Below are 72089 nucleotides of genomic sequence, written 5' to 3'. Positions count from 1 at the left end.
TTCTGCGAGACTAGTCGCACCTGCGGTCATGCAGGTGCTCCCAATCTTCCGCGTCTGTGGTTCCTGGGCTGCCCTTAATCTCTCGCTTATGCGGCTTGTGGCTCGCACCTGCAGCTGGCCAAGCGCAGGTGCGATTATGACAGATCTGGGAGCTTTATCTGTGGTTCCATGCTCCCAACTTGGTCTGAGCCTCGTCCGATCGACACTCGGGGCACCCGGGGCCCCGCCCGAACATACCAACAAGTTTAGAATCATAAAACGGACTCGCTTGCACTCTCGGAACGCCCAAAACAACATTAAAACTAAGAATCACACCCCAAAACCAATTGAATCAAACATAAGAACTTCAAGTTCTTCAATTTACTTCCAATGCGCCGAAACGTACTTAAACTACTCGGAATGGCACCAAATTTTGCATGCAAGTCTTAAATGTCATTACGGAACTATTCTCGGTCTCGAAATTTTGTTTGGACCTCGATATCATCAAAACTCGCTCCAACCAAATTTAAAGAACTTCTAAAACCTTCAAGAACCAACTTTCACTATTAGGCGCCAAAACGCTTCCGGGTCATCCAAACCCCGATCTGAACGCCCAAGTCCGAAATCATCATACGAACCTATTAGAACCGTCAAATCTCGATTCCGAGGTTGTTTACTAAAATGTTGACCGAAGTCAAACTTAGTCTTTTTAGGCCAACATAAAGAACCAAGTATTCCGATTTCAACCCGAACCTTTCCAAATCCCGAACTAACCATCCCCGCAAGTCATAAAACAGTAAAAGTACGTACAGGAAGTCTTATTTAGGGGAACAGGGTTCTAGAAAGCAAAAAACCTGTCGGGTCATTACAACGACCCTCTTGGCCACTTCTGCGGCTCTGCACCTGCAGCCAAAACCTCACAGGTGTGGTTACACCAGATACCAGGTTCCTTAGCATTTTTCTTAGTCCAAAAATCGATCCGTTAAGCATCCAAAACTCACCCGAGGCCCCCAGGACCCCAAACAAACATTCCAACAAGTCCTAAAACATCATATGAACTTAGTCGAGTCTTTAAATCACATCAAACAATGCTAAAAACATGAATCACCCTCCAATTCAAACTTAATGAACTTTGAAGCTTTAACTTCTACAATCGATGCCGAAACCTATTAAATCACGTTCGATTGACCTCAAATTTTGCATACAAGTCATAATTGACATTACGGACCTACTCCCACTCCCGGCCAAACTTCTCAAAAACCTTCAAATTTCCAATTTTTGCCAAATGACCCCGAAATGACCTACGGACCTCCATATCCACATCCGGACGCGCTCCCAATACCAGAATCACCCTATTCCAAGACCCGAAATCCCAAATGGACATTAATAACATTGAAATACACTTCAACCCAAATTTATGAAATTCTTCCAAAACGCCAACCTTCCATAATAGCCGCCGAAACGTTCCCGGGTCATCTAAAACCCGATCCGAACATATGCCCAGGTCCAAAATCATCATATGAACTTGTTGGAACCTTCTAATCCCGATTCTGAGGTCGTTTACTCAAAAATCAAACCTTAGTCAATTCTTCCAACTTAAAGCTTCCAAAACGAGAGTTTTTTTTTCCTAATCAACTCCGAACTTCCCGAAATTCAATTTCGACCATGAACACAAGTCATAATACCTAAAGTGAAACTGCTCAAGGCCTCAAACCACCAAACGCTACGCTAGAGCTCAAAACGACTGGTCGGATCGTTACAACATATCAAAGAGTATCTTGTATTACTTGATCGTTTAACATAGAACTCAAAGTGCTCATTTATTGCTACTAATAGAAAACATCTAATCATAGCATTTTTGTCTTGAAAAACAGACCCCAGTTTTACATCATCCAATGATGCATTTTCCTTTAGTATTATTGATGGGGATTCTTTTGCCTTTCCTTTTGCTTTCCTTTTTCTCCCTTAAATTGTGTGTAGTGTTTCAAAGTGTTGATCTTTCATAGGAATTACACTCTCATTTTCCATTGTAATTTCAGAAACCGGCATGTCTTGCTCTTCTGGTATTTTAGAAATCAACATGACTTGCACTTCTGGAACATATATGGTTTCCTTCAATAATTGTTGATTGTCAATCACCATTATTGCATTACCTTCTTGTTGTTGATCTCTAGTAAAAATTTCAGAAAGTATTTCTGATATATCAACAATAAATTTGCAGCCTTTGTAGTATGGATCGTTTCTTAAAAACATCATACAGGAAGTAAGCTCTTCATCTTTTGTTACATGTATTCCCTTGCCAGTACCTAGGTTGATATTAAACAATATTGTTGCTTCAAACTTGTTCTTGCCGAACTCTATAACTTCAAAAATCTTATTAATAAATTCGTCAAATGAAGTCCCATCATTTATAAGCAGAAGCTTCGTTTTATGATCTAGATACTTGTAATATGATGTCCATTTTCCATCGAAAGCAATAATCAAGAAATTTGTATGCATCCTGCATTTAATGTACACAAATAATTAGATATTAGTATCCTGCATTTTATTCAGGAAATAGGGGAAAGATTAGCCATTCACTTTTTTATTTTTTGTATAACGAATCGGAGAAATTTACAGTATTATATGCTGGAGAACATTAGAGGAACATTAGACATTTTAGATGTTTTCTTCTAGTTTGAATCACAGATATTTCCAGTATAAAATGACGGATGTTTGTGAAATTTACATATCAATTAAAAAAGGTTCAGCATATTATACTGGTGTTTTGTTTTGCACTATTTTATGTAGCATTTTTTATGGATTTGATCAAAGATACCTCCAGTACTATATGCTCAAGAGTTTGTAATTTTGATAAATATAATCACAAAAGTCCAGCATTTTATTCAGGTTATTACAAACTTAGATGTGTTCTCATGCTTTAAAGTTTTACATATCAATTCAGAAAGATCCGACCTATTATACTGGTGTTTTGTTCTGGTTTTGAATCAAACATTGTAACACCATTTTATGCAGTATTGTTTCTGGTTTTGAATCAAAGATACCTCCAGTACTATATGCTGCAGAGTTTGTAGTTTTCACATATGTAATCATAAATGTTTAGCATTTTATTCGGGACATTAGGGGAACCTTAAAAACTTAGGTGTGTTCTTCTTATTTGAATCACAGATACTTCCAGTATAATCTGCTGGAAGTTTCTAAGTTTTAGATATTAATTAAGAAAAGTCCAGCATATTATACTGGAATTTTATTCTGCACCATTTTATGCAGTATTTTTTCTAGTTTTGAATCAAAGATACCTCCAGTATTATATGCTATAGAGTTTGTAGTTTTCACATATGTAATCATAAAAGTTTAGCATTTTATTCAGGACATTAGGGGAACCTTAAAAACTTAGATGTGTTCCTCTGGTTTAAATCACAGATACTTCAAGTATAATCTGCTGGAAGTTTCTGAGTTTTAGATATTTATTAAGAAAAGTCCAGCATAGTGTACGAGTTTGTAGTTTTTACATATGTAATCATAAAAGTTTAGCATTTTATTCAAGACATTAGGGGAACCTTAAAAACTTAGATGTGTTCTTCTGGTTTGAATCACAAATACTTCCAGTATAATAATCTGCTGGAAGTTTTTGAGTTTTAGATATTAATTAAGAAAAGTCCAGCATATCATACTGGCGTTGTTCTGCACCATTTTATACATTATTTTTTCTGGTTTTGAATCAAAGATACCTTCAGTACTATATGCTGCAGAGTTTATAGTTTTCAAATACGTAATAATAAAGGTTTAGCATTTTATTCAGGACATTAGGGGAACCTTAAAAACTTATATGTGTTCTTCTGGTTTGAATCACAGATACTTCCAGTATAATCTATTGGAAGTTTCTGAGTTTTACATATTAATTAAGCAAAGTCAAGCTTTTTATATTGGTGTTGTGTTCTATACCATTTTATGCATAATGTTTTGTAGTAGTTTGAATCAAAACTACCTCCAATACTATATGTTGGAGAGTCTGTAGTTTTGACATATCTAACGACAAAATTTCATCTTTTTATTCAGGATAGTAGGTGAATCTTAAACATTTAGATATATTCTTGGTGTTTGAATCATACATACTCTCCATATAATATTCTGAAAGTTTGTAAGTTTAATATATCTATTCAGAAAGGTCCAGTATATAATACTGGATATTTTGTTCTGCAATTAATTCATCTGCCATCACTTTAACTGTGTGTTTTTTAATGAACTAGACATTTTCGGTATTTAGTGACAGCATAAAGTGCTTGAAATTAAATTATATTTATATATTATACAATTAAGCACAGAATAAATATTTTTCATATAAAATTTATAATAATATATAATAATGCAGCTATTATCAGTAACGATCTGAATTACAAACGAGAAGAATCGTAGATTAACGCATTGAGAAGAATAAGAAGATCAAACCAGAAAATTCGAAGAATAAGAAGAATAATTGTGAGAGCTTACTTCAATCTGTAGATTGACGCCGCACGATTCTGCTGAAACAGAGTATGAGGTCATGTCACATAAATGTTATAAATAGAGTAGGGGTATTTTAGTCAACAAATTATTTCCGTGCTAATTTAGTGGCTAAATATAGTTGACTTTTGATTAAGTGGCTAAATTTGATTGATCATCCGTAAAAATGGCTATTTATAAATTTTACACCTTATGCACGGGTCAGCTTGGGCCAGAATCATGGGCTAGTTTGGGCTACTGAAATAAATGGGTTTAGTTGGGTTATGCCCAAACTTAGCCCATCATAAATATATCTCCAGCCCAATCTATTAAAACCTGGACAAATTGAGAGGGTCAAATGGGTTTGGGTTGATTTTGCGACCCTTAAATTTCTAAAGACCTGGTTTCACACTGTCACGACCCCAAAACCAACCGTCGTGATGGTGCCTATCATGGAACTATGCAAGCCAACTACTCATCACCAAGTAAAAACATTGAAAATAAAATGAAAGCAGTTAATATTTAAGAAACCATTTAAAAACCGAAATAAAACCACAACACGATACAAATCTCTCCCAAAAATCGGGGTGTCACCGAGTATATGAGCATATATACAAAGATACAGTCTCCTACAATATCTGAGGAAATAAGAACTGAAATACAAATAAAGAAAATGAAGGAGAGTCAAGGCTTGCGAATGCCATGCAACTACCTCGATAGTCTCCGAGATCTCGACTCCTCACTCAGCAGCCGCCGTAACCAGAAGTACCTGGATCTGCACACGAGGTGCAGGGTGTAGCGTGAGTACAACCAACTCAGTAAGTAACAAACCCAAATTGTGAGCTAAAAGTAGTGATAAACTCAACCGGCACAGTCAATACAGAAAATAACAGTGTTGAAATTTAGACATGCTTTCAAGTTTGATAGATATCTTAAAATAGAAAAATAGATCAAATCTGAATGATATGAAAAATATACTCCTCTACTTCTACCATGCCAATGCACATGCTGTATGCGATGCACCATGCTGACAACCTCATGTTCTCACACTCTCAAATGCTCAATCACTCGGTACTGTATATGGCCCAAACGGCCCAGGGAAGATCCATCCCGGAATTTATACATCACTGACCATCAGTCACGCAGTACCGAGTAGGGCAAATCCAGCCCGTGGAGAAGATCCACATCTAGGTATAAAATGCTTCGGAGAAGATCCATGTCCAGGGAAGATCCATCCTCAATAATATCAACCGCGCTCACTGGGGGTGTGTGCAGACTCCGGAGGGGCTCCTTCAGCTCAAGCGCTATCATAAATCAGTATAGCCACTGCAGCATGCAGCCCGATCCCATAAATGTCACTCATAATCAGGTACTCAGCCTCACTCAGTCATCAATCTCTCGAGTCTCTCTCTTACGGGCTCACAGTGTCATGATTCTAGCCCGAAAATAATGATATGATGCATCAATAAATAACAACAGACACTGAGGTAAGATATGAAATAAATGAATATGACTCAGTACAAAATATCAATGAAATCAGTAAGAGGACAACAAGAAACGACCACTATGGGTCCCAACCGTACCGGTATAAAGCCTAAAACATGATATCTAGCATAATCAATAACTCAATTACTTTATCACATGATGAAGACACGGATATCAATAATATAAAACCACTACACAGTGCCATGGAGTCAACTAGGTCACATTTCTCACGGTGCACACCCGCACGCCCGTCACTTGGCAATTGTGTCACCTCAATACCAATCACATAACACAAAATTCAGGGTTTTGAACCCTCAAAACCAAGTTTGAAAGTGTTACTTACCTCAATCCGGGCTAAACACTACTCCAAAATGCCCTTGCTCCTCAAATCGGTCTCCAAACGTCCCGAATCTAGCTACAAGCAGTACAATACGATCAATATAGGCTAACAGAATCAATTCCACAAGAAAATTACTAAATTCTAGCCAAAATCCGAAATCGGCCCAAACCCGACACTCGGGCCCACATCTCAAAATCTAACAAAAGTCACAAAATCTAAAAGCCCATTCAATCACGAGTCTAACCATACCAAATTTACCAAACTCCGACACCAAATGCTCATTCAAATCCCCAAAGTTCACCCTGTAAATCCCAAGCCTCAAACCCCCAAATTTACACTTCAAAAACACACCATTTAGGTGGAAAATCAATGGGGAAACATAATTATTAAAGAAAAATGGACACAATGATCTTACCTCAAGAATTCCACTTGAAAAGCCCTCTCAAAATCTTCAAAATCCGAGCTCAAAATGATGAAATGAAGCCAAAATCGCGAAGTCTCGCATTTATAGACTCTGCCCAGGCCTTCCGCACCTGCGGCAACTTGGCTACTTCTGCGGTCTAACAGGTGCGCCCCCATAGCCCGCTTCTGTGCCAAACTCTGCACATGCTCCCCCTTTTCCGCACCAGCGCACTCGCTTCTGCGGAGTCAAGCTTTAAGGCCAAATCCGCTTCTGCGGCCCTTCTGCCGCATCTGCGATCGCGCAGATGCGGGAACACCATCTCACCTGCGACCTTCTGCTGCTTCACTCTCTTGGCCTCTTCTGTGGCTTACCTCCCATTTCTGCGGGCATGCACCTGCAATCAGACTTCTACAGGTGCGATTACACCAGCTGAGTCCAAACTTCAGTAGCCTTACAACTTCAAATCTTTACCCGTTAATCACCCGAGATCAACCCGAGGCCCTCGGGACCTCAACCAAACATACCAACACGTCTTAAAACATCATACAAACTTAGTCGAATCTTCAAATCACCTCCAACAACATCAAAACACAAATTACACACGGATTCAAGCCTAAGGAACTTTGAAATTTCCAAATTCTACAAACGATGCCAAAACCTATCAAATCACGTCCGATTGACCTCAAAATGTGCACACAAGTCATAAATGATATAATGGAGCTATTCAAATTTCCAGAATCAGATTCCGACCCCGATATCAAAAAGTCAATCCCCGATCAAACTTCCCAAAAATTCGACTTTCGCCATTTCAAGCTTAATTCCACTACGGACCTCCAAATAATTTTCTGGACATGCTCCTAAGTCCAAAATCGCCATACGGAGCTACCGGAATCATCAAAATTCAAATCCGAGGTCATTTTCACATAAGTTGACATCCAGTTGACTTTTACAATTTAAGCTTTCCATTATGAGACTAACTGTCTCAATTCATTCTGAAATCTCTCTGGGCCTGATAAGTCATACAACAGCTATAAAGCACAAATGGAGCAGTAAATGAGGAAACGGGGCTACAGCTCTCAAAACGACCAGGTGGGTAGTTACATCATCCCCCTCTTAAACAAACGTTCGTCCTCGAACGGGCCTAGAAACATACCTAGAGCCTCAAATATGCATGGATATCTGCTCTGCATCTCCTGCTCGGTCTCCCAAGTAGCCTTCTCCACGGGCTGACCTCTCCACTACTCCTTCACTGAAGCTATATCCTTTGACCTCAACTTCCAAACCTGCCGATCCAAAATGGCCACTAGCTCCACATCATAAGTCAAATCACAATCCAATTAAACCATGATGAAATCCAAAACATGAGACAGATCGACGATTTACTTCTGAGGCATAGAAACATGAAATATTAGATGCACACTCGACAAGCTAGGTGGCAAGGCAAGCTTGTAAGCCACCTCCCCAATCCTCTGAAGTACCTCAAAAGGCCCAATGAACCGAGGGCTCAACTTGCCCTTCTTACCGAACCTCATAACACCCTTCATGGGTGAAACCTTCAACAGAATCTTCTCCCCCACCATGTAAGACATATCACGGACCTTCCTATCGGCATAGCTCTTCTATCTAGACTGCGTCGTGCGAAGCCGCTCCTGAACCAATTTAGCCTTGTCCAAAGCATCCTGAACCAAGTCAGTACCCAGTAGTCTAGCCTCCACCGGCTCAAACCAACCCACCAGAGATCTACACCGTCTCTCATACAAAGCCTCATACGGAGTCATCTGAATGCTCGACTGGTAGCTGTTGTTGTAGGCAAACTTCGCGAGTGGCAAAAATTGATTCCAAGAACCCCCAAAATCAATGACACAAGCGCGTAGCATGTCCTCCAATATCTGAATAGTGCGATCGGACTGTCCATCCGTCTGAGGGTGAAATGTTGTGCTTAACTCAACCTGAGTTCCCAACTCTCACTGCACGGCTCTCCAAACTTGTGATGTAAACTGCGTGCCTCTTTCTGAAATGATGGAAACTGGTACACCGTGAAGGCGAACAATCTCTCGGATGTAAATCTCATCCAGTCGATCTAAAGAATAAGTAGTACCTACTGGAATGAAGTGCGCGGACTTGGTCAGCCGATCCACAATCACCCAAATAGCATCAAACTTACTCGAAGTCCGTGGGAGCCCAAATACTAAATCCATGGTGATCCACTCCCACTTCCGCTCTGGAATCTCTAACCTCTGAAGCAATTCACCCGGTCTCTGATGCTCATACTTCACCTGCTGTCAGTTAAGGCACCAAGCTACAAACCCCACTACATCCTTCTTCATTCTCCTCCACCAATAGTGCTGCCTCAAGTCCTGATACATCTTCGCGGCACCCGGATGAAAGAAATACCGCGAACTGTGGGCCTCCTCAAGAGTCAACTCACGTAGCCCATCCACATTGGGCACACAAATCCGACCTTGCATCCTCAATACCCCATCATCCCCAATAGTCACATCTCTAGCATCATCGTGATGTCCTTAAGGACAAACAAATGGGGATCATCATACTGGCTCTCTCTGATGCGATCAAATAAGGAAGACCGAGAAACCACACAAGCGAGAACCCGACTAGGCTCCGAAATATCCAATCTCACAAAGTGGTTGGCCAAAACTTGAACATCAACTGCAAGAGGTCTCTCCCCAACGGGAATGAATGCAAGACTACCCATACTCACCGCCTTTCTACTCAAGGCATCGGCCACCATATTGGCCTTCCCGAGATGATACAGAATGATGATGTCGTAGTCCTTTAGCAGCTCCAACCATCTCCGCTGCCTCATATTGAGATAATTTTATTTGAACAAGTGTTGTAGGCTACGATGATCAGTAAATACCTCACAAGACACACCAAGAGATAGTGTCTCCAAATCTTCAACGCATGAACAATGGCAGCCAACTCCAAATCATGAACAAGGTAGTTCTTCTCATGGGGCTTCAACTAGCACGAAGCATAAGCAATCACTCTACCCTCCTGCATCAAGACACACCCAATGTCGATCTGAGAATCATCATAATATACTGTATAAGAGCTTGAAGCTGAAGGCAAAACTAGAACTGGAGTTGTGGTCAAGGCAGTCTTGAGCTTCTAAAAGCTCTCCTCACACTCATCCGACCTCTTGAAAGGAGAACCCTTTTGGGTCAGTTTGCTCAAGGGCGACGCAATAGACGAGAAACCCTCCACGAAGCAACGATAATAACCTGTCAAGCCAAGAAAGCTTAGAATCTCCGTAGCTGAGGACGGCCTGGGCCAACTCTGAACTGCCTTTATCTTCTTCGGATCCACCTTAATACCCTCACTTGACACCACGTTCCCCAAGAATGCCACTGAACCGAGCCAAAAGTCACACTTGGAGAACTTGGCATAAAGCTTCTCCTCCCTCAACAGCTGCAACACAATCCGCAGATGCTGGGCATGCTTCTCCTTGCTACGAGAGTACACCAGGATGTCATCAATGAACACTATGACAAATGAGTCGAGATAAGGCCAAAACACGATGTTCATCAGATGCATGAATGTTTTTGGGGCGTTGGTCAGCCCAAAAGACATCACAAGGAACTCATAATGACCATAACGGGTCCTGAAGGCTGTCTTCAGAATATCCAAGTCTCGAATCTTCAACTGGTGATACCCAGACCTCAAATCAATCTTGGAGAACACCCTCGCTCCCTGAAGCTGGTCAAACAGATCATCAATACACGGCAAAGGATACTTGTTCTTGATTGTATCTTTGTTCAACTACCCGTAATCAATACACATTCTCATAGTACCATCCTTCTTCTTCACAAACAACACATGTGCACCCCAAGGTGAGACACTAGGCCTAATAAACCCCTTATCAAGGAGTTCCTGAAGCTGCTCCTTCAATTCCTTCAACTCAGCTGGTGCCAAGCGATATGGTGGAATAGAAATGGGCTGAGTGCCCGGCACCAAGTCAATACCGAAGTCAATATCCCTGTCGGGCGGCATGCCCGGCAAGTCTGCAGGAAACACATCCAGAAATTTCCGCACCACTAGAACAGAATCAATAGTAGGAGCATCAGCACTAATATCCCTCACAAAGGCCAAATAAGATAAACAACCCTTCCCAACCATCCGCTGGGCCTTCAAATATGAAATCACTCTACTGGAAACATAGTTTAGAGAACCTCTCCACTCAATCCTCGGCAGTCCCGGCATCGCCAACATCACATTCTTAGCGTGACAATCTAGAACAGCATGACATGGAGACAACCAATCCATACCCAAGATCACATCAAAATCAACCATGCTAAGCAACAATAGATCAACTCTAGTATCCACACTCCCAATGGTCACTACACACGACCGATATACACGGTCCACAATGATAGTATCACCCACCGGCGTAGAGACATGAACGGATAAAACTAAGGACTCACGGGGCATATCCAAATGATGAGCGAAATATGATGATACATATGAATAAGTGGAACCAGGGTCAAATAGTATAGAGGCCACCCTGTGGCAAACTGATACAATACATGTAATCACTGCATCTGAAGCAACAACATCCGATATGGCAGGAATAGCATAGAATCGGGCCTGACCGCCACCTGATCGGCCTCCCCCTCTAGGGCGACCCCTAACTGGCTGAGCTCCACCCCGAGCTGGCTGAGCGGGTGGTGAAGTAACGGGAGCTGAAGTTGTAGGCTGGCTCCTCTGCTGAGCTGGACCTCCCGTAAGGCGGGGACAATACCTTTTTATGTGACCCATATCTCCACACTCGAAACAACCTCTCCCTGCGAATGGAGATGGGGATTGGAGGGAACCCCGAGCACCAGAATTCCAGCTAAAAGAACCCGGTGTCGATGAGCCCTGAATTGAAGGTGCATGGGATGAACTCTGAGCTGGTAGGGCACTGAGAGATGACTGGCCCTAATGATAACTATATGAACCATGGCTGGATGATGCACCACGGTGAACTGGATGACCCATCTGAGCGTGCTTATAAGGGCGACCCCTGCCGCAGTAAAACTGCCCCCCTGAAGGAACACCGCTGAAGTCACCTGGTCTACGAGGCCTCTTGGCCTCCCTCTCTCCACGCTCCTGACTGCGGACCATCTGTATCTGCCGAGCAACGTCGACAACCTCATCAAAAGTAGCACCAGATACCCTCTCCCTAGTCACAAGTAACTACAGCTGATATGTGAGGCCATCAATGAACCTCCTAATCCTCTCCCTATCAGTGGGAATCAACCAAACTGCGTGACGAGCCAACTCAGAAAATCTCATCTCGTACTGTGTCACAGACATGCCATCCTGACATAACTACTAAAATTGTCTGCGCAGCTCCTCTCGATGAGACTGTGGAACGAACTTCTCCAAGATGAGAACGGAGAACTCCTTCCATGTGAGTGGTGCTGCACCGACCGGCCTGCGCCTCTCATATGCCTCCCATCATCTGAAGGCTGCCCCAGAAAACTGAAAAGTAGTGAACGAGACCCCACTGGTCTCCAGAATACCCGTTGTCCGAAGCATCCGCTCGCACCTATCCAGAAAGCCCTGAGCATCCTCTGACTCAGAACCACTAAATGATGGAGGTCGAAGCCTCCCAAACCTCTTAAGCCTCCTCCGCTGATCGTCTTCCTTAACGGAGACTACCAGGGCCTAAGAGTTGCAGCAGGCTGGGTTGGTAATGCCTCCGGTATCTGAAGTCCCTGCACTCCCTGATCTGGAGTACGGGCAACAGAGGTATAAGTACCTCCCCCGGCCTGAGAAATGGCAGGTACGGCCTGAGCCGAAACCACCTGAGCAAGGCCAGTGAAAACTATCAGAATCTGAGCTAAGGCCTCCTGAAGGCTTGGAATCACAATGGGCACAGGTAGTGCCTGAGCTGGTCCCATAGGCTCGTCCACAACTAGAACCTGCTCCTGAACAGGGGCAACTGGTATATCTGCAGGTGCTGCCCTAGATGATGTGCGAGCTGCACCTTTGCCCCTTCCGTGGCCTCTACCGCGACCTCGGCCTCTCGCGACCCTAGCTAGTGGTACTGGTGGCTGTCCATCTTGCCCAGTAGTACGTTCTCACCGTCTGTGAGAGAATAGAATAGCAAAAGTTTAGTTACCGGAATCAACAAATCCTCACGACAAGAATACAAGAATGTGTAATTTCCTAAGGGTTTGGCAGCCTCTCGAAGATAAGTACAGACGTCTCTGTACCGATCCGCAACACTCTACTAAACCTGCTCATGACTCATGAGACCTATGTAACCTAGGCTCTAATACCAACTTGTCACGACCCCAAAACCAACCGTCGTGATGGCGCATATCGTGGAACTAGGAAAGCCAACTACTCAACCAGATTACCAAGTAAAACTTTGAAAATAAAATGAAAGCAGTTAATATTTAAGAAACCATTTAAAAATCGAAATAAAACCACAACGCGATACAAATCTCCCAAAAATCGGGGTGTTACCGAGTACATGAGCATCTATACAAGGCTACAGTCTCCTACAATGTCTGAGGAAATAAGAACTGAAATACAGATAAAGAAAATGAAGGAGATTCAAGGCCTGCGAACGCCATGCATCTACCTCGATAGTCTCCGAGATCTCGACTCCTCACTCAGCAGCCGCCGTAACCAGAAGTACCTGGATCTGCACACGAGGTGCAGGGTGTAGCGTGAGTACAACCAACTCAGTAAGTAACAAACCCAAACTGTGGGCTGAAAGTAGTGACGAACTTAACCGGCACAGTTCAATACAGAAAATAACAGTGCAGAAATGTAGACCTGCTTTCAAGTTCGATAGATATCTTAAAACAGAAAAATGGATCAAACCTGAATGATATGAAAAATATACTCATCTACTTCTACCATGCCAATGCACATGTTGTATGCGATGCACCATGCTGACAGCCTCATGTGCTTACACTCTCAAATGCTTAATCACTCGGTACTGTATATGGCCCAAACGGCCCAGGGAAGATCCATCCCGGAATATATACATCACTGACCATCAGTCACCCAGTACCGAATAGGGCAAATCCAGCCCGTGGAGAAGATCCATCTTCATGTATAAAATGCTTCGGACAAGATTCATGTCCAGGGAAATCCATTCCTCAATAATATCAACCGCGCTCACTGGGCGTGTGTGCAGACTCCGGATGGGCTCTTTCAGCCCAAGCGTTATCGTAAATCAGTATAACCACTACGGCGTGCAGCCCGATCCCATAAATGTCACTCCTAATCAGGCACTCGGCTTCACTCAGTCATCAATCTCTCTAGTCTCTCTCTCACGGGCTCACAGTGTCATGATACTAGCCCGAAAATAATGATATGATGCATCAATAAATAACAACAGACACTGAGGTAAGATATGAAATAAATGAATATGACTGAGTAAGAAATATCAATGAAATCAGTAAGAGGACAACAAGAAACGGCCATTATGGGTCCCAACCGTACCGGCATAAAGCCTAAAACATAATATCTATCATGATCGACAGCTCAATTACTTTATCACATGATGAAGATGCGGATATCAATAATATAGAACCACTACACAGTATCATGGAGTCAACCAGGTCACAATTCTCAAGGTCCATGCCCGCACGCCCGTCACTTGGCATGTGTGTCACCTCAATACTAATCACATGACACAAAATTCGGGGTTTCGAACCCTCAGAACCAAGTTTGAAAGTGTTACTTACCTCAATCCAGGCTAAACTCTACTCCAAAATGCCCTTGCCCCTCAAATCGGTCTCCAAACGTCCCGAATCTAGCCACAAGGAGTACAATACGATCAATATAGACTAACAGAATCAATTCCACAAGAAAAAAATGAAATTCTAGCCAAAATCCGAAATCGGCCCAAACCCGGCCCCCCGGCCCACATCTCAAAATCTGATAAAAGTCACAAAATCCGAAAGCTCATTCACTCACGAGTCTAACCGTACCAAATTTACCAAAATCTGACACCAAATGGTCATTCAAATCCCCAAAGTTCACCCTCTAAATCCCTAGCCTCAAACTCCCAAATTTACACCTCAAAAACACACCATCTAGGTGGAAAATTAGTGAGAAAACATAATTATTGAAGAAAAATGGACACAAGGATCATACCTCAAGAATTCCACTTGAAAAGCCCTCTCAAAATCTCTAAACTCCGAGCACAAAATGATGAAATGAAGCCAAAATCGCGAAGTCTCGCATTTATAGACTCTGCCCAGGCTTTCCGCACCTGCGGCAACTTGTCCGCTTCTGCGGTCTCGCAGGTGCGCCCCCATAGCCTGCTTCTGCGCCAAACTCTGCACCTGTGTCCCTTTTTCCGCACAAGCACACTCGCTTCTGTGAGACAAATTTTTGCTTCTGCGGAGTCAAGCTTCAAGGCCAAATCCGCTTCTGCGGCCCTTCTGCCGCGTTTGCGATCGCGCAGATGCGGGAACACCATCGCACCTGTGACCTGCTACTGCTTCACTCCATTGGCTACTTCTGCGGCTTACCTCCCGTTTCTGCGGGCATGCACCTGTGATGAGATTTCCGTAGGTGCAATTACACCAGTTGAGTCTAAACTTCAGCAGCCTTACAACATCAAATCTTGACCCGTTAATCACCCGAGATCAACCCGAGGCCCTCGGGACCTCAATCAAACATACCAACACGTCTTAAAACATCATACGAACTTAGTCGAATCTTCAAATCCCCTCCAACAACATCGAAAAGATGAATTACATACGGATTCAAGCCTAAGGAACTTCGAAATTTCCAAATTCTACAAATGAGGCCGAAACCTATCAACTCACGTCCGATTGACCTCAAATTTTGCACACAAGTCATAAATAATATAACGGACCTATTCAAATTTTCAGAATCGGATTCCGACCCTAATATCAAAAAGTCAATCCCCAGTCAAACTTCCCAAAAATTTGACTTTCGCCATTTTAAGCCTAATTCCACTACGAACCTCCAAATAATTTTTCGGACACGCTCCTAAGTCCAAAATCACCATACGGAGCTACTGGAATTATCAGAATTCAAATCTGAGGTTATTTACACATAAATCGACATCCAGTCAACTTTTTCAACTTAAACTTTCCATTATGAGACTAAGTGTCTCAATTCATTCAGAAATCTCTCCGGACCCGAACTAACTAACCGGATAAGTCATACAACAGCTATAAAGTATAAATGGAGCAGTAAATGGAGAAACGAGGCTACAATTCTCAAAATGACCGGCCAGGTCACTACACACACTTGAAGATTTGGAAGTAGAAATCTATCTATTAATCTATCTATTAATAAAAGGAGAGGCAGAAGCCCCCTTTTTTTGACAAGTGGCATCATTAAAATAAGACATTTGGCACTTTAGGACATATCTCCACAAAAATAGGAACTAAAATATTATCTTCTTATCTTCTATTAATAAAAGGAGAGGCAGAAGCCCCCTTTTTTTGACAAGTGGCATCATTAAAATAAGACATTTGGCACTTAGGACATATCTCCACAAAAATAGGAACTAAAATATTATTTGGGGAAAAAATCTCATACAAACTAGATTTGTTTTATTTTTAAAGAATTAAAGCGTTAGAAGCATCCTATTGGACTTCTGTTTGGGGAAATCTCCTACAATATTCAATACTCTACTTTTGTCAACTAAATATTTTAGGTTTTTCTTTTTTTAAACAAGTAACCTACATGTGAACGTGAATACACACGTTTTTTAGATTTTATCTAAACCTACGCTATCTAAACCTACGCACAATCGGTAACCATCGTGAACTGCTCAAAACTGACTATACCAACTTATATATCTTCCATTGATACTCTATACATAAACCAAAGGCAGATGTATATCTGAAATTTAACAAAACAAAAGGATTCTGCAAACTATGGCTACTCACAGTGATTTTATCAAGGATATAACAATTTCGAAAATGTAATGGAAGTTGAAAGTTCGGGTTGTTCGTCTGTAGGAAATCCCGGATCGTTACAATTCAGACACTACTTTCTCCATTGAATTGGTTCTACAAGATGAAAAGGTATTAAAAATCAAATTACTTACTAATTCGGTTTGCTTCTCTATTTTTAAGTTGCAAAATCTGGATTTGTTCTTATGTTCTTCACACATTTTTAACGCTACTTTCTCGATTGGTTCTACAAGATTAGAAGATACTACAACAAATCACTTTTTTTGTCTTACAATATATTCATTGCAACAATATATATGAATATATGTTTGAGTTTCAGAAAAAGCTTATTTCCTAAATTAGTGAAGTGCTTTTGCACCTCTGCAAATGTTGTCTTTGTTCATTGCACTTTTTCCTTTTCGTTTTTTTAATTTGAATGCTCATAACCTTTTTCTATTTTGCTTATTTCTGCCTTCTTATAAATGCATTTATTGAATCTCTACCTGTTTTTATTGAAACAATATTGAAAATAGCAAGTTGTTTGATTCCCGGAGAAAAAATAGCAAAACTGTCGTTCTCCAAGATGAAAAGTTCTTAAAAATCAATTTTTTTTTACTTGCTAATTCGTTTTGCTTCTCTATTTTTTAAGTTGCAAAATCTGGATTTATTGTTATGTTCTTCATACATTTATTAACGCTACTTTCTCGATTGAATTGGTTCTACAAGATTAGAAGATACTACAAATCCATTTTTTTGTCTCACTAATTTGTTTTGCTTCTCTATTTATTATGTTACAAATCTGGATTAGCTATGTTCTTCTTCCATTTTTTAATAACTATATGTATGTATTTAATGTAATTTCTTTGAAGGGCGATCGGATACAAGCTTCTATTGGCAAGTCAGTGCTGCATCTTTTCAAAATACAAATTAGTGAGCTTGGATTATATGTTACGGCGAACTTTATCGTTTGTCAAAATAAAGAGAGGTTCAAAACCACAAAACATAACTTAAGGCTCACATTTACTCAACGGACAACAGTGGCTGAAACATCCGATCCACTTTTCCCAATGAATATCTTTGATCTGCGGCCATATGATCAATTGATAAATAAGGTTGGTGTGGACGAGACTGAATTATTCGGTAAAATAACTTTTACCTCAAAATTCTAATAATGATCTTTTTCTGCCTCTTATTTTAATATCTTCTTATTCTTTAGATGTGATCGAAGAAATCGTCTGTTTTAGTGAGGTAAAAACGCACATACAAGCTGGAGTTTCTAGGATGTTTATGAATGTCAAACTAGAAGATGATGAGTAAGAATAAACACTCAACCCACTGATTATTGATGGATTTGGAAATTGCATCAACTAAAATTTATATATCAATTTTATTTGTTAGGAGGAACAAGTTGTCTGTTACATTCTGGGGCGAATTTGTAGATCAAATTGTACCTCACCTGCTAAGTTCTAATAATCAACCTATTGTTGTTGTTATGCAGCTTATAAAAGCACATAAATTTCAAGGTAAAATTATATTATTAAGATGTCTTTATTTGGTGAAAAGTTATTCATTACATCTTATACATACGTTGTTTCACAGATTCATATTCTGTGCGCAATACTTGGATTACATCGAAGCTGTGGATTAATCCAAATTTTTCTCAATCTGACGAGTTTAAAACACGGTTTAATATACATTTTTTTCACACCAACTATACTCAAATCTATTATTTGGACTATACATCTGACTGCTTTACTCTTTCTTTAATATAGTTTACTTTCTGTTCGAGATAATACTCTGAAAGGTTGACTCAAATCTTCTCTCAACAAAGTTACTCAGTCTCGGATGAATTAGCAAAAGGCGTTGTTCAAGTTAAAACAATTGTTGGCGAATTAGTGGAGTCTATGGAAGTAAGTAAACTATCTTTTGCATAATTGTAACTATTTTGCTAATATGTTTTATCTATTTTGAGAAAATGTAAAAATCATGAAACCTTTTTTTATTGTTTGTATTGCTGTATAAGAAAAATTAATTATGGTATAAAGTTTTGCCTGTTTGTAAGTACTGTTTCCTGTGTAAACTTTTGCATTGCTAAAGCAAACCTTTTTATAACTCTGACCATCTATTTGTAAGTACTTATAAGTGATGCTTTCTAACATTAAAATGAGTAAATCATTTTACCTTCACTTCCCAACATACGCCTTACTTCTCTGAGACAAATCATCTGCATCAAGACAAACTATATGTTCAATGTGAGCACCATTTCTCTACCTCCGGGCTGCTAAGAGAAACTTCCCCTGGTCCATTAATGCTGCCAAAAATAAATACTGAGAAAAACAGAATTTTACCGAAGACCAACATATTATAACTGCTGAATCTATATGTCTATGAATATGTATTGGTAGTTGGTTATTCGCTTGCTTTAACTACATTCTTTAATCTTTGTAAAAAGTAAGTTGTATGTAACATATGTTTTACCACAAATCATGCTTCATATCTTCAACTATCAGTTGGCATTGTAGCAGCTGATGGATGAAAACCATAATATTTCTAATATAAAATATTCTTAATTTATATCAATCCCGATTCGCACATATATGCTATCTTACAACTTCACTATATAAAGTTTTGTCAATTTATTAAACAGGAAGGTCCCTGTTGGATTGTTGCAAGTATTGAAAATTTAGAACTTCAAAGAGGTGGTCGTATATCAGCTGCAAAAAGTGTCAAAAGAAGGTGGATAAACTGGGAAACATTTATTGTTGCCCAAACCCAAAATGTAAAAATGAAGATTACTCAGCTGTGAATAGGTAATCACAGAAGCTCTATTTCCTTAATCCATCAAAACATATATTTATATCTCAAATCAAACGTGCATTTAGGTACAGGCTTCAGGTTAGGGTCATGGATACTACTGCATCTGTTTCACTATTGCTCTGGGACCGCGAAGCCATATTTCTCATAGGCAAGTCTGCGAATGAATTGAGGGAAGGATTACTTGAGGTATATCAACTACTTATATTCATATTTTTTATTTAAAAAATTTCTAACGCAAAATTTGGTTCTAGAATACTGGGAGTGTTGATAAGCTATCCAATGGAGTTGAATAACATTCTTGATGATGACCACCTGATACAGAAATATAGTCTTGCTCCACCTTCAGATGCCTTCCCCGTATGTGATCTTCGCTCACAAACTCATAACATATTTAAGTTTAGCATTTCTGTTAAATTTCCAATTTTTTACTCTATTTTCAAACTCATTTATGTTTTATTGTTTGATAGGACCCTGACTTCAATTCTGATCAAGGCGTAGATGGAGAGAAGGAATGCGAGGTAAATACATCGCTAATTTTTATTTGTCCTTTACCATGACACCTACTTATATATGTTTATGGATATATTTCTCTACAACTTTCAGATCTGGTATTTATTTTTTTAAAACTATACAATTTCTGAATGTTCTCTTTGTTTATTCTATAGGAAGCTACGGAATCATTATTAATGTTTTTGACATTATTGATTCTTTTAGTTAAATGATTTTCAGGTTATAAATCTATCTATTAAGCACCGTAGTAACATTACAAAATTTTTAAGCTTAAGCAGATGGGAAGAAATCACCTAGCTTAAGTTTACCGTTTTTTCAATGGTGATTGGATTTCTTGAAACTAAACTGTTAGAGTTTTCTATGGCAGTTAACTTTTGCCACGAATCGTCAACTTATATTTATTTACTTAACAGCCAAGCTGCAAAAGGAGCTTGAAGAAGAGAAGATAAGAGACTAGAAACGGTGATAATGAGTCTGTAATGACTAAAGCTAAGTTGATATTAAGATAATAAAGATGCTGATCTCCATACTTCTATTGATTTCTAGAGATAACCATTATATTTTGGGCTTTTCTCAGCATTACGTACAATGAAGGGTAAGCATTTACAAAATCAAATTTTATGAGAATGGGAATGAACCTGTGGGTTTGTAACAGAGTAGTAAAGAGGGAGATGCTGTATGAAATACACTGTCACATCCATCAAGCACAACATCAAATGAACCTTCTTCTAATAGGTTTGCTTTGAACAAAGCAATAGGAACTAAAGGTTTACTACTGATTTTCATTGTTTTTATTTTTAAATATGTAGGACTCTACTGAAGATAACGAGTTGATCGATATTGCAAATACACCTGCCAAGATAGGTATAGCTAATGCCGTAACAGTGGTTGAAGAAGATCCGAATGCACAGTTGTCTGGAAATAAGATCAAGAGAGTGTTTAAGAAGAAGAAAACAGCATAAGGTGTTTGCATATGTAACCGTTGGAGAACCAAAAACGGTCTTATAAGTTAGTTTAGTAGTTTTATTAGTTATGAAAAAGATATTTGTATCATTTCATGTTTTTCCTGCTACTGAACTTTTCCGGTTTAGTTTGTTTAAATTTCAATAGTTATGGACAAGTAATTTGAAGCTTTTCATGGTATTTTATGGTATTGCCTTTTAGTTTTTATATACATAAGACAATCCAGTGATTTCTACTACTCCATACATTTTTTTGTTAGTGGAGAGGCTACTTGCCCGTGTTTGTTATTTTTGGACCCATTTGACTGTTACATTTGCTCTATATGTGGTCAAGAAACTTTTTTCCATTCTTGGTTGATATATTTCTCCATCAAGCTATACAGATTGATGCCTCGTGAAGCTTTGATGTTTGATGGGTAGCCTTGAATTGATGTCAGGATGAAGCTATCTCATTTTGTTGATAGATTGACAATGGCTGGAACTAGCATGGCAGGTTCGACCTACATCAATATAACGATGGAATTGAACTATTGTTTTATTAATTCTTTCAAGAGTCTGTCGAATTTTGTGTCCACAAGGAAGTCGAGAAATGATGCAAATTATTTTTGCATTTCACCATCGATTAGAGGTTGAACATTAAGCATGTGTTTCCTGATTATTGCTCGATGTTTTAGGAAAATGGTAATACCCTGTTGTGGACTTGAATCTACTGCCAGGGATGATTTTTCCAAGCCCTTTTTTGCCATAATTTTGGCTGCTGCATAGGTTTTATTTGAATTAAAATGCTTCTAAGCCGATTGAACTAAAACATAAATGGAACTTTTGGTTGCAGGTGACTGGAATGGATATGCCGAAGCGCAAAGCGGTTTGCTTGGATTCTGTTATCTGTAATCAGTCATGTCGTAATCGGCCATGTTTGTAGACATATGTAAACAAAAATCACTTTACAACAGAATTCATGGCATTTCAAATTATTGAAGGTCGCTACTGATAACAGTCTAAGTCGTGCAGAAAACTTATCACATTCAAACCAAATAGTTAGTGCACGAGAGCTTAAAATTTTTCAGTAACTGATGTACCATCAGGTCATCTAAACCATGTTTTTCATAGCTTGTAAGTGCACCCATCAGGAATCTTTCAACAACTAGAGACTAACTTGTCAGAACCAAAAAATCCCTACATCATGCATCTTCACCACCGATGCGCGGATCGTTTCAACAAAAGGAAAAACTGAGAGAGAATATTTAAACTGATGTATCTTGCAGGCTAAATTTATAAACCACATTCAAAATAGTTAAACCAAAAAACAAATATCATCTTTCATGAGTTTGTTGAGAGAATTAGTGTCTTTTCATGCGCGGATGATTTCGAAACAAGAACCTTCAAGTTGGTAGCCTCGCTCGATATATTTATGAGTACATCGAATGCCAATTTCGTTGACGATTCTGAAAGGTGAAGCGAAGAGTCAAGGGACTGCCTCATTAGCGAGGAAACACCAATCAGTTGGAATTTTTGCTATAATTCTTTTTTGTCAGGGCGCGCAAAGCTGTCAAAAGTAGAATGACCGAAGATCAAAACTGAGTTCAAAAGAATATCTTTATAAATCGACAAAGAATCTGGTGCTGATATATGTAGATATTGTAGTTCAAGTAGTCATCTTTCCAACGGCACAAGCGGATCGTGCTTTGGGCGTTTCTTCATAGAGATATGATTTTTTTAGCCAAGACACGCAAAGCTATAAAAAATAAAAAACCAAAAATTCATAACTGATTCAAAAGAATATCTGTATAAATCAGCAAAGAATCTAGACCTGTTTTCCTTAAATGTTGTAGCTCCATAAGTCCTCTTTCCAATGGCACAAGCAGATCGTGCTTTGGGCATTTCTGCATAGAGATATGATTTTTTTAGTCAGGACACGCAAAGCTGTAAAAAATAAAAAAACAGAAATTCATAACTGATTTCAAAGCATATCTGTACAAATCAACAAAGAACCTGGACATGATTTCCTTTAAATATTGTAGTTCCATAAGTCCTCTTTCCAACGGAACAAGCAGATCGTGCTTTGGGCGTTTTTCCATAGAGATATGATTTTTTGGGTCAGGAAACGCAAAGATGTAAAAAAATAAAAAATCAGAATTTCATAACTGATTTCAAAATCATTTCTGTATACCTGTTTTCCTTTAAATATTATAGTTCCATGAGTCCTCTTTCCAACGACACAAGCGGATCGTGCTTTGGGCTTTTCTGCATAAAGATATGATTTTTTTAGTCAGGACACGCAAAGCTGTAAAAAATAAAAAACCAGAAATTCATAACTGATTTCAAAAGCATATCTGTATTAATCAACAAAGAATCTGGACCTGTTGGAAAGAGGTATTGTAGTTCCATAAATCCTCTTTCCAACTGCACAAGCGGATCGTGCTTTGGGCATTTCTACATAGACATATATTTTTTTTAGTCAGGACACACAAAGCTGTAAAAAAAAATAAAAAATTAGAATTTCATAACTGATTTCAAAAGCATATCAGTATAAATCAACAAACAATCTGGACCTACTTTCCTCTAAATATTGTAGTTCCATAAGTCCTTTTTCCAACTGCACAAGCGCATCGTCGTTTCGACATGCCATTAGAGTCATATAATTTTTTTAAGTCAGTCATCATCACTTATAAATGATACTTTCCCACATTGAAATGAGTAGATCATTTTACCTTAACTTCCCAACATACGCCTTGCTTCTCTTTAGACAAATCGTCTGCATCAAGAGATACTATATATTCAATTTATGTACCTCCGGGCTGATAAGAGAAACTTCCCCTGGTCCATTAATGCTGCCAAAGATAAATACCAAGAAAAACAGTCATATCACAGAGAAATTTCTAATACCAAAGAGCAACATATTATAACTGGTGACTCTATATGTCTATGAATATGTATTGATAGTTGGAGTATCAAATCAAAGCATCTTTCAAGCTCATAGTTTAAGTAAAATAGCAGTAATACGAAAGTCTTCTATTACAAGGAGTATTAATAACATGTAAAATTATAATAAACAAGCATAACTTTATGACAAATTATGTTCCAACATTTGAATTTTAGTTTAATCGTTGAAAACAAAAGAGAAAATAAGATATTAAACCAACCCCAATTCAAAGAGGAGAAGAAACTGAAGACACAATATAGGCACACGCTAGAAGAAATAGTAGGTAGCTAATTAGGAAGTTGATACAAAAAGCCGGGAGAAATTCAAAAATAGCCAGATTTATAAATGGTCATTCAAAAATAGTCACAGTTTCAAAAGTGATTGAAATTTAGCCACTTTTCATGTAAAGATAAATCTGAACGAAAACACTATTCAAAATCCGAAAAATACTCCAGCATAATATACTGGAATTCCAGTATAATATACTGGAGTTCCAGTATACTTTGCTGGAACTCTAGTATACTTTACTGGAACTCCAATATAATATACTGGAGTTCCAGTATACTTTGCAGTGTCCGCAGTATATTATATTGGAGTTCCAGTAAAGTATACTGGAGTTCCAGCAAAGTATACTGGAACTCCAGTATATTATTACTGCAGTTTGGAGTTCGAATATACTTTGCTGGAACTCCAATATAAGTATACTGGAACTCAGTATATTATACTGGAGCCAACAAAGCATACCGGTCCAGCATAATATGCTGGAAGTTCATACACATGTGCACCAAACTCCAGTATATTATGCTGGACGGGTCTCTGTTGTAGCAAAATAGTGACTATTTTTCAATGACTTGACAAATGCCAGCTATTTTTGAATGACAAGTCCGAAAACTAGCTAATCCGTGCTATTTTAACCAAAAAGCTTAATCAAATATAGAAGTACTAAACCACAAGTGTTAGTTACAAGGTTCTAATCTTTGTTCATAAAATGCAAATATGACCCAATATTATTCAACTTCAGATTTAAATAAATCGAAGAATCAAACTGAACTAATAAATGTTATAAAAAAGGAAGTTTTTTTGCAGGAATATGTTCCATTTGTCTGTCTGTTGATCTTATCTTCCTTAGTGTTTTTGACATGTTGCTTTTGAGAATTTAAAGGGAAAATAAACTGCACTTTGTTTTTTAACAGTAATAATTATTTTTAAGAAATATTAAAATTTAAAAAGAAAGAGACAAGTTACGTATATAAAGGCCAAAATATATGCCGACATGTTGCAGAGGCTGCACCGTGTTACTAAAGAGTTAAAATTAACCTCATTTTTTCCAAATCTTATTGTTTACCCGAAAAATTAGATAACGTTAAATTTATGTACGGTTCTAAGGATACGTGATACCCTTTGATACAAAGATAGCAATACGAGTATTCTTGACTATGAGAATGGGAATGATGAACGGAAAGAATGAGTAAGATGAAGTAAAACAATCACAAGGGGATATCTTTGTATATGAGAAAAGATCTTTTATTCCAATCTATTCAGTGTCCATAGCTTACAAGGATCTCGTCCTTTATAATAGAGTGTCATTACTTTATTTATAACAAAATAATAAAATAAAGCATATAGTGGAGGACCCATGATGATTTATCTCTTCCTCGATTCCCGCCAAGATTCTCTCTCTTGGTGCGTTTATAACGGCTCTTGTCTGTGAGCTCGATACTGGCTCGAACTCGATACTGGCTCGAACTCGTTACTGGGTCGGCCCTTTGGTCTTGGCTTGAGTTCGACCTTCGAGATAGGCGTGGCACATTTCCGACCTCGAAGCAATGCCTTGCGGATCGATTTGGTCACGGGCTCGATAAGATTATCGAGCCGACTCCTCGAGCAATTTTCGGACTCGAGGCTCGTTTGTACTGTCTTCGGAGCTCACTCCCAAAATCCTACTCCGGTTTCTTACCACTCGAACTCGATCGAACATAGGAAGGCCGAAATCTATTTTGACCGTATACAGATAGTCCCCTCGATTCTCATGAAGGATGCGGTGAGAATCGATACGATTTTCGACGGTTCGATCGGGTTATAAACTGACGTTTTAACAGGGATCGATTATAATGTATGTGATAGTTGTCCCATCGATTTAGTCCTTCAAGGTATTTAATGCTTGTTAGATAGTGGTCGGCTACCTCTGATATTGAACCGTCATGATGCGAGCCTATAAATAACCCTTCCATCTAACATTTACCAATTTAACTCCTTCACTCTTCCAAATTCTCTTATCTTTTCTCTCTATTTCGTTGCTTGCAGAGCCATCTACACCAGAGTTTTGGTGCCGTCAATTTTTCACTTTCTTTTGCTTTTCTTCCTCTCATATCAATGGCTAAAACTTCAAAAACTGTACCTCAGAAGGAGAAAGCTTCTTCTTCACAGTCGTCCGGCGATAAGGCGTCGGTGGAGCCGTCCGTCTACGACTATGTTCCCGGCCCGTGTACTCTGAAGATCGATTTTAAGGTTGAGAATCTTTCATCTGTTCCGAGTCGATGCGAGCACGTATCGATGTATATGTGCTCTATAACGGAGGGTCATCTCGAGGTCGTTAGGAAAGACTGCAACTGGGGTTCCGAGGTTGTGTTGCAAATTCCATCCCCCGAAGAGAGCGCCATCACCCATGTAGAGGGGTTTTTAAGTGTTTACACTTATTCCTTCACATTGGGTCCCGTCGACCCGGTGATCATTGATTTTTGCAAAAGATATCAGGTCACCCTCGGTCAAATTCATCCCTCTCTATGGCGTATAGTAATCCTACTTCGCTTCTTCTCCATCAAAGCCGGGGGGCTGGATTTTTCCCTGAATCACCTCATACGATTGTATCGGCCTCAAATCTTTCGAGGACTAATCAGACTTCATCGTCGGGCATCGAAGGCTTTGATGTCGAGCATCGACGAAGACAAGAATCGGGGTTGGATGGGCCGTTATATTCGGGTGAGGACCCGTGACCTTATTCCGGAAGAGAAGATGTCGTTCCCTGAGGAATGAAATTTCGACCGTAAGTAGTTCTCATAAGATGTTGCCTTTCGTATCTTTTCCCGATTTTTTCTGATGTCTTTCTCCGATATACAGCTACCCCTTGGATGCCACAAGAGGTACCCGACCTCGAGGATTGGGTTCGGAAGTTAGCCTCGACTTCTTCTTATGCCGAACGCGCTTGGCGTGATTTGGCAAAAGGTATATGGGAGGCCAAGAATCATGGTAAGGTTTTACTTCTCATTTCCTTCGAAGTGTTCTTTGTGCACCATTCATCACCGATTTCCTTTCATGCAGGTGTAACCAAGGATGCTGCTTTGAGGTCTTCGAGCGGTGAAGAAGGAACCAAGTCCCCGGTCCCGAAACCGAGGACAGATAAAAAGCGAAAAGCTGCCTCTTGGTCAGAGGATCCCAAGCCCAAAACTCGAAGGGTGAGGAGGAAGGCAATTTCTCCTCCGATTGACTCGATCCAACGAGAAGAAGAAGAAGAAGAAGAAGAAGAAGAAGAAGAAGAAGAAGAAGAAGAAGAAGAAGAAGAAGAAGAAGAAGAAGAAGAAGAAGAAGAAGAAGAAGAAGACAATGCCTCGGCTTTGGTGATCCGATCTGCAAAAGATATCGAGGTCACCAGAGCCCCTGAGCCGATGGCGGCGGTACCGGTCAGGGTCGGTCCTGGAATCCTGAGTCTTGATTAGATCACCCCGACTGATTCGCTTGGGGCTATGACAGTGGGTCATTCGTCTTCCCTTCCAACCTTTTCTGAGGAGGCGTTAAAGGAAGCTCGAGAATTGAAGACCCCCGATATAGGCGGAGGCTCTAGTGTAGGGGACCCTTTTCGGGACTGCTTTACTGGAGTCGATGATGCTTCCGATATTGGTGATGCTTCTCTTCTTCTAGAAGAGGCCTAATGTGTCATTACTCGGGTAATGATTTTACTATACTTGGTTTCTTTGTTCTTTTCCAAACTTGACTTGTGTTCTTTCCCTACTGTGCAGGCCATTAGTAGGTTTTGAGTCGACTTTAGCCAGTGTGAGGTCAAGCTTCAGAAGGTCTCGGGGGAGAGAGACACCCTGCGGCTTCTTTGCAGCCAAAAGGACGAGGATATAAAGGACCTCCAAGCGGATTTGGCTAAGGTTCGTGAAGAAGAGGACGAACTCGATAAGAAGGTGAGCCTCATTCTGTTAAAGTACGGGTTTGACTTAACTGTGGAAGTTAACCCTTCGTTGTCTCAGCTGCAGCAAAAGGTTGAAAAGATCGGGTTACTTCGGGAAGAAGTTGATCAAATCAAAGCTGAATGTAATCGGTGGAAGGAGACTATCGACCGCCTGGCTATGGAAAAAGAAATCATTTTGACCAAATTATTATCGACCGATGTTCAGCTTCGAAACGTCAATCAAAAGGGTTCGGCTCAAGCTAAGAGGATCGAGGAGCTTGAAGCACGGCTTACTGAGGCCAAGGCGGAGGTTGAGTCATCGAAAGTCATGGCGGATAAGTCCATTGCCGTGTATCGGGCTGATGCCGAGGCTGCTCAGATGGAGGCACGAAAGGCTGCGGATACTGCCGACACTCGAGCACATTGGGTTGCCGAACTTGCTAAATGTAGGTCTCGGAGGGAAACCCTCGAGGAGATACACACTCGAGGTTTCGACCTTACTGAAGAGATAAAAAAGGCTAAAGAGCTCGAAGTTGAAGCTGAAGCCTTGGCTTTTGATGGCGATGATGATGATGATGACGGTAGCAAGAGCGGATCCGAGGACGGGGAAGAGCCTGACAGAGAAGCAAACGCCCCTGAGGATGACCAGGAAGCTTAGTTCTTAATTGTTTACATTTGTAATCAATGATGTAGATAATTTTGTATAAAGACAACTTGGCCGACTTGCTTCTGTTTCGTGAAGACTTTATACGTGCCTTACAAATGTTTTCACAAGGATCTTAATAATTTAATCAAATTTAGACTTCGTAGTCTCTATGATTGATTGTTGTTTTTTTCAGACTCGAAGTGACGTAACCCTTAGGCTTACTAGTTGAGTCAATGATTCGAACTCGAAGAAATATAGCCCGTAGGAGTAATGGTCGAGTGAGTGCTCGCTCGAACTCGAAATGAAAGTAGCCCGTAGGCTTATTATTCGTTTAGTGAATGATTCGAACTCGAAGTAATATAGACCGTAGGCATAATGGTCGAGTGAGTGCTCGCTCGAACTCGAAATGAAAGTAGCCCATAGGCATAATAGTTGAGTGAGTGCTTGCTCGAACTCGAAATAAAAGTAGCCCGTAGGCTTAGTCGTCGAGTGAATGATTTGAACTCGAAGTAATGTAGCCCATAGGCATAATGGTCGAGTGAGTGTTTGCTCGAACTCGAAATAAAAGTAGCTCGTAGACTTAGTCATCGAGTGAATGATTCGAACTCGAAGTAATGTAGTCCGTAGGCGTAATGGTCGAGTGAGTGCTTGCTCGAACTCGAAATAAAAGTAGCCCGTAGGTTTAGTCGTCGAGTGCATGATTCGAACTCGAAGTAATGTAGCCCGAAGGCATAATGGTCGAGTAAGTGCTTGCTCTAACTCGAAATAAAAGTAGCCCGTAGGCTTAGTCGTCGAGTGAATGATTAGAACTCGAAGTAATGTAGCCCGTAGGCGTAATGGTCGAGTGAGTTCTTGCTCGAACTCGTAATAAAAGTAGCCCGTAGGCTTAGTGATCGAGTTTATCTTAATTCTGATTGCATAATAAATCTCCAAATAGAGGATTTTTTCTTGGATATAAGATATCGGTAAAAGAGGAGGACTTTATTTGTAGGTCTGGGTTCGGGCCAACTATATGAGCATGGTTCGTTTTGACCATTTTGTCTCTTACAACATTTCCTACTGGAACCCCGTTGTTGCGAAATAACTTTCTTGTATCAGAACTTGATATATTTGAGGGCTAATTGCCCCCCAGTATTCGAGGTCGATTGTACAAAGGCCTCGGATACTGTTGTAAGTGCAACACGATCGTTGGTTGCCTTATTAAAAACCTTGCCGAAAAACCCATTTGGGATAAAACCGGTCTAAGGGAAAAAGAGTGCAATGCGTGCTTTCAAGCGAAGGATCCATCTTAGCTCTTGTTAGGACTTCTGCAAGGGTCAGTTTTGAAATGTAAATGAATATGGAAGGGTTGTACCTTAGCAGTAGTATCGTTTTAGATGTGACACATTCAAACTGTTTGATAGCTGTTTGCCATTTATAATGCCGAGCCTGCATGATCCCTTTCCGACGTTCTCGAGAACCTGATATGGTCCTTCCCAATTTGGTCCTAATTTTCCTTCATTCGGATTTCGGGTATTGATGGTGACTTTTCTTAACACTAAGTCCCCGGGCTTGAAATGGCGAAGTTTGGTTCTTCGATTATAATATCTTTCGATTCGCTGCTTTTGGGCTGCCAATTCGACGAGAGCAGCTTCTGTCTTTCGTCCGATAATTTGAGGCTGGTATTCATAGCCTCGTTATTTGATTCTTCCATCATGAATTTTGGGTACTGGGTTCACCGACTTTGACTGGTATCAATGCTTCGGACCCATATACTAAGGAGAATGGGGTGGCCCCCATACTGGATTTTGACATTGTCTGATATGCCCAAAGGACTTCGGGCAGGATTTCTCTCTATTTTCCTTTAGTGTCGTTCAACCTCTTCTTTAGGTTTTGAATGATAGTTTTGTTTGTTGATTCGGCCTGTCCGTTCCCACTGGGGGTGGTATGGTGTTGATAGTATCCTTCTTATTTTGTGATCTTCGAAGAATTTTGTTACTTTGTTGCCAACGAATTGTTTCCCATTGTCACATACTATTTCGGCGGGTATCCCGAATCGGCATACGATATGATCCCAAATAAATTCTATAACTTCTTTCTCTCTTATCTTCTCAAACGCCTGCGCTTCAACCCATTTAGAAAAATAGTCAATTATAAATAATATGAATTTGGCTTTACTTGGGGTCGATGGCAGAGGGTCGACGATATCTATTCCCTATTTCATGAACGGCCATGGGGATAGGACTGAGTGAAGTTGCTCTCCGGGTTGATGGATTATTGGCGCAAACCTTTGACATTTGTCACAGTTACGAACAAATTCCTTCGCATCTTTGTCCATATCGATCCAATAATACCCTGCTCTGATTATTTTTCGAACTAATGTATCGGCACCGGAGTGATTCCCATAAGTTCCCTCGTGCACTTCCCGTAGGATGTAATCGGTATCTCCCGGACCTAAGCATACTGCTAACGGTCCATCGAATGTCCTTCGATATAGTGTTCCATCCGAAGCCAACGTGAATCGAGCAGCTTTAGTCTGTAGGACCCTAGAATCTTTAGGGTCCGATGGGAGCTTTCCGCTCTTTAAGTATTCAATATACTTATTTCTCCAATCCCAGGTTAAGCTTGTAGAATTTATCTTAGCGTGACCTTCTTTGATTACCGATCTTGAAAGTTGAACGACAGTCCCCGAGCTCAAGTCATCTACCTCTACTGATGATCCCAAATTCGCAAGTGCATCGGCCTCATTGTTTTGTTCTCGTGGAACATGCCGTAAAGTCCATTATTTGAAATGGTGCAAAGTGACAAGAAGTTTGTCTAAATACCTTTGCATTCTACCTTCTCGAACTTTGAAGGTTTTATTTACTTGACTCACCACCAGCAAAGAGTCACAATTATCTTTAATGACTTCTGCTCCCAAGTTTTTAGCTAGCTCGAGACCTGCAATCATAGCTTCATACTCGGCCTCGTTGTTAGTCAACCTGGTAGTTTTAATAGATTGCCTAATAGTGTTACCTGTGGGTGGTTTCAAAATTATGCCTAGCCCGGACCCCTTCACGTTCGAAGGGGCGCTTATCAGTGCAAGTGCCAATTTTTCTCGGTGCGGATATCTAGTTTACGCTTCTCCTAAGGTCCGACTTATATAATAAACGGAAAATTGCGTACCTTGCTCTTCTCGAACTAGGACACCACTTACGGCGATTTTCGATACTGCCAATTACAAGCAAAGCTTTTCGTCTGATTTTGGAGTGTGAAGTAGGGGTGGGTTCGAGTTTGAGTTCCTCTAATGCTTGATGGCATTCCGAGGTACAAGAAAAATCATTCTTCTTTTTGAGTAGAGAGAAAAATTTATGACTTCGATCTGATGATCTCGAAATGAATCGGCCTAAGGCTGCAATCCGTCCCGTTAGCCTTTGTACAGCTTTTACGATGTCCACGATGATGATGTCTTCGGTGGCCTTGATTTTATCGGGGTTAATCTCGATTCCCGGATTCGATACCATGAAGCCGAGGAACTTGCCCGAACCGAGCCCGAAAGCACATTTTTTGGGTATTGAGCTTCATGTTGTATTTCCTTAAAATCTCGAACGTTTCCTGCAAATGGGTCAAATGGTCCTCTGCGAGCAGGGACTTAACTAGCATGTCATCAATATAAACTTCCATTGATTTACCTATTTATTCTTCGAACATTTTATTTACTAGGCGTTGGTAAGTAGCTCCTGCATTTTTTAGCCCGAAGGGCATTACATTGTAACAATATGTTCCATATTTGGTGATACATGAAGTCTTTTCCTGGTCCTCCGGGTTCATCTGGATTTGATTATACCCAGAATAGGCATCGAGAAAAGTGAGGATCTCGTGGCCGGTCGTGGCATCGATCATGCGATTGATGTTGGGCAGTGGAAAGGAATCTTTGGGGCATGCTTTGTTCAAATCCTTATAGTCCACACGCATTCTAAGTTTGTTCCCTTTTTTAGGCACTACAACTACGTTGGCTAACCATTCGGGATATTTCACCTCCCGGATGGACCCTATCTTGAGAAGTTTGGTTACCTCGTCCTTTATGAATGAGTGCTTTCCCTCGGACTGGGGTCTTCTCTTTTGCTTCACCGGTCTGAACCTAGGGTCCAAGCTTAGCCGATGCGTCATTATGTACGGTGGGATCCCTGTTATATCTAAATGGGACCAGGCAAAACAACCAGTGTTCTCGATAAGAAATTGAACAAGTTTCTTCCTGAGTTCGGGGCTCAACCCCGTTCCCAAGTATACCTTTAACTCGGGCCAGTGCTCGATTAGTGTGACTTGCTCTAGTTCTTCAATTGTTGATTTGGTGGCGTCGGAGTCATCGGGAATCATGAAAGATCGAGGGACCTTTTGATCATCATCTTCTTCGATCTTCTGGTTATCTGGCTGGGTCAAAGCCGACATCTGTGATTGCTATTTGGTGTCATGTTCTCCTTCTGAGCCCGATCCCTTTATCGGCGGAGGCGAGGACATTGATTTTGCTTCCTCAATGACGAACATTTCTTTTGCGGCCGGTTGTTTACCGTACACTGCTTTGACACCTCTCGATGTTGGGAATTTGAGAACCTGGTGTAGGGTCGAAGGTACAGCTCTCATGTTGTGGATCCATGGCCTTCCGAAAAGGGCGTTGTATCTCATATCCCCTTCGATCATGTGAAATTTTGTTTCCTGGATGGTTCCGGCCACGTTTATTGGTAGGATTATCTCGCCTTTGGCAGTTTCACATGCCATATTGAATCCGTTTAAAACCAGAGTTGCTGGTACGATCTTGTCCTGTAGGCCGAGCTATTCTACGACCTTCAATCTGATGATATTGGCCGAGCTACCTGGATCGATTAACACACGCTTAATTTTAGTTTTATTCATGAGTACGGATATTACCAGTGCATCGTTATGAGGTTGGATGACTCCTTCTGCATCTTCATCATCGAAGGACAAAGTCCCTATGGGTGCGTAATCTTGAGTCCAAGATCGTTTTTCCCTCACAATTGATGTTTTAGTGCGTTTAAGCACTGGTCCCTGAGGGGTATCGACGCCGCCGATGATCATGTGAATGACATACTGCGGTTCTTCTTGCTCATTTTGCTTGCCAAAATCCCTATTTTTAAAATGGTTCTTCGCCCTATCACTCAGAAATTCCCGAAGGTCCCCTTTGTTAAATAAGCGGGCTACTTCCTCTCTCAGTTGCCTGCAATCTTCCGTTCTGTGGCCATGGGTGCCATGATATTCACACATTTGATTGGGATTCCTTTGGGCAGGATCGGTCTGCATGGGTCGAGGCCATTTAGTGTCTTTGATGCGTCCGATAGCCGACACGATGGCGGGTGCACCAACGCTGAAGTTATACTTTGATAACCGAGGTGCTTCTATAGGATCGGCATATTTATCAAAGTCGTTCTTGCTCATAAGTCCCCGAGAATTTTGCCCTCGATAAATCCTTTCATTGTTCCGAACTGTATTGCGTGCTGAACCGTTGTTCATCCGATCTGCGACGTACGGTTGATATCAGTCTCTGTTCGACCTTTATTCTTTGTCAATCTCCCTTTGGTTTTTAGTAGCTGTCATGTTCTAATGCACGGGTCCATACGGAGCTCCCAACTGGTCATCCTTGACCTAATTTTTGATTGATATCGGTTGTGTATATCTGCCCAAGTTATTGCTGGATACTCGATCAAATTTTGTTTCAGCCGACGTGATGCTGTCAAACTTAGCTCGTTCAACCCTTAGGTGAAAGCTTGTACGACCCAATCATCTGTGACCAGAGTGTGGTCGTGGACGCTCCTCTAACCAAGGGTTGCCGCAAATTAAGATCCTTCTGTTTAAACAGATGCTGTAGTCTCCGGTGATTAGGGTAGACCTCACAATGGACACCGTACAAATAATGCCGCCAAACTTTTAAGGCATGAACAATAACTGCTAACTCCAGGTCATGTACAGGATAATTATTCTCATGCACCTTCAACTGTCTGGATTCATAGGCAATCACCCTACCATCTTGCATCAACACTGCATCGAGACCAATACGGGATGCGTCACAATACACAGTATAAAACCCTGTACCTGTAGGTAATACCAATACTGGGCCTGTAGTCAAAGCTGTCTTGAGCGTTTGGAAGCTCTCCTCACATTCCTCGGTCCACCTGAACAGAGCACCCTTCTGGGTTAATTTGGTCATAGATGTAGCAATAGAAGAGAAACCCTTTACAAATCGGTGATAATACCCTGCCAAACCAAGAATAACTCCGGATTTTCATAACTGAGGATGGTCTGGACCAACTCTACACTGCTTCAGTCTTCTTCGGATCTATCTTGATTCCATCGCACGAAATGATATGGCCCAAAAATCCCACTGAATCAAGCCAGAATTCACACTTTGAAAATTTTGCATATAACTTCCTTTCTCTCAAAATCTGAAGGACAGTCCTCAGGTATTGTTCATGATCTTCCCGACTCCGGAAATACACCAGAATGTCGTCAATAAACACAATGACGAAAGAATCAAGATAGGGCTGAAATACACTATTCATTAAGTGCATAAATGCCGCTGGGGCGTTGGTCATCCCAAAAGACATTACAAGGAACTCGTAATGACCGTACCGAGCCCTGAAAGCAGTCTTGGGATATCTGGATCCCGAATCTTCAATTGATGATAGCCTGAATGTAAGTCGATCTTAGAGAATATTGTAGTACCCTGAAGCTGATCAAATAGGTCATCAATACGTGGAAATGGATACCTGTTCTTCACGGTAACCTTGTTCAGCTGGCGGTAATCAATACACATCCGCATAGAACCATCCTTCTTCTTTACAAATAAGACAGGACCACCCTAAGGCGATACACTAGGCCGAATAAAACCCTTATCAAGAAATTCTTGTAACTGTTATTTTAATTCTTTCAACTTTGCTGGGGCCATATGATATGGTAGAATAGAAATGGGTTGAGTGCCCGGTAACAAATCAATGCCAAAATCAATATCCCTGTCGGGTGTCATACCCAGAAGATCCGCTCGAAATACATCGGGAAAATCCCTTACTATAGGAACTGACTCCACGGTAGGAGTATCAATACTAACATCTCTTACATAGGCCAGATACGCATCACACCCCTTCTCAACCATTCGTTGAGCTTGGCAATTCCATGCGTTCCATTTGAAATCGGGATATGAATTCCCTCAGCATTTCATTACCCATTTGCTTTACTTTGCAGAGGTATGATTTTCTTGTTGCAACCTTTATGGCACCAGCATGTGCCTTTACGAATGAATCTGCTAACATGGAAAAAGAATCGATGGAATTTGGTGGTAAATTGTGATACCAGATCATTGCTCCCTTCGAGAGGGTCTCCCCGAACCTTTTCAACAACACGGATTCGATCTTATCATCCCCCAAATTGTTACATTTGATGGCACATGTGTAAGAGGTGACATGTTCGTTAGGATCGGTCATACCGTTATAATTGGGAATTTCGGGCATACGAAATTTTTTGGGGATTGGTTTTGGGGCCGCACTCGAGGGAAAAGGCTTTTGTATGAATGTTTTCGAATTAAGCCCTTTTATCATTAGTAGAGCCCCGGGGATTTTATCGACCCTGGCATTGTATGTTTCCACTCTCTTGTCGTTGGCTTCGACTTGTTTTGTGAGTTCCTCGAGCAATTTAGTAATTTCAGGAGTGGTCCCCGATTCTTGCTCGTTTTATTTCACTATGGCGGGCTCCGTTCTGGGGGTGATTCCCCGAAGCGGATTGGAATCCGGCCTGCTTTGTATATGAGTTTGGCTCTATAACTAGGCTATTGCTACTTGTTGGGCTTGTAGTATCTCGAAGATCATACGTAAGCTGGCTCCGATTTCCCTCGTATTATAGGTGTCTCGGGCTACGGATCGAGTACCGCCCTGAATATTTTTTTTCGGTTCGGAACGCTGATTCGCCTCCAGAGTTATTTGTGAATTGATATCCAATGGTACTTCAACTCGAATTTCGGGTACTTCGATTCGAGCCTCAGTGCCATCGTCAAGTGGCCTTCAGGCCCTGGGTGCCAAGTTGTTGTTTTCATTTTGAAGGCCGGCTTCGTGGTCGATAGGTAAAGCCATTGTTGATTTGAGGTTGTAAAACTGGTGTGTACTGCAGGTTTATATCAAATAATCACAGTAATCTTTAGCCCCATGGTGGGCGCCAAATTGTTTACTCGAAAAATCAGATAACGTTAAATTTATGTACGGTTCTAATGATACGTGATACCCTTTGATACAAAGATAGCAATACGAGTATTCTTGACTATGAGAATGGGAATGATGAACGGAAAGAATGAGTAAGATGAAGTAAAACAAGCACAAGGAGATATCTTTGTATATGAGAAAAGATCTTTTATTCCAATCTATTCAGTGTCCATAGCTTAAAAGGATCTCATCCTTTATAATAGAGGGTCATTACTTTATTTATAATAAAATAAAACAAATAGTGGAGGACCCATGATGATTTGTCTGTTTCTCGATTTCTGCCAAGATTCTCTCTCTTGGTGCGGTTGTAACGGCTCTTGTCTGTGAGCTCGATATTGGCTCGAACTCGTTACTGGGTCGGCCCTTTGGTCTTGGCTTGAGCTCGACCTTCGGGATGGGCATGGCGCATTTTCGACCTCGAAGCAATGCCTTGCGGATCGATTTGGTCAAGGGCTCGATAAGATTATCGAGCCGACTCCTCGAGCAGTCTTCGGACTCGAGGCTCGTTTGTACTATCTTCGGAGCTCACTCCCAAAATCCTACTCCGGTTTCTTGCCACTCGAACTCGATCGAACATAGAAAGGCCGAAATCTATTTTGACCGTATAGACTCATCTTAACATGAGTGTTCGTGAAAGTTATACTAAAATAAAAATATTACTTCAAAACAAGAGGATTTAAAATACAAAAACCCCAATCTAATGCAAAATAGGCGCAGCATTTTATCAACTACTCTCTCTTCTCCAAAAGATTCTACAACTTCTCACACCAAATTCAGTTTCTCACCAAAAATTCCGATCAACTGCCAATCTCAACGGCTGTAAATTTTTGTGATATGTATCCAAGAGTCTCATGCTTTTAGGTTTGTCAGTACTTTCTCGTACTTTCTCTTAGGAAATAGTGTTGTTCTCAAGCCTGTTGTAGGTGCTTCAGAATTCGTTGAATTGAATCAGATGAGATCACCAGAAAATAGAGTTTGTTGTGCATCAGATTCATCACACTGAGGGTTAGCATGTAGCCCGCCAAATTTGACTTTGCTTTTCCATAAGACTCTACAACTTCTCACACCAAATTTTGTTTCTACGGCACTTTGACATGAAAGAACATAGGGAACTCGCATGAAAAAATAGAATATGATATACGGAACCAGAAACGGCCTAAATATTCTTCAAACAACAAAGGTATGAATTGTTATCATCACTATTTACAGATTTTTAATATAAAATTATATAATATTGTACTTAAAGTTACTAACACTAAAAACTGGTCGTGACATATGAAAAACAGAAAAATATGTATGTTATGCAGTCCGTTTGTTACAATACAGCTGTACTCTGTTATTTTCTTTGCCGTAAATTAGATTTTCCTTCTTCTTGCTTGATTCGTCTTTCTCCCTCCCTTCTTATTATGCCATAAACTATTGATCAAGTCCTTAAGTTTCTTTAACTATTCAAAGTTGTAGCATATTATTTGTGTCCATTCTAATGATGAAGAGAAAATTATGTACTTTATGCACTCTATATAATTTGTTATCATATGTGTTCTGTTTGACCATCCCATACTTCTTGTGCAGTTATTGAATCTAAAAGCATTTTTTTACTTCTTTTGACAATAGTTATATAGGTCTATCCTATTTATTAGTCGCGTTTATACATGTAGTCAGTTGCAATTAGAGAAAAACTACAAAACAGATCAGCCCTTCATTACTCATATTTTTGCCTTTACGGAGGGTTGTTGGCTTTAAACATTGTTTAGATTAGTTGATTATGTTGTATAGATTACTCTGTTGGAACTATTTTTAATTATTCTTAAATTCCTTGATTTGAATTAGGGTCAACGAAGTATAACCTTTTTTTACACTTTAAACGCACTTTGGTCTGAGAACATAGGAATAAAATTATAAGTAAAACATGACATGTCATGACACGACATTCGTCATCGGTTCAATAGTTTCTTGGAAAACTTCTAACAGTTAGCTAATTTTGTTTTATGGTTTACAGACTTTGTTGATCCTACTGGAATGCTTTTGAAAAAGGGAAAGTGAAACAACCATTAACTGACATAATAAATCCACAAAATCCCACTCGGTTACGTAGTACACCCATAAAGAGTTGTGCACATATTTCATCGTCTCAGTCTCAGGCACAATATCCGAATTCTACGCAACAACAAGATCTGCGATTTGGTTTGTCGACTTCAGAAGTACATACAAATCTTCTTCTACCGGATTTAAATGGGCTACCATTATCGCAAGGTATTATTTGACTTAATTTTATTTCTATAACATGTATTTCATAAATACTTATTGCATATTATTATAACTTATTATTAGAATTTGAGGAAGTTAAACTTGTAGCCATTGTACAGGCCCTCTATATAGATAATATGGTTATAAAGTTATATACTTATACCTATTAAGCTTAAAAAATATGGAAAGAAAAAGACCTTTAAGTTTTTTTAAAGTTCACCTTTTATTATCAACATGCTTTTGTTATTAGTGTTCCTTTAGAAGGATAATCAAAAATATATTTCTCTTCTACATGAGTTTTCACTTTTAATAGCTTATATACGTCTGCCTTATCAAAAAATATCCTATGTACCTCTGTCATTTTTTCATATGTGATTTGGATGATATTACTTCCTCTGCGTACATTCAAAGCTCTTGCATATTATTTGTGTAAATGATCTATATTACATGCAAGAATGTTAAATAAGAAATTTGGAATATGTTATAGATCTTAACAAAAGTAATTTATGAATAAGATAAAAGAAATACCTTTTTAATCAACAAAGATGATTAAATATAGCTAACATTTGTAAACTGAAATTCTTTTGATAATTAGTTGTATAGGTAAATCATGATAATTTGTCGCTTTTATACTATCTTTAATAAGTTGCAAGCACAGATAAGCAACAATTCAACTCAGACCTTCAATTATTTTATACTCACCTTTGAGTATGGTTATTGGCTCTAGATATCGCTCTGATTAGTTTATTCATATTATATAGAGTAGTCTGTAGTAATTATATTTTATTGTTCTTAAATTCTTTTAATAAACTCAGGAACTAATGTTGATAGTCAACGCATTACAACCTTCCTTCTTTCCCGCTTTTTACACACTTTGCAGTTTGCACTATCAACATAGGAGTACATTTATAAAAAGAGAACACTTACTCGCATCACATCCCTTATTGCTTTGATAGTTTCCCTAACTTTTACCACTTTAACAGTTTGATGATTTTTTTATTTTTTTTGTGGTTACAGATTTTGTTGATCCTGCTGCTATCAGATGGAATGCTTTTGAAAAAGGGAAAACAAAACAACCATTAACAGATATAACAAATTTTTAACATTTCCAGTCGATTACGTAGTAAACCCATAAAGAGTTGTGGCCACATTTCATTATCCCAGTCTCATGTGCAATATCCAATTTCACTGCAAGAACAAGATTTGCCATATGATTTGTCTACTTTAGATGTGCACTCAAATCATCTTCTACCAGATTTAAATGAGCTATCATTATTGCAAGGTTATTGTTTCACTTAACTTTATATATATAACATGAGTTGCTGATAAATACAAATTGCATGTTATTAGAATTTAAGGATGTCAAACTTGTGTCCCTCTACGCCGACTCTCCACATAAATAATGAAGTTATAAAGTTATATACTCTAACCTCCTATGCATGACTCGCCAACAAAAGACTATTTAGCTTTTTTAAAGGTAAAACTTTTATTTGCTGCCTTTTATCTGTTTATTTTGTTAACTATATCTGTATGTTAAAATTTTGGAATTATGGTCATGTGTGGATTTTATTTTTGTCGTGCTACTTCAAAATAATTCATTAGTTTAAATGAACTCCTACTATTTCAAGGTAAGTATTTCAAAAAAACTTATACTTTTGCTTGATAAACATGAAATATAATCTATGCTAAATATTAATATTTTACTTTCCTTTTCAGAATTTGAAGATGTCAGTTTTGATGGTGATATGCCAGGTATGTCACTAGAAGAACACACCAACTCATAGTCATATATATAAAATTATTAATATTTAATTTCATGCATCAAGTCATATGCAATCAAGCCTACAAAATCATGATGAAAATGAAGATGAAGATATATGTTCCAAGGTATGTAAATAAAAACCCAACAATTATCGTTCATGTGAAAATGTATTAACAATTCCAACTATGTTATCTACCCAATTCTAATATTAATCATTATTATTTGCAGAGGATGATGTCGAAAACTGGACGATTTCCAATGAAGGTAAGTATGGTGTTTATTAAAATTACGTATACGATATAATTATACTATCTATATAACAAGTGTGTAACGACCCGACCGGTCGTTTTGAGTATTATAACCTCATTTTCCCATTTACTGTTCAAATTATACTATACAGTTGTTGTGTGAATTGCCCGGGTAAATGGTTTGGGTCCGGTGAGGTTTTGGAATGAATTGAAACACTTAGTTCCAAGGTTTAAAGCTAAAATTAAAATAGCGACCGGATATCGACTTATGTGTAAACGACCCCGGAATGAGTTTTGATGATTCCAATAGCTCCGTATGGTGATTTTGGAGTTAGGAGCGTTTCCGAAAAATTATTTGGAGGTCCATAGTGGAATTTGGCTTGAATTGCCGAAAGTTGAATTTTTGGGAAGTTTGACCGGAGGTTTGACTTTTTGATATTGGGGTCAGAATCCAATTCCGGAAATTTAAATAGGTCTGTAATGTAAAATGTGACTTGTGTGCAAAATTTGAGGTCAATCGGACGTGATTTGATAGGTTTCGGCGTCGTTTGTAGAATTTGGAAAGTTGAAAATTTATTAGGCTTGAATCTGTGTGTAGTTCGTATTTTTTAGGTTGTTAGGTATGATTTGAGGCCTCGAGTAGGTCCGTGTTATGTTATGGGACTTGTTGATATAGTTGGTTGAGCTCCCGGGGGCCTCGGGTGAGTTTCGGATGGTTAACAGATTGATTTTTGAATTTGGAAGACTGCTGGAACTGAAGCCTTCTGGTGTAATCGCACCTGCGGAAAAGCAGTCGCAGGTGCGAGCTCGCAAGTGCGAGCAGGGGTGCGCTGAAGCGAGGTGCGCAGGTGTGAAATCGCACCTGCGCGAGAAGGAGTGCAGATGCGGGCAGAGGGCTGTGAGGCATTGGTCGCAGGTGCGAGGGAAAATTCTGCACCTGCGTGAGCGCAGATATGGACGGATGCGCGCAGAAGCGAAAACTAGGCAGTCGAGTGAAGTCCGCAAATGTGACGTTTTGCTCGCACAAGCAGAGGCGCAGGTGCGCAAATCTTGTCCGCAGATGCGGAAATCGCTGGATCAGAACCTTAAATTCGAGGGTTTGATATTTTCACCCATTTTCGGATTTTGGAGCTCGGGTTGGGCGATTTTGGATAGAAAATTTTTCGTACAACTTGGGTAATGTTCTTAACTCCCTTGTGATTATATTCCATGAATTAATCTTCATTTTTGGTGTAAGATTATCGAATCTTCAAGAGAAATAGAAGAAAATTTTTATAATGTCACAAAATGAATTTTTCGAGTTTGAATACCAATTCGGAGTCAGAATAGAGTGAAATTAGTATGGTTGAACTTGTAATTGGATGGGTTGTTGTATTTTGTGAGTTTCGTCGGATTTCGAGATGTGGGCCCCACGGGTAATTTTTGGGGCATAATTTCGGATTTTGTGAAAAATATTAGTATTCGGATATGTAATTAATTCCTATAAATTGTGTGGACTTAATCAAATTAATTTTGACTTACGGATGTATAAATTAGCATTACGGTACTCACATGGTTGATAGACTGCTGATATTTAAATTTTGTCAAGTGGCACGGAAGAACTTTTAAAGTATTTCTCGTGGGATGATCGTGTATGAGAGAGGTGTTAGGCATTCAGGCGGTGGAGATGGAATCAAATATGGTGATTCGCGTGTTTTATGGATTTGGAGATTGGAAGTTCTCAGGAGCAGATTGTTTCATGGTTGTGGACTGTGAAGTTGTGGCCGGAGCTAGCCAGATGATAAAATGTATTATGATTCAGTCATTATGGATTTTCGGAGGGATTTTTATCTATTTGTGGGTAACCCGATTTGATTTGGGGGTCCATAGGTAGGCCCAATTAAGATGTGTACTCTACACCGAGCCGGAATGGTTGGCTCCGCACTGCTATTGTTGAGGGATGTGTCATTCGGTTGATGTTGAACTTATTCGTGTTCTGAAATGATATGTGAGTTACTCCTTTATGCTACAAGGATTTGTGATTCATTGGTTATGTGCACAGATGGTGCGGTTCTATTTGAACTTTATAGAGAAATTTGAGTGTGATGAGTATTTGGGTATTGCATGATCAATTGCGTAATGGTTATGTTCTTTCAGGTTTTGTGTGAAATTTTTGTCATTTGCCTCTCTGTGGTTATTGATTTTTGAGCGGGGTGGCTCGAAGTATATATTATGGACCAACGTTTGGATGGTGTCATGCATTGCAGCAGAGTTATATTAAGATATGAACCTTGTGTTAGAATCGGGTGATGGTTCTACGGTGTATGATGAATTTTCAGCGTTTTGTTGTGGCAGTACTTGTTAATCTGGCAGGGCAGTTCTCTCATTTGAGTCATTTTCCATGACTGGGTACATATGAATTGTTGCATATTGGTGCATGTATGGCACGGGTTGTGGCTCTGAGTTATATTGGTGTGGCATGTTTGTGAAATAGTTGTGTTTAGTAATATAAGGTCATTGGACCTAGAATGGATACTATCAGGTTTGATTTCGGTATATTCAGGAATATAATATTGAAAGTCAGCTCAGAAAGTGATTATGGTTCTGATTGGGGCGAGAGAGCTCCGTGACTTGTTGATCTGGTAAGTGGTCATAAAATTTTGCGTGTTTCTTTTATTATCAACAGTGTACGAAGGTTTTGGGATAAGATTTAGTTCGATATGGGTTTAATACTAGTATGTGGTTGGTTTTGGAGTAGTCACTATGATCAGGAATAGTGCTACGAGCATGCGAGTTGTGTAATATGTTAGGTGATTATGTCAGTAGTTATGGTGATGGTTATGGCTTGATACAGCTTGTTCAAACTCATACAGTGTGTAAATGTAAGATTCGTGTCTTGAAAGAAATTCTGAAGACTGGGAATTGAATTTCAAGGTTTTGGGGCTAAGGTTAAATTAAGGATTTTCAGTTGTATTGTGTTGTCAGGCCCATATGGAATAGGGTGACGTGGGTTCACCCCCGGCTACGTGTGTGGTAAGATGGAACAGCGATTTGATTGCTTGGAAACAATTTTTGGCACGTTCGAGGACGAACGCATGTTTAAGTGGGGGAGAATATAACGACCCGGCCGGTCGTTTTGAGTATTACAACACCGTTTCCCCATTTACTGCTCAAATTATACTATATAGTTGTTGTATGAATTGTCCGGATAAATAGTTTGGGTCCGGTGAGGTTTTGGAATGAATTGGAACACTTAATTTCAAGGTTTAAAGCTTAAGTTAAAATAGTGACCGGATATCGACTTATGTGTAAACAACCCCGGAATGGAGTTTTGATGCTTCCAATAGCTCCGTATGGTAATTTTGGACTTAGGAGCGTGTCCGAAAAATTATTTGGAAGTCCGTAGTAGAATTTGGCTAGAATTGCCGAAAGTTGAATTTTTGGAAAGTTTGACCGGGGATTTGACTTTTTGATATCCTGGTCGAAATTCGATTCCGAAAATTTGAATAAGTTTGTAATGTGAAATGTGACTTGTGTGCAAAATTTAAGGTCAATCGGACGTGATTTGATAGGTTTCGGCATCGTTTGTAGAATTTGAAAATTTATTAGGCTTGAATTTGTGTGTAGTTCGTATTTTTGAGGTTGTTAGGTATGATTTGAGGCCTCGATTAGGTCCGTGTTATGTTATGAGACTTGTTGATATAGTTGGTTGAGCTCCCAGGGGCCTCCGGTGAGTTTTGGATGGTTAACAGATTGATTTTTAAATTTGAAAGACTGTTGGAACTGAAGCCTTCTGGTGTAATAGCACCTGCAGAAAAGTAGTCGCAGGTGCGAGCTCGCAAGTGCGAGCAGGGGTGCACTGAAGCGAGGTGCGCAGGTGCGTAATCGCACTTGCGCGAGAAGGAGCGCAGATGCGGGTAGAGGGCTGTGAGGCATTGGTCGCAGGTGCGAGGGAAAATTCCGCACTTGCGTGAGCGCAGATGCGGACGGATGCGCGCAGAAGCGAAAACTGGGCAGGCGAGTGAAGTCCGCAAATGCGACGTTTTTCTCGCACAAGCAGAGGTGCAGGTGCGTAAGTCTTGTCCGAAGATGCGGAAATCGCTGGGTCAGAACCTTAAATTCGAGGGTTCGACATTTTCACCCATTTTCGGATTTTGGAGCTCGGGTTGGTCGATTTTGGAGAGAAAATTTTCCACACAACTTGGGGTAAGTGTTCTTAACTCCATTATGATTATATTCCATGAATTAATCTTCATTTTTGGTGTAAGATTATCGAATCTTCAAGAGTAATAGAAGGAAATTTTTATAATGTCACAAAATGAATTTTTCGAGTTTGAATACAGATTCGAAGTCGGAATAGAGTGAAATTAGTATGGTTGAACTTCTAATTGGATGGGTTGTTGTATTTTGTGAGTTTCGTCGGATTTCGAGATGTGGCCCCACATGTGATTTTTTGGGTGTAATTTCGAATTTTGTTGAAAATATTAGTATTCGGATATGTAATTAATTTTTATAAATTGTGTGGACTGAATCAAATTAATTGTGGTAGATTCGAGCCATTCGGGAGTTTATACGCGCATAATGGGATTTCTGGAGCATTGTTTAGCTTGATCGGCATTGGATTTGGCTTGTTCGAGGTAAGTAACTCTTCTAATCTTGGAGCTGAGGGTATGAACCCTGAATATATGTATTATGTAAATCGTTGGGAGGTGACGCACATGCTAGGTGGCGGGCGTGTGGGCGTGCATTATAGAAATTGTGACATAATTATTTCTGTGGAATTTTGTAGTTAAATAATCTTGGCATTTTCCATGCAGTTTTATGTGTTAAAGAAATTGAGCTGAAAAGCATATTAAAAATCATGTTGAGGCTATGTGCCAGTATTATTGGGACCCACATAGGTTATATTGCTGTGAATTATTTGTTTTACATTGAAAATTTATACTCAGTCATATTCATTTCATTGCATATCATATCTTAGTCTCTGTTCTTATTTATTGATACATCATATCATCCCTTTTGGGCTATTTTCATGACATTGTGAGCCCGAAAGGCTAGAGAGATTGATGACTGAGTGAGGCCGAAGGCCTGATTGTGAGGATTATTATATGTGTAATGTTGTACAATATGAGAAAAATACATCTCTATGCCTGTATGTCATGTGTGCATGACAATGCGATGCAACTCAGTGATAAAATCATAAACAGTCCCTCGGGCAGAACATCACTCATATACAGCCCCTCGGGCAAACCTCACAGTCACTCGTGCCTCTCGGGCATACCTCACAGTCACTCATGCCACTTGGGCAAATCTCACAATTACTCATGCCACTCGGGCATACCTCACAATCACTCATGCCTCCCAATCACTCAGCACTCGGCACTCAGAACTCGGCACTCGCACTTAGTAGGTACCTACGCTACTGGGGGTGTGTACAGACTCCGGAGGGGCTCCTTCAGCCCAAGCGCTATAATCTGCACGGACAACTCACGTGTTGCACGGACAACTCACGTGCTATAATAATAAAGTATGTTGAGATTTCTCACACATTTTGACAGATGGACATAGTGATGCAATTGTTTTTACAACGGTTATCTGGAAGGAAAAATGAAACATCTAATTTATTAACAAAAAGATTTTGGGAGAAATTTATTGTTTTCAAACTATTCATATTTTTGGCAACTTCGGCAAACGATTTGGGTTTTCACCGATGTATTTGAAAGGAAGAACTATTATTTTTCAAATCATGATTTGGCTGAGTATTTTATCTCTGAGTTACTTCTGGTATTATTTGCGTTATGTTATTATGGACTGTTGTGGACTATTGGTTATGGACCCGACCTTGGTGGAAGCTCATCACTATTTTCAACCTACGGCTAGGTTTGTTACTTACTCAGTACATGGGATCGGTTGTACTGATACTATACTTCTGCACATTGCGTGCAGATGTTGGCTGTTGTTGTTGATGTGCTCGATGGTTGCGGGATTTGAAGATGTACCTGTGTTCCTGTTGTAGCTGCCTTTTATTCATGTTAGCCTTAGATTTATAAAAGCTCTGTTTATGTACTATCCAAACAGACTATGTATTCATTTCATTTCCGCTTTGTATACTCTATTCTTAGAAGCTCGTGATTTATACTACCAGTTCTTGGGGATTGTATAAGATTAAGACCTTTATTTACTTAAATTACGTTAATAATTATTATTAAAATTGGATAGTTGGTAATTGGCTTACCTAACGGGTTGGGTTAGGTGCCATCACGACTAGTTGGATTTTGGGTCGTGACAAAGTGAAGTGAATTTAACTCTATATTTTGCTCTAACAATATCAGATTACTGGGATATTAGAGATGCTACATATGAATGTGATTATTGTGGGGCATATTTTTGGTATGAGGAAAGAATTGAGAAGAAGTATAAGAATAAAAAACCAGTATTCAGTTTGTGTTGTGGTCACGGAAAGATCAAGGTGCCAAATGCAAAGGAGCCTCCTTCGATTTTAAAGGAATTATTGTTTGGATCAGGTTAATATATAAATTCATTTAATAAAATGAAACAACACTAAAATTGTACGTATATCTAAATTCTATTTTCATGAAGGTGCAAAAAGTAAACATTTCAGAGAGAATATTCGAACATATAATTCTATGTTTTCATTTACATCAATGGGAGGAAAGATTGATGTCTCTGTCAACCAAAATAAGGGGCCGAGAACATTCAGATTATCTGGGCAAAATTATCATTAGATTGGAAGCTTATTGCCTCCATACGGATCTATCCCAAAATTTGCACAATTATATATCTATGATACGGAAAATGGTGGACAATAGAATTCAGGCTATCAGGTTATTATTAATCAATTGCTTAATAATATTATTTTAAGAATTAATTTTATAACAGACATACCTTATTAGTTGAATTCAATTTTTAATTTTCACAGTCATGGTGAAAGTGATAATCAACTTCATGCTGAAATTGTGAATGATCTGAAGCAAATGCTTGATGAACACAATGTTCTGGCAAAGTCATTTAGAATGTTAAGAGATCGATTTCAAGTAGATCGAAGCTCAAATATTAGACTCAGATTAATAGGGAAAAGAGGCTGTGATGGAAGAAGATACAACTTGCCAACAGTTTCAGAGGTAGATGCTTTGGTGGTTGGCGATTTTGAACAAACAACGTCTGACAGAGATATCATAGTTGAAAGCCAATCTGGACAACTACAAAGGATAAATGAACTAAATGGTGCATACTTAGGTTTGCAATATCCGTTACTATTTCCATATGGTGAAGACGGATACCGAGAAGATATTCCGTTAAATGAAAAGGATGAATCGACTGGTGGAAGGAAATGTGTTAGCACGCGTGAATACTTATCATACAAAATTCAAGAAAGGAAGCATGAACTCCCAACAATTGTATCGTTTAGAATGTTATTTCAGCAATTTTTGGTAGATGGATATACAATGATGGAATCTTTTCGATTAAGGTTTATTAGGCTTCATCAAAAACAGCTGAGAGCCCACTTTTACAAAGGGTTAGAAGATGTTGTTTTGCATGGAGATATTGAACCTTCTTCTTAAGGACAAAGAGTTACACTCTCTTCCAGCTTCACGGGGGGGGGGGGGGGGGGCACACATTACATGTTGTAAAATTATCAAGATGCCAAGGCAATATGCAAATGGGCAGGATACCCTGATCTCTTCATCACATTTACTTGCAACCCAAAATGTCCTGAGATTACTAGATTTGTGACGAGTAGGGGATTATCTCCAGAAGATCATCCAGACATTTTAACAAGGGTTTTCAAAGTAAAATTTGATCACATGATAAAGGACCTACAGGTGTAATGATTATGTTCTATAACAATTATTACATTTTTATCTTAAGTTATTATAAGCTAATATAAAAAAAATCTTTACTAATATAATTAATTATTTTATATGCAGTGATTTATACAGTTGAATTCCAAAAGCGGGGCTTGCCTCATGCACATATTTTGCTTTTCTGCGTAATAAATACCCAAATATCGCAGATCCTTATTATTATAATGCCGTTACAAATTTTATGATGCATGGCCCTTGTGGTTCTGCTAGAAAATCTTCTCCTTGCATGCAGAATAGAAGATGTACAAAGCACTTTCCAAAAATGTTTGTGGCATCAACCACAATTGATGAAGAATGGTATCCTATTTATAGAAGAAGGGATAATGGTAGAACCGCAAGGAGAGTAGGTATTGAGTTGGATAACAGGTATGTAGTACCGCATAATAGATTTTTATTATTGAAGTATAGCACACATATTAATGTAGAATGGTACAATCAATCACGATCCATTAAATACTTATTTAAGTATGTTAATAAAGGAAATGATCGTGTCACCGCAGCTTTTTCTCAAAGTGTAAATAAGGAAGACTCATCGGCTGTTGATGAAATAAATATACTGTGATTGCCGATACATATCTCCATACGAAGCTGTAACGACCTGACTTATCGTTTTAAGAATTAACGCCTCGTTCAACGAATTAATATCCCGGACAACTTCATAATATGTATTATGACTCACGGATGTGGTCGTGTTTGATTTTCGGAAGATTCGGAATTTAATTTAAAGAAAAATTCTCATTTTGAAGCTTAAATGGAAAGAATTGACCGGAGAGTTGACTTTTGAGCAAACGACCTTGGAATAGAATTTTGATGATGTCAATAGCTTCATATGATGATTTCGGACTTAGGCGTATGTTCGAATTTGGATTTGGAAGTCCGTAGGACAATTCGACACATTTTGGCAAAAGTTAGAAAATATAAGATTTTGGGAAAAGTCCGACCGAAGCGTGAATTTTTGATAACGAGGTCGGATTTCGATTCCGAAAATGGGAATAGCTTCGTTATATCAATTATAACTTGTGTGTAAAATTTGAAGTCATTCCGAATTGATTTGATGTGTTTCGGCACAAGATATAGAAATTTGAAAGTTCAAAGTTCATAGATTTTGATTTGAGGTATGATTCGTCGTTTTGGTGATGTTTGATGTGATTTAAGAATTTGACTATATTCGTATGATGTTTTAGGACTTGATAGTATATTTGGTTGAGGTCCTGGAGGGGGGAGGAGGGGCTCGGGGGAGTTCGGATGCCTAACAGATCGAATTTGGATTTGGAGGAAGAATTGAAGAAGTTGGGCATTTGGTATGATCGCACTTGCGCAAAAAAGGGCAGCAGGTGCGAGCTCGCAGAGCGAGGAATTAGTCGCGAAATTGGAAAATGCATGGGTTGGCCTGGCACAGCGGGTGCGAAAAATTATGCCGCGGGTGCGAAGAATTTTACCGCGGGTGTGAAGCCACATGTGCGAAGAATTTTACCGCGGGTGCGAAGCCGCAGGTGCGAAGAAATCACCGCGGGTGCGAAAACCCCTGGGCAATATAAAAACAGAGGGGTTCCGAGTTTTTGCCATTTTTGGGCATTTCAAGCTCGGGTTGGGCGCTTTTTGAGCAAGGTTTTCACAGGAAAAGTTGAGGTAAGTCCCTTGTGATTATTTTTACTCCATAATATTGGATTATCATCGAATAATCCTATTAGATTACATATTTTTGAAGTGTAAATCGGGGGTTTGAACTTAGAGATTTGAAAACAAAAATTTAAGATTTGGAGGTCGAGTTGTTATTGGAATTCGATAAAATTGGTATGGTTGTGTTCGGATTTCATGAAAATTATGTCGGGTTCCGAGGTGACTTTTGTTGACTTTTTGAAATAAAGTTAAGTCGACGTATTATTATCCGAAATAATTTCTGACAAATTTTAATGGAGTTATACAATTAATTTGGATAGATTTTAGCTGTCCGGAGGTCAATTCAAGCAAGAAAGCTATTTTGGAATATCGGCCTAACTTCAAAAAGGTAAGTGTCTTGCTTAACCTCGAGTGGGGGAATTACCCCTTAGGCATTGAGTCTTATGTGTCATTTGTGAAATGTGAAAAACCGTGTACGTAGGGTGACGAGTACGTACTCGGGCTTATACATGCAAAATTCATTGAATTAAAGTCTTAAGCGTTATTGTGTAGTAAATTGGAAAATTATGGAAAATTATTAAATCATCTGTTTGCCATGCCTATATCCTTATTGTTGAATTTATTTTTATATGATAATTTGATGTGATTGTTACTTGAAATATCTATGAAATTTTGTGAGTATTGTTGGTTTAATATTTCTTGAAAATTAATTCCAATATGAATTTTCTTATGCAAATAATTAATATAAGCGAGCTTAAGAATAAGTGTCAATATAATTATCTAAATTTGCATTAATGAAGGTTTTTCTTTATACTGAGTAATTTCTATCTCTATTGATTGCTTTTCGGTGTTATATACATTGTGCGGAGCCTTGGGCTATTTGTTGTGAAATTAATTAATTTTTGTTATATCTTTGGAATTTGATTGTGGCCATTGGGCAAATTGTGATATGAATTGATTTTATTATGTTACCATGTTAATTTTTCGTGTAAATTGTTGTATTGTGTGAGTTATTATTTTGGGGAGATAAGGATGGCATTTCACTGTTGATATTATGTGGGATAAAGATGGCATTTCACTGTTGTTGTGTTTGTTAGAATATTGTCTGGGCAAAGCGATAAGGGTGGCTATAGGAGCGATAAGGATGGCAATAAGGGTGACTATTGATATTGTCTGGGTGGAGCGATAAGGGTGGCTATAAGAGTGATAAGGGTGGCAATAGGAGCGATAATGATGGCTATTGTCAGGGACGATATGTGATGATGTGGGGTTGTGGGGTTGATGATTTTCATGTGATGTTGTGATATTCTTGTGTTTATTTTTTATACCTTGTGCAATTTTTCTTGTTATTGGTAAATTGATAACAATCTAATTTATGTTGAAATTGAGAGCCTGTGGCTATTGCCAGGCAGATTATAAAATGAAATGTGGTCACGAGGTGCCGTAAGTAAATAATGAGGATATTGGCACGTGAATTTTCCGTGCAGTTGTGATATGAATTGTGGGCACGAGGTACTGTGATTAAATGATAATGATATTTGGTACGTGAATTGTCCGTGCAGTTGTGATATGAAATGAGGGCACGAGGTGCCGGAAAAATATGATGATTTAATTATGGGCACGAGGTGCCGTGAAAATATGAAAAATGGGTTGAGACCCGTGTTTACAAAAAATATGGAAATGGGCTGAGACCCGTATTTTTATGATTATGAAACGAGGTATCACGTGGTGACTTTTTAATTGAAAGAATTATATTCAAAATATTTATTTGAAAGGATTTTTATGTAGAATGTATTATATGAAAGAATTATATTTGAAAGGTAATTATTTGAGAAAATTATATTTGAAAGAATTATATATGAAAGACATTTATTTGAAGGATTTGATTTATTGTGTGTAATTGTATTTATTAATTGTTGAGCGATATTAATGGTATTCTTGTTGTCTGCTGTGCATATTACTGGTTGTTTTATGTTTCCCTTATTGTTATCTGCTTCCTATTATTTTGTATATTATATTGCACATGCTATTAGACTAGTGAGTGTCTTGACTGTACCTCGTCTCTACTCCACTGAGATTAGTCTTGATACTTACTGGGTACCGACCGTGGTGTACTCATACTACACTTCTGTATATTTTTGTGCAGAGCCAAGTATTGGAGTTATTGGACTTGAGAAGAGTTAAAGCGGGATCGTAAGGATTCAAGGTAGAGCTGCTTGGTCGTCGCAGTCCCTTGGAGTCTTTTTATTTCATTGTACTGTTAATTTTTTATCAAACAGTATTGTATATTCGGTCCTCGTGATCATTCCATGTATTCAGTTAGAGTTTGTGACTCAGTACTACCAGTCTTGGAAAGTTGTAATATTTATTCCGCTGTTAGTTTTGGTTACTTATTTAATTAAAAAAAATGGCTCCAAAAATGTAATTGAAATCGGCTTACCTAGTCTTAGAGACTAGGTGCCATCACGGCGCCTGTGGTGGGATTTTTGGGTCGTGACAGAAGTTTCTTGGAGAATTTTTAAATTCCTACTACACCATAGAGAACCGTCTGTAGAAAGGCTATCATTTCATCTACCAAATAATCAAAATGTCATATTTTCGGATGATAATCCAATTGATGCAGTTGTCAATAGACCAACAGTAAATGAATCTATGTTTTTAAGTTGGTTTGAGGCAAATAAGATATTTCCTGAAGCAAGAGAATTAACTTATGCAGAATTTTCTCTCAAGTTTGTGTGGAAAAAGAAATTGAAAAGATGAGAAAAAAGACAAACATCTGCATTTTCTATTAGGAGAATCTTCTTTGTTCCACCTGGATCTGGCGAGCAATATTACCTTAGATTGTTGTTAAATGTCATTAAAGGTCCAAAGTCCTATGAGGAACTCAGAAAAATCAACGGTTGTGATCATAAGACTTTTAGAGATGCATGTTATGCTTTGGGTTTATTAGATGATGACAAAGAATATGTGGATGCTATAATAGAAGCAAGTAATTGGGGAATGACATCATATCTTACGCAATTATTTGCTATGTTACTTTTATCAAATTCAATGTCACGTCCAGAAAGTGTTTGGCAAGCAACATGGCATTTACTATCAGAAGATATCCTTCACGCAGAAAGAACGATGTTGGATAACCCAGGTACTTAAAATAGTACTTTCAATTTCGAGTTATTGTATGATATTTCATAATTATGAATGATTTGCTTGACTTTATGTTGTAATTTAATTTTTTAGTAGGTCATTCAAAGTAATCTGATTGTACAATGCTTGACATTTTCCCCCTTCAATTCCTGCAAAATGCATCAAAGAACTTGAGGTTCCAGCAAATTATGTTTAGTTATGTTTGTCTTTTTGATATAGTGTTGACTTTAGATCATAAGAATAATATTGGTATGAATTAATGCATTTACCATAATATTTTCTAAATACCCCCAATAAAACTCGCTTTCTGGTAACATTGGGTATAAGAAATGCATATTCACTTCAAGGTTTGCAGTCTTTCTAAATAAAATGAACTGGATAGTTTGGACTATCTTAATGCTTCAAATTCGCTGATAATAAAAATGGCCTTCATATTCATATAAATCACCATTTTGCGTTTTATCAATCCATTAATCTTATTATTCATTTCATGTAGCTACACTAACTTGTAAGATTTAATTGAAATTGTATTTAATTTTTAAATTTTTATTTTTGGTTTTTTCAGAATTTGACCTATCAGATGATGAGTTGAAAAATCGTTATTTGAAAAAGTTGGAAAACTTCTTAAAAGGTTGTGGAAGAAATTTTCAGGATTTTCCAACAATGCCAACGCCTGTTTATAAAGAAGAAGAAGTTGACATCAGTAACAGATTAATTCGAGATGAATTGTAGATGCGCTTTGGCAGAGGAACATGAAGAGTTAGTAAAGAATTTGACAGATGAGCAAAATTGTATTTATAAAAAAATAATAACAGTTGTGAATGAAGACAAAGGTGAATTTTTCTTTTTATATTGTTTTGGAGGAACAGGCAAGACTTTTATTTGGAGGACTCTTTCTTCTGCCATAAGATCTAAAGGAGATATTGTGTTAACTGTTGCATCTAGCGGGATTACATCTCTTTTGTTACCAAGTGGTCGAACAGCTCATTCATGATTTGTAATTTCACTCAATCTTACTGAAGATTCAACATGTAATATCAAGCAAGGTTCTCTGTTAGCAAATTTGATTGTCAAGGCAAAGTTGATTATTTGGGATGAGGCACCCATGATGCATAGATATTGTTTTGAAGCTCTTGATAGAACTCTAAGAGATATTTTAAGATTCAAAGATGCATCCAACTTAGAACGACCATTTGGAGGTAAAACAGTTGTTCTTGGTGGTGACTTCAGACAAATATTACCTGTCATTCCAAAAGGTACTAGGCAAGATATTGTTAATGCTTCTCTCAATTCTTCTTATTTATGGTCTCATTGTCAACACTTAACGCTAACAAAGAATATGAAATTGTAAAGTATTGAAATAGGGCCCCAGATGCAAGAGTTGAAAGTTTTTTAGATTGGATTTTGAAAATTGGTGATGGTATGATTGATAATTCAGTTGATGGCAATGAAAAAGTCGAAATACCAGATGATCTTCTGATAAAAGATTTTGTTGATCCAATATCTGCTATTGTGGAAAGTACATATCCCGATTTTATCAATTATTGCAACGATATAGGATACCTCCAACAAAGAGCCATTCTTGCTCCAACTCTTGATATGGTAGAATCAATCAACGAATATATGATTTCACTCAATCATAGTCCTGAGAAATCATATTTGAGTTCCGATATAATTTGCAGCTGTGATCAAACTTATTCAGCATTGGAACATGTACACACACCAGAATTTTTGAACACTATTAAATGTTCTGGAGTTTCAAATCATGCTCTTACTCTAAAGGTAGGTGTTCACCAATCAGCAGGATTGTGTAATGGAACAAGGTTGATCATAACTAAACTTGGAAATCAAGTTATTGAAACCAAGGTTTTATCAGGACATATAGCTGGACAGAAAGTATTTATTCCAAGAATTATATTGACTCCATCTGATGCTAGAATTCCATTTAAGTACCAACGAAGACAATTTCCAATCACTGTATCATTGTCTCACGTGAGATTATTTTTGAAGAAATCTGTGTTTACACACGGACAGTTATATGTTGCTCTTTCCGGGGTGACAACTAGAAAGGGATTAAAAATTTTGGTTTATGATGATGATGGACAAATAACTACTGAAGCTACAAATGTAGTATTTAAAGAAGTTTTTCCAAATTTATTCTGACAATTGTTGAGGTGGTACGCTTCTTCTGTTTACTTTTATACTATTTAATTACTAAGATTTCTTTTTTGATGATAATGTCTTTTGTATACATTGTTTTATTTAGCATGTTGAAAGAAATTACGATCCAACTTGTGATGTTGGAAAGAGAACTTCTTGAGCTACAGTATGTACAAAAATAAGGTTTTCATTCTTTATAGATTTATACAGATCTGCTTTGGAATTAAGTTCCGAATTTCAGGTATTAAGGTTTTTACAGCTTTGTGTATCCTAACTAAAAAATTCATATCTCTCTGCAGACATGTCAAAATCACGTTCCGCTTATGCTGTTAGAAAGAAGACTGCTGAAGAACAATATCTACAAAAATCAGGTCCAAATTCTTTGTATATTTATACAGATATTCTTTTCGACTCAGTTATAAGTTTCTGCAATTCTGATTTTTACAGTTTTGCACGCTCTGACTAAAAAAAGTTTATCTCTCCAATGGCATGTCGAAATTGCGATCCAATTGTGCCGTTGGAAAGAGGACTTCTTGAACTACAATATATTAAAAAATTAGACCAAGATTCTTTGTTGATTTATACAGATATACTTTTAAATTCAGTTATAAATTTTTGGTATTCCTCTTTTCACAGTTAGACTTGGAAAGAAGATTGTCCGTATTCAAGTTGAAACCATGTTCTGCTTGTGCCGTTGGAAAAAGAACTTCTGGAACTACAATACATACAAAAATATGGTGTAGATTCTTTGTAAATTTCTACAAATATTCTTTTAAACTCAATGCTGAATTTTTGTCATTTATGGTTCTATTTCTTTTCCTCTTATGAGTAGTTAAGACAAATATGTAGTTGGCCCCTCCATGACCTATTGAACTTACTGTTGATAATTCAGCAATTCCATAAATAAATACATCTTCTTTTGAATTTACTACTTATGTTGCTAGGATTGATGAACAAATGGGAAAAGAGTTGCTGAGATGATTCCAGAAATATTTGTAGGATCAAATAAGAAAATTGTGTTTTTGAGGTTTATGTACTACTTTTCTAACCAATTGGGAAAAGAGTTGTTACCATGATTCCTGAAACATTTAATAGGTATGTTTCGCTTTTGGAAAAAAAAAAATTTAATCTGTTTTTTATTCTTTGAAATTGTTATAAAGTTATATATCATGAACTGGTGCAAATACATTTTGCTATAACTTGGCGTAACAGTACTTTTCTGAATGTCATCTAGAAAAGAGGTTTTAATGTGGTATTTCATCAACTGAATAATGTGAATTTTGCATTAATTAAAATATTGTCAAACTAGAGAAAAGAAAAATATGGCGGTTTAAATATACTGGTAATTCATCTAATAACTTTTTTTGTTTGTCTATTATTGGTGCGATATCAGTGCGATGTACTATATTTTCTGATACTTCATGTGCTGATTGTGCCCTCTGTAACTTTGACAGTAAAGGTATGATTAATACCATGGTTCCATTGATGAGGCCTTCTCTATTTGGTAATCCAATTATAATCTAATCTTATAGCTGGGAACAATTAATGGCATTCGGAATGTAAGAACGTCACTGTTCCATTTAATTCTTACTATTCTTCTCACTCTTGGTGTAATTACTTTATAAAATAATATTTCACTAATACAAAAATATTTGGCTTAACATTCAGCTCAATAGTTCGAATTGACATGTGAACTACTACTCAGTCGAATCAATAAGTTGAAGAATGTAGGAACTGATTAGCTTTCTCAACAATGTTGTCGTCAATTTCCTGTCCGTAGATCCAACTGCTCCTGCTTCTAATTCCTATATCGAGGACCTGACAAAAGTTCTTTTGAGTGAAGACCAAGGTTTGTATGAATGTTATGTTATTCAGCCTGTAGGTTCAAAGACTACTATATTAACACTTGAGGTTTCTGATATATTGGAAGATACAGTTTCAAAAATCTCAACTTCCCGTGGATTTCATGATTCTTCTTCTATTTGGTAGATTTGCGTGGACGTAAATATTGAAGGAATCTCCATGGCCAGCTAAAGAACGATCCCAAAAAGGCACGAAGTCAGTGTTAGCGAGAAAGAGAAAGACGATTTTATGCGAGTAATGTTTATGTCAAAGATGGTATTGTTTATTCGGGTATTTTTCACTCTGCTTCAGTAAGGTCAATTTTCTGAACCTGTTTTCCTTTTTTTTAAGTCCGAATATGACTGTTCAGCCCACAACGTCGAGAGGGTTCTTACTTATATGATTAGAAGATATTCTTTTTCTTAAGAAAAAAATATAGTTATTATGATGATTTCATAATGATGAAGACGAATATGACTGACCGTAAAATATTGATAGATAAGTAATTTGAAGTAACACATCCAAATATTATAGAAAGGAGGAAACTTAGCGAGAATTAATTTTTGAAGCCTGATAAAAAACCAAGAAATTTCTAAAGTAGGATGCTAGATTTATAGAGAGTTAGTACGCTTTTGGCCTATCTATTGTTGTCTTACCAAGTTGTTTTACTTCTCCTTTTGTTAAGTTTCAAATCTGCATGCTTTCTTCTTCGTATAATTTGTTTAATTCTATATGTATGTATTTAATGTTCGGGTTGCGAGCGCTGCCTAAGAAAATCATATCTCTCTACTGTCATGTCGAAACCGCGATCCACTTGTGCCGTAAAAATAATAAATTCTTGAAGTACATTATATACGAGAATTACGTCCAGATTCTTTGTAGATGTACATATATTCTTTTCAACTCAGTTATGAATTTCTGTCATTTTGCTTCTCACAACTTTGCACGCGTTGGAAAAAAAATTCATATCTCACTACTATCATATCGAAAACACGATCCGCTTGTGCCCTTATAAAAAGGACTTCTGGAACTACATTATATACAAAAATTAGGTCCAGCTTCTTCGTATATTTGTACAGATATGCTTTTGTATTCAATTATAAATTTCAGGTTTTATGCTTTACCCAGCTTTGCGCGTCCAGACTAAAAAAATTATATCTCTCTGCAGACACGTTGAAACCACGATCCGCTTGTGCCGTTGGAAAGACGACTTATGGAGCTACTATAAATACAAAATTCAAGTCCAGATTCTTTGTAAGTTTATAAAGATACTCTTTTAAACTTAGTTATGAAGTTCTATCATTTTGCTTTTCACAGCTTTGCACGCCCTGACTAAAAGTATTTTATCTCTATATAGGCACATCAAAATCATGATCTGCTCATGCCGTTAGAAAAGGGACTTTTGGAACTACATTATATACAAAAATTAGGTCTAGATTCTTCGCATACTGTACAAATATGCTTTTGAATTCAGTTAAAATATTAGGTATTCTGTTTTTCACAGCTTTGCGCGGACTAAAAAAATTATATCTCTCCGCAGGCACGCTGAAACCACGATCCGCTTGTGCCATTGGAAAGATGACTTCTGCAGCTACAATATATACAAAATTCAAATCCAGATTCTTTGTAAATTTATACAGATATTCTTTTGAACTTAGTTATGAATTTCTGTCATTTTGGCTTTTTACAGCTCTTCACGCCCTGACAAAATTGTCTTTATCTCTCTATGGGAACGATCCACTTGTGCCGTTAGAAAGGGGACTTCTGAAACTACAAAATATCAGGTTTTATATTCTTTGTAAATATATACAGATATTCTTTTTAACTCAGTTCTAAATTTCTATCATTTATGGTTCTATTTCTTTTCCTCTTCTGAGTGGTTAAGAAACTTCTGTAATTGGTCGCACTATGACCTGTTGAATTTACTGTTGGTGATTCCACAGTAGCATAAATAATTAGATCTTTGTTTTTTGAATTTACTATTTTTATTGTTGGCATTGATGAACCAGCTGGGAAAATAGTTGCTGAGATGATTCCTGAAACATTTGTAGATCCAGTTCACATACAGGAAGAGATGGATAGCAACAAATCTGCCATGTTGAATAAAATATTATGCGCGGATACGAATACTAGATTGGTAATGCTTAAAATAATCCTATTTAATTATACTATATAACTATATTGCAAGTTCATGTTACTATGATATTTACTAATGAAGTTTTCGAATAATGCGACACTATCCTTCAGAGTAATCACTCCCTGATCGCTCATGTATACACTAGGAATTTGATATATCTAAAAATGGGATTTCGTGTGTTTGTTCATTTCTTTTGTATATGTTGTTGGTTAAACTTTAATGCCAAAATATTAGATAAATGTATTAATTAGGTGACGCAGTTGCGAAAGTTTTTTCTATCAAATCTGCCATTATGTTCGATTTTATTATCATATCATGTTCAGTCATAACATTTCACATGTAGGAAAACTTCTACCTTTGTATGCGCCTTAACAGGATTTCGACAACCTTTGCAAAGTAGGTTTTGAAAGGAAAGACTTTATTATTTCAACATGTTCTTTCTAGGGTGAAATTAGTGTAAATAATGATCTGCATTCATCTTTAAAAAATTGATTCTTAAATCAGTACTTAGTTGACTCTTTCAGTAAAAGCCCCAGCTAACTTTAACAGATGAATTAAGAAAGATGAATATTTCTTAGAACGTGTCTTATCTCACACCTAGGTGTTATTATGCTTATTGAATGAGAGTTCCATAAAACTACTGTAAGTGTGTGTATGCGCCTAAAGTATAACATGCTTTAGCTGCAAATTCTCCTAATATTTCAGCTATTGAAAAGCAAAAAAAGATCCACATTAATCTTCTAGCTAATGTAACAGGCCTAAACTATGTTATGCCCATACTAGAGACCACCTTTAAGCTAACCAAAGCAGATAATAAAATACAACAATAACAACATCATACCCAGTCTTATCCCACATTGTGGAGTCTGGGGAGGGTAGTATGTATGCATATAATAGAATGAAAAAGAGAAAAAAACTTACGCACACTCAATGTTTACATGTACTGAACACCCTTTGTCGGATTACTTTTTTACTTATTTCAAGTTTGAACACTCATGAAAATTCTTGCTTTGCCACTGGTGAGAATACATACTGCTTCTCAACTGTGGTTAGTAATAGATGCATATATGAAGGACACGTTCAATCGGTTTATCGATTTGAATTGTGGTGTAAAAATAAGCATGAGTAAGTTTTTTCTTTTTCTCCAAAAAGGAGACTTTCCATAAAGAATTTTTTTACATATATTAGCTTTCATTGATTTTGCATTTTCCTTTTGCAAGTTTAGTCCAAAATTTCAGTTCCTGTCATGACCCAAAATCTCACCTGTCGTGATGGCACCTATCTTAATACTAGGCAAGCCAAAAATCTCAATAATCCACCATATTTTTTAAATTTGAAAACAAAATAATTTAATTCAGCGAAAGAAATCTCACAATTTCAAATATAACACTTCCAAAATCCGGTGTCACTGAGTACATGAGCATTTAATATAAATACAATGTTTGACTGATAAAAACTATTTCCTGAAAGTATAGAACAGTACAATAACTGAAGGAAAGAGAGATAAGGTCAGCGGACGCCAAGCAGCTACCTTGATAGTCTCCAATTAATAGTACTCTGAAATCTAACAATCTCTGAGTCCGAAAGCACCTGGATCTGCACACGAGGTGCAGAGTGTAGTATGAGTACAACTAACTCAATAAGTAACAAGACTAACCTCTGGGCTGAAAGAAATGATGAGCTCCGCAGGTACAGTCCAGTAAAATAATGGTACATAAATGTAGGCACGCTTTCAAGTTCAACAGTTAAACTCAGTACAAGTGAAATAGATCAATACTGCATGATATGAGGCATATGACATCTCAGTAGAAAGACCTCATGTAAATACTGGTCACAAATTATCCGGTCACTCGGTATTGTTTATGACCAATCCAGCCCAGGGGTGTTCCAACCCGCATATATATATATATATATATATATATATATATATATATATATATATATATATATATATATATATGCACATCGACTGACAGTCAGTCACCCAGTACCGTATAAGGCCTGATTCAGCCCTGGGATAATTTATCCCTAAATATAAATGATACTGACAAGATCTATGTCCAGATAACTCATTACAATACAAATAAGTAAGGCAAGTCTATGCCCTGGAAAAATTCATCCTAAATATCGATGATCATCTACGCTTACTGGCGGTGTATACAGACTTCAGAGGGGATCCTTCAGCCCAAGCGTAATACAAAGCCAATATGGCCTACTGCAGGCGGGCAATCCCGATCTGTATAATAACAAAGCTTATAAGGCCTGCTGCAGGTGGGCAACCCCGATCCATAAAATAGTAAATCCAATAAGGCCTGTTGCATGCGGGCAACCCCGATCCAGAATAATAATAATGTATAAAGCCATTCTGGCCTGCTGCAAGCAGGCAACCCCGATCCATTTAATAATAACATATATAAAGCCAAATGGCATGTTGCGTTGTGCAGCTCAATCCCATAAATATCCTCACAATGGACAATTATTACTGAGTGTGAAATGTATATTTTAGAACAATTAATTCAACAGCATCACGACCCCATGGGTCCTAAAGTATCGGCACATATCATAAACATGATCTTTATTACTAGCCTCAACTAAAATCCTTTAACACGTGCCACATATTCAGATAATAACATGATTCTTTAATTTTACTACTTTACAGGATTTATTCAAGACACACTTTTTGTGGTGCACATCTACATGTTCGTCACCTATCGTGTGTGTCATCTCCAAACAATTCATATCATATTAAGTTCAGGGATTCATACCCTCAGAACCAAGTTTAGAAGTGTTACTTACCTCAAACCGTGTAATTCTTTACTCCGCTATGCCTTTGCCTCGTGAATTGGTCTCCCAACATCTCAAATCTATCCACAATTAATCGGATTCGGTCAATAAAAATTATAGGAATTAATTTCATAAGAAAATATAAATTTTCCATCAAATTCCGAAATTTAGCTCAAAATCGCCTGTGGGTCCCACGTCTTGGAACCCGACAAAAGTTACAAAATTCGTCAACCCATTCAATTACGAGTTCAACCATACTAATTTCACTCAAATCCGACTCTGAATCGGTATTCAACACCCAAAAAATTATTTTATGAACTTTCTACAATTTTTTCCAAATTTTCATCTCAAAATACTGATTACATGATGAAAACAATGATATATTCATGTATGTTAACCAAATCTGAGTTAAAATCACTTACCCCGATGAATTTCTTGAAAAATCCTCGAAATATCGCCTCAAACCGAGCTCCCTAGGTCCAAAATGTGAAATAATACCCTAAACCCCGTTTATAAAGTGCACCTCTGGCCTCCCACTTCGCGGTCCGCGAAATTTTGAGTGCGGCCGCGCTTTTGGTGGCTGCACTGCGAGGCTTTAGTATTTTGGCCATAACTTTCTCTACAAATGTCCAAATGATGACGTCTTTATCTCTCTGGAAACTAGCCAAGAAGGGCTACAACTTTCGTTTTTGAATCATCTCAAAATTCCTTGTAGATCAAAAGATATAGGCTTCCGAAGTCGGACCAGCGGATCTGCAGAACTTCCAAGCGCGGTCCGCGAAATTCTGTCACAGTCCGCGAAATTCTGCCGCGGTCCGCGAAATTCTGCTGCGGTCCGCGAAATTCCAAGCACAAGAACCATACATGAGTTCTGGAAATGCCCGGACTCGCTCAAAACTCATCCCGAAACACATCCGAGGCCCCCAGGACCTCAACCAAATATATCAACCAATCCTAAAACACCATACGAACTTAGTCGAACGTTCGAATCACTCAAAACAATATCAAAATACCAAATTACCCTCGGATTCAAGCCTAAGAACTTCTAAACTTACAAATTCGACAACCGATGCCGAAACTAACCAAACCACGTTCAAATGATCTTAAATTTTGCACACACATCACAAATGACACTACGAACCTACTCCAACTTCCAGAATTTTATTCCGACCCCGATATCAAATTTTCCACTGCCGACCGAAATCGCCGAAATTTTAACTTTCGCCAATTCATGCCTAATTCCACTACGGACCTCCAAATCACATTCCGGACACGCTCCTAACTCCAAAATCACCTAACAAAGCTAATGGAACCATCAGAATTCCAATCCGAGGTCAAATGCTAAAAAGTCAAACTTGATCAACTCTCCAAATTTAAAGCTTCAACAATGAAATTCTTTCTTCCAATTCGATTCTGAAATACCTGGAAACCAAAACTGACAATTCACACAAGTCAAAGTACATCATACGGAGCTACTCATGCCCTCAAATAATCGAGCAAAGTAAAAATGTTCAAAACGACCGATCGGGTCGTTACAGTTTCACATTCAGAAAAAAATATCAGCCAAGTCGGATTTTGCATACAAGCTGCTGCATCATCTTAGGCTTCGTAAAGAAATGGTGGTTGCTGCTCAAAATTCAAGCTATTCATAATCCACGAGTACAGGTAAATCAATGAAACGGTAATACATTATTTTCTATATTTTACATATTAAGATCTCATGATTGAATTATGCATGAGGATAAATAGAATCAAGGTTATCGACTACCCGAGTTTAGTAATGCTGTGATAACTTGGATTTTTTTGATTGAAATGTGTTAAACTTTATGATAATTACACTGTGACCAGGAATTAGTACGTACTTTGATTACTATGGCTGGTGCGGAAGAGAGCTTGAAGTATACATAGTTCAAAGAGAAATTTTAATATTAAAGAATCACAGATAGATGCTTTTGCAATATACAACTAAGAGTTATTAATCTATTAGACGATAATTCATGCTTCATTGAACTTCTGATTTTCTTTCCTTTTCTCTTGTCCAAGAATGATTAGTTGACGCTCTATCATGATTTTCACAATCTAAGAATATTCTTTTCTTAAGTATATTTTCTTATATTGAATTTGCAGTTTTCTTATACAAATTTAGTCCAAAAATCCAGTTCTACATTCAGAAAAAAATGTCAATCAAATCGGATTTCGCGCAAAAGTTGCTACATGATCTTAGGTTTTGTAAAGAAAGGGTAGTTGCTGCTCAAAATACAAGCTATTCATATTCCACGAGTAGAGGCAATTAGTGCGTAGTTTTTGCCGAAGTTACTGGTAATAATTCTACATTTGCATAAATAATCACATTTTCTTATTACACTCTTCCCTTCATTGCCTAAAGAATTAAGATTTTTACTAATCGTTATTATTAGGAAGCTAAAAAACAATTGTTATCATTTCAGCCGACCGTTGTTTAGTCATGCGGGGTGGCACTTTATGGGTTGGGCATATCCTTTTAAATACCAGAAAAACTATTCAAGTGAGTTTTTTTTTTTATATGTTCATGTATCCTAAGGACTTTGCAGGATGTTTAGAAGTTTTAATTTGACTTTGATGTTTCTCTTTGTAGCGAATAATGGCGATACAGTTGATTTGGTTTAAGCGTATGTTCACGCTTCTGCCATTACCATCTCTTTTTATAACTTGTGTCCTTATAGTCCATAAAATGTTGTTTGTAAATGCAAGTTTGTTTTCGTGACGACTTCGCTCTCACAAGCTTATATGGTCCATTTCGTTTATGCGCCTTTACTTTTCAATTGCTTGAAGGTTCTACTAAACTTCTTCATTTTTCTTCCTTGAAAAGGTTTGTTCACGTTTTGATATGTGGACTTCTTGAATATGCAGAAATTTAATTTCTATCATCCACAAATTTATACTGATTAGTATTTATTGGTAAATATTCTCTTACCTGAAAAGGTTGTGCAAGAGTTTGATCCTTCAACAGCTTTAAATTCCATTAAAAAAGCACAAAAAAAACTACAAGGGTAGCTCAGCAAGAGAAGATATTCAAATAAATCTTAAAAATAGCTGTGAAGTTAAACTAGCTACTTCACTTCAGTTCTCTATATGATGTCTTTAACTTGACAATGCATCCTTCATGAATACTCAGCTTTCTCTTCTGTAATTTAGGTTTTCTGCAGTTAATTGAGAGAAACATATACTATCGAATGATTGACACTAATGCAACGTAAAACAGAATTATCAGTTTTTGTGAAAGTTAACTGAAGTTTGTAACAAGACAAGGCCATCCCTAACTTTTAGTCATGAATTATCGTCTGATAAATATGTGAAAATTCCATAAAATAATATATTATGTTTCTGAGACTTCGGTTTTATCCATAATGTAGAATACAAGCTAGAGACAACACCAAAATGTTGATATTGCACGATTGCACGCCTGTGTACCTTGTGCAATTTTGTTGTATTCCACCTTTTTAATGGTATTGCTAATTAAATAATTGCCTAATTTATGTTGCAGTTTGTCTAATTTCAATCTCTTTATTATAAAGGTCTAATCAAACAATCTTAATTCTCATCAACTAATCTTAAGCAGGCGCTATTTGTTGTCTTTCTCAAACAGTGCTAATACATGTAGCCAATAATCTAACTTTTTATTTTCTTCCATAATAGTTGTTTATTAAAATGGATAAGTGTGTTTACGCATGACTTCAATTTATGAATATTTAGTGCATTACATGTTTAGAAAGTAATAGCATTCGCATGCTTCTTTGTATACCGTATTTTTCAAATAATATTTTCTTATAAAAATTTATATTTAATATTCTCCGCGCAATGCGCGGGTACGGATATTAGTATACATTAAAAGGTCTGGCAACAAATCTAAGTAACGCCAACCACAAGTACATCCAAGTAACAATACAATTGAAACAACTCATTGTCAATAACAATAGTAGAACGGAGTGACCAATTGACAGACAAACTGATAGTAATAATACCTGACATTTCTGAAGAAAAGAATAATACAACATTTCTTACATAAAAAAAATCCATTTGACCAATTAAGATCACATTACAGTGATCCGGTTAATGAATATCAATAATCACTTCAAGCCTACACATATTCTTAAGTAACAGATGTAAGATGCTAAAATGCACTTTATTGTTATATGGGGGACTCATAGTATAACGGCGCTAACAGGTTAAACTGGAAAGTCAGAAAATCGAAAATATGAGAATATTTGAAAACCAACATTCCGTTGCCGGGAATCGAACCCGGGTCTCTCGGGTGAGAGCCGAGTATCCTAACCAACTAGACTACAACGGATTTGCTCAGGAGTTGGAGGTAAAGCTATTATCCCTTAAGACCATTTTCCCCCAAAACTCTTGAGAAATGTAAAACCCATACAACGAATGAGATTGACCGGGACTTATTTTGCGGACCGGGATAGTTTGCAATGCATCGCAAACGAGAAATTGACATTGCGGGACAACAAATAATAGGAAATGGTAAAATTTTAGCCTAGGTTTGGCAAAAGAAGCCCAAAAAATTTGGCGTTCTCCATTAAGCACGATTTTGTAACCTCTCAATACAAATATATTAGGAATATTCTGAAGATTTTGTACTTGTATCTCTCGTCTCCCTCTCTCTATGTATCTCTTGTTCCATATCTCTCTCCTCCAAAAACATCTCCCTCTCTCTCTCCATATCCCTAAAATTTCTTTGATGATGTCAACTAAAATAACAATAGAAAATCATGCAAATAATTTGTAATGGATGTAGTGTTTCGTGAAATAGGTTTCGATCAATTGAATAGTTCAAAGTTCAAATATCTGTGAATATTTTTTCTGTGTTGTAATTATGCCCCCAATAATTAAGAAATTCTTGATTGAAAAAAATAAGTTTTAAAATATTTTGATAACCCCCCCCCCCCCCCAAAAAAAAAAAAACAAAAAAACAAATTGGCATTGGCCTGAACTTCATTTGTTTTCCCTCTTTCCTTTTTCTTTTTTTGATTAAAAAATAGTTCTAATTCTCATCTTGTATATCAATGTATCTTTAGCACATATATTTACGTATATCCACAAAAAATTATATATTATACACTGAGATATACAAAAAAGAAAAAGAAAATTTGATATACATCTTAATATATACAAAGACAGAAAATAAAATTGAGATATACATTTTGATCTATACATTATTTGATGTGTTATATACAAATATTACAATTATTTTTGTGTTATACACTTAGATATAAACACAACAATAAATGATAGACAATTATATTTATAATTTCATATTTTAAATATACAAAGAAGGAAAATAAATTTTTTATATATACGAAAAATAAAATTAAAATTGTGATATATATTTATTGGCTAATTAATGGCGATAAATGATAAATGGGTTAATTTTAGCCAATTAGTAGACTGAGTTGATATACGGTGCCAAATTCCGCAAACTACTATTTCCTGAATGGGCTGAAACCCAAAGTCTATCTGTAAACTCAACCTAACCATAAAGGCCCAGCCCAACATTATCCTTTCTATAGAACAAAGCACCAGTAGGGTTTTGCACTGTCAGATGCGATCTAACACCATTCTAAACCTGTTTTTGCTTAGGAAAAAATCAGATCATTTTACTATGAAATGCTTCTTTATTTTCCTCCGTAATATCGTCTTTAACTTTAATTTTTTAAAATTGTTGGGTTTTATTATTTGAAGGAATTCAAATTTGGGCTTTGGGTTGCAAATAGGGGAGAGCTTTTGAAGCATAGCTCTGAAATACTCGCAGGTTTTCTGTGGGGTGTCTTGCAACGTCATACGACATTATAATAAATACTGGATGTGTTATGCGTGTTAACTTGAAATATGGGTACCTAGTTGCAATATAATGTGTTGGCCGTACTTTTGTGCAAATCTCTCATTTTTAAACTAGTGCTCTATTTGATAAGGCAAAAAGAAAGTATGTGTCAATTTACTACATACTTTTTGGCTTTTGAAAATTAAAAGTAAGTAATTGCTGTTTAAATAAGGATTAGGAAAGGTTGAATCTTAAGAATATAAGAACAGAGGAGTTGCCAGCAGATTAGAATAAAATGAGCGTCATTACTCATGACTTCTGCAAGTTATATTCATATCAACGGAATATACTCATTCTATTGAATAATTTATAACAATCATTGTAATAACTCCATTTCCCCCTCCCTAATATCCCAAAAGAAGAAGAAAAATTCCACATAACTTCCAAGAATTTATGTAGAAGTCACCACTGATATACTACTCTAATCTGAAAATTGCTACTGGACTCCTAACTGAGTACTTGGTCGAAGACCATGTTATGTATCCTTGGGAAGAATCTGCAGAAACTGAACGCTTAAACGTAACTTTATAGGACAATTTCTGGTTCAAAGCTGAGAATTTCAAGGTGGTAGGCTTAATACTCAACTTGACACCTTTAACTCCAAATACTTCAACTGTGTAAGTCGAATTAGCCTCACCAACGTTAGTCACAGTCCTCGTATACGTTTGAACAGTTGATCCAAGATTAATGGCAAATGAAGGATAGTTCAACTCTGCTTCAGCTATACTTGATGTGCAATGCACATTCCTTCTCACAATAGCACTAACTTGGTCATTAGTGTAGTTTAAGCCACATAAGTAAGGCACATAATCTTCAGGCTGGATGTCATAAACAAGTCCAGGATCATTTGCCTTTGATGGGTTCACGTGCCCTGATCCGATTGAAAATAGATCAGCAGGGTTAAGTGTTTCATCTGGAATTGGATTATTTGCAAGGCTGACGAAATCAGCAGTCGTCATGATGGCAGACTTAATTGCAGCTGGAGACCAATCCGGATGTGCACTCTTTAACAATGCTGCTACTCCAGCAAGGTGAGGGCAAGACATCGACGTTCCAGAAATGATGTTAAATGTAGATTTAGAAGACGTTTTCTCCCCTACAGAAGTTGGCCACGCTGCAAGAATATTCAGTCCAGGGCCAATAATATCAGGCTTTAATATGCCCTGACTTACCATAGATGGTCCCCTAGAAGAGAAGAAAGCAACTGTTGGCGCGTGCTTGTCTCCAATTCTCGTTCCCTTGAATGATATTGTTGCAACTGGTGCTGATGTTGATTTTGTATAGTTTAAGATCTGTTGGCCATCATTGTAACTAATAAGCGTTGCAGGAAGGACATGAACATCTGCAAATGTTGTGTCGCCACGAGCTTTTATGTTCATCAGAATCATGGCAGCACCACCGGCCTTTTTCACTTGTTCTCCTTTTTGAACTCTAGAATACATCAAACCGCTGGTATCACACAACACTATTTTACCCTTGACATCAATTGGGGCGAATAATTCACAACTACCCCCATCTATGAGCGGCAATAATTTTCGTGAGAAGTTTCTTGGTTGAAAGACTGATTCACCCTCATATTGTTGTCCATTGCCCAAAACTGCTACTGCACTTATCTTTCTATCTGTTGTGCTAGCACCAACTGTTAGCAACCAGGGGGCTGCATTTGATACAGTAGCATTAAATGGTCCGCTATTTCCTGCCGAGCAACTTACAAAAATCCCCTTCTCAATCGCACTATACGCTCCAATTGCTATGTTATCTTCATATAAAGGTACAGGTGCTGTTCCTAGGGAAATGGAAAGCACATCCACACCGTCTCCAATGGCAGCATCAATACCAGCTACGATATCAGATTCTTGACATCCATCGCTGGTACAGACTTTGTACATAGCCACATGAGCACGGGGTGCAATGCCAGAAGCAGTGCCATTAGCATTACCAAGCAAATTGGCGCCCTCCACAAAATTTCCAGCGGCTGTGCTTGAAGTATGTGTCCCGTGTCCCTCCTCGTCGAAAGGTGACAGATTGATTGATCGCGCAAAATTTCGTGCTCCAATAAGCTTGTTGTTACAGATTATGAGATTGAACTCACATTTACCTTTCCATTTGGCAGGGGGAGAAGGCATTCCGTTGTCATTAAACGAAGGGTGTCGCGGAGCTATTCCAGAATCCAATAAACCAATAACCACACCTTTACCAGAATTCGAGGCATTCCACAAGCCAACATTCTGGTGCAGGCCAAGGAAATCTGGACTGTGTGTGGTATGCATCTGCAGTACCCGTTGGGGACGCGCAGATACAAAACCTGGTTTCTTTTCCATCATCTTCACTTCCTCAGAAGACAACAGAGCAGCAAAACCGTTAAACACATGACGATAAGAATATATAATGCGCGACGAGTGGTCAGAATTTGTTGAAGTTGTAGGCAAAAAAGACTGATGCCAGAGATATAAATCGTTTGAATCAGAGAAAAAAATATCATCAGGAAACTCAAGATGCACAATGTAAGTTTCTAAATCATTTTGATTTGTGAAATGACCAGCAATTGTTGCTGATGAATGAAGGATGAGAATGCAAACCAAGGTGAAAACAAATCTTAAATCCATGGTTTTGAGGTGATTATCACATTGAGCAAAGATGTGCATATATAGTGCTTTTTGTGCAGTTCAATCAATATGTAATCTGCACTGATTACGTCCTTTTTTATGGATGTTCCAAATTTGGATCAATTACATTACCTGTTAATCTTGTTATAGTGTAAACACTCCAAATTTTCATCTTTATATGTATGTATAATCGTGATTTGGTCATGTATTTCTTATTTGGTCAATAAATTAAAGTTTCTGCTTAATATCCCTATAATTAGCCTATTTAAATAAGAGTTTGATTTAGAAAAAGAACTATTCTAATGGTAATCTATAATTAATAAGTTGACTGAACAGACATTGAAATAAGACTAATCACACTTGGACTACGCGAGGCTGTTGTTTGGTTCAACTCAATTTAATATTTAATCAAATTACCACAATATAGGCAAATCAGAGATTCTCATGCATTAATTTTAGCAGAAAAATCAAATCACTAATTATACCCTATTTATAGATATGGATCAATTAAATATCAATTAGACATTCACATTACCGTATAAATTAACTTTAGTAGAAACTGGAAATATTTTTTTGTATATTTGTAGAGTATATTCGTGATTAGATTACAAATCTCTTGTGGTCAACAATTTTATTTTGTGCTAGAAAATCGTCTTTAGCTATTAAATAGGAATCTGAGTTAGAAAAATTTTTTATGCTAATCATAATCCTTAATTAATTATTAGTTGACTAAATAGACAAATAAATAGTAAAGATTAGGCAAAATACATAAGTTACCTCTGAACTATGAACCAAATCTCTATTACACACTTTTACGGACCAAAATTACCTTACACACTCAACCTTTCCAGAATGTGCCTAAGACACACCTCTTTGTCTACGTGGCAGGTGCGTGTTTTACAAACAAAATAAAGTGATGTTTTATTAAAGTAAGAAGTTATATATCTAATGCTTTATTTGAAG

The 72089-nt window shown here is 38.0% G+C and overlaps 4 protein-coding genes, 1 long non-coding RNA gene and 1 other non-coding gene across 6 annotated transcripts; 4 read left to right on the top strand and 2 right to left on the bottom strand.

The window, feature by feature from the left end:
• Positions 1-26182: 26182 nt before the first annotated feature.
• On the top strand, positions 26183-27522 carry LOC138905000 (uncharacterized). Its single transcript, XM_070193502.1, has 2 exons — positions 26183-26294; positions 27128-27522. Exons 1-2 carry the CDS (start codon positions 26183-26185, stop codon positions 27520-27522), a joined length of 507 nt encoding a protein of 168 aa, XP_070049603.1.
• A 20372-nt stretch (positions 27523-47894) lies between these two features.
• Positions 47895-48661, top strand: LOC138904999 (uncharacterized). The gene is made up of 2 exons (XM_070193501.1): positions 47895-47923; positions 48019-48661. The coding sequence occupies exons 1-2, from the start codon at positions 47895-47897 to the stop codon at positions 48659-48661; spliced, it is 672 nt and encodes a 223-aa protein (XP_070049602.1).
• A 487-nt stretch (positions 48662-49148) lies between these two features.
• On the top strand, positions 49149-55891 carry LOC138904998 (uncharacterized). Its single transcript, XM_070193500.1, has 5 exons — positions 49149-49330; positions 53377-53726; positions 54294-54431; positions 54751-54984; positions 55167-55891. The coding sequence occupies exons 1-5, from the start codon at positions 49149-49151 to the stop codon at positions 55889-55891; spliced, it is 1629 nt and encodes a 542-aa protein (XP_070049601.1).
• A 17-nt stretch (positions 55892-55908) lies between these two features.
• On the top strand, positions 55909-56468 carry LOC108947941 (uncharacterized). The gene is made up of 2 exons (XR_001972556.3): positions 55909-56071; positions 56188-56468. It is a non-coding gene; the product is annotated as an uncharacterized lncRNA (long non-coding RNA).
• Positions 56469-66908: 10440 nt separating this feature from the next.
• On the bottom strand, positions 66909-66981 carry TRNAE-CUC (transfer RNA glutamic acid (anticodon CUC)). The gene has a single exon. It is a non-coding gene; the product is annotated as a tRNA-Glu (tRNA).
• Positions 66982-68863: 1882 nt separating this feature from the next.
• LOC104099340 (subtilisin-like protease) lies at positions 68864-71291 on the bottom strand. The gene has a single exon (XM_009606297.4). It carries the CDS (start codon positions 71163-71165, stop codon positions 68937-68939), a length of 2229 nt encoding a protein of 742 aa, XP_009604592.1. The 5' UTR covers positions 71166-71291; the 3' UTR covers positions 68864-68936.
• Between the last annotated feature and the right edge of the window lie 798 nt (positions 71292-72089).

The sequence above is a fragment of the Nicotiana tomentosiformis genome, chromosome 2, assembly GCF_000390325.3.
Source record: "Nicotiana tomentosiformis chromosome 2, ASM39032v3, whole genome shotgun sequence".
In the NCBI taxonomy this organism is placed as follows: domain Eukaryota; kingdom Viridiplantae; phylum Streptophyta; class Magnoliopsida; order Solanales; family Solanaceae; genus Nicotiana; species Nicotiana tomentosiformis.
The sequence above is the reverse complement of the archived record's forward strand: the minus strand, read 5'-3'. Positions and strand labels throughout refer to the sequence as shown.

Bases quoted from the DNA above. Each gene is read 5' to 3' on its own strand.
- LOC138905000 (XM_070193502.1), top strand. From the start codon at position 26,183: ATGGCTAAAACTTCAAAAACTGTACCTCAGAAGGAGAAAGCTTCTTCT. The intron at 26,295-27,127 runs GTACTCTGAAGA...CCTTTCATGCAG, and splicing joins CGACTATGTTCCCGGCCCGT to GTGTAACCAAGGATGCTGCT.
- LOC138904999 (XM_070193501.1), top strand. From the start codon at position 47,895: ATGGTGGACAATAGAATTCAGGCTATCAG. The intron at 47,924-48,018 runs GTTATTATTAAT...TAATTTTCACAG, and splicing joins AATAGAATTCAGGCTATCAG to TCATGGTGAAAGTGATAATC.
- LOC138904998 (XM_070193500.1), top strand. From the start codon at position 49,149: ATGCATGGCCCTTGTGGTTCTGCTAGAAAATCTTCTCCTTGCATGCAG. The intron at 49,331-53,376 runs GTATGTAGTACC...ATTTTCTATTAG, and splicing joins GGTATTGAGTTGGATAACAG to GAGAATCTTCTTTGTTCCAC. The intron at 54,985-55,166 runs GTACTAGGCAAG...TTGATAATTCAG, and splicing joins ATTACCTGTCATTCCAAAAG to TTGATGGCAATGAAAAAGTC.
- LOC104099340 (XM_009606297.4), bottom strand. From the start codon at position 71,165: ATGCACATCTTTGCTCAATGTGATAATCACCTCAAAACCATGGATTTA.